General features: G+C 45.6%; 2 pseudogenes; one reads left to right on the top strand and one right to left on the bottom strand.

Annotated features, from left to right (window-relative positions):
* Positions 1–56563: 56563 nt before the first annotated feature.
* On the top strand, positions 56564–57634 carry LOC144121543 (uncharacterized; annotated as a pseudogene).
* A 12340-nt stretch (positions 57635–69974) lies between these two features.
* The window catches only part of LOC144121537 (uncharacterized), an 11668-nt pseudogene continuing 9553 nt past the window's right edge, over positions 69975–72089 (bottom strand).

Here is a 72089-nt window from a genome sequence, read left to right as displayed (position 1 = left end):
ATTCGATAAAAGGCAGCACAACTAAAAGGGCGGCAAAGATAAACACGGCCTCAAGAGGTGAAACCAGTCCGGTAGAAAGTCTGTTATGTCATAAACGTCCTAAGTTGTAGCCTGTAATGCTACAACTGAGGTATCGCAACAGCCGAACACGCCTCGTATTAAACTCCACCGAACTCTTGCTCTGTGCATTGCAGAGCGTCGTCTTCGCCAACTTCTATCCGCTCCGTCCCGCTGCACTGCCCGCTCATTGTCGTCTTCTGCGTAGCACAAATTCTTGCTTTCGCAATGATGGGGATGTAAACAACCTCTGCAGATTTTTTTTGTCAGCTGTAGCCTGGACATCGCCAGGCGTTTCGAATTAATGCTTAGCATATAATAGTTTCCAACCGTTTTCTATGTTTTGCTGACTTTTGAAAGGATCTTCATGTCAATAATAACGAAATCGTTTGGCGCCTTTCTTCATCTCCTGTGTATTTGTTCGATGAATTTCGTTAATCCGACGTTATCTGCAATGCTGAGCCAGCTTTATTTGATCCTTTTCTCTATGGAGCACGAAAGCTTCTATGCCTGATTTCCACAATCACATTATCACAGCTAACCAGCTACTCGAATTCACACCTGCCTCAGACAGAAAAAGTAATTTAACTTTACCTAAACCATAGCTTATACATAGCGCTTCGTGATTGCAAGGCATACGTGACCGCTTGTTACTTAACCTGGACAAATGGCGTTTGCTTTCGTTTTTTTTTAAAAAAGTCAGCTTTGGTCGGTGAAGTGGCTGGTGATATGCACAACACCGTTAATGTGGTGTCTCGAAAATCGTCGACACTCATTCAATGCTAGGTTTCCAAGAAATAGCTGTAGCTATGCAACAAGTACCTTTTCAAATAAATTTTACCTTTAATCTTTTTAGAAACATGTAGTTTCGTCCCTCTGAGGCTATGACAACTGGCAGCACATTGTGCCGCTGTCAGTGGATAGATAACAGGCCAGAGAAAGTGAATGTCGGAAGTGACAGATATTGAAGTTGGGAGGTGAGCCAGAAAGAAATAAGGCATTGTAGTTGCGCGGTTTGCTTTTTCAATTTTGTCGCAGGAGCGGAGGTGGTCGATTATAAATAGGGGCCGTGGGGGAGCGTCGAGGGAATGGTTCTGTCCGCGTTGCAACCGCAATTTTGTTCACTTTGTTTTCAGATTCATGTTTTTGCATTTTGTCGTGCTGTTCAGGTAGCACCATTTGACTTCGCTCCGCAAATAAGAAATTATTTCAGCACCTGACAATGATTTCTCAACATTCAGTCCATTATAGTAGCTCAGCATTCCGTGAGCTTTGTGATGTAGGCATTATTTGAACGAAATGGTTTAAATTTCAAACTGAACCGAGTAATTTTATCCAAAGAGTTGTTTTCATAGCACTGTCACAAAAATTAAAGATAATTGCTGCCATTACTCAAACCATCACGGAGCCGCCGCGGTAACGGAGTAGTTGTGGTGCTCGGAAGCTGGCCCGAAAAACTAGGCTTCGATCCCGGATACGTTGGTCGCATTTCGATAGACACAAAATTCTTGAGGCCTGTGTACTGTGCAATGTCAGTGCACGTGAAATAATCCCAGATACTCCAAAATTTTCGGAGCTCTCCACTACGACGTCCCTCATAGCCTGAGTCGCTTTCAGACATTAACCCCCTAAAACCAAGCGAGTGTATCCCCCCCCCCCACAATAACGAGCGAAGTAAAGTTATGGTCTGATACATATTTCCTTTCGTGGTTCTGTTGTGGGAAAACTTTTTTAAAACTGTCGATATTTTGTTGAATGAAGAGGGCTAAGTCGGGCTGGTTGGTGGATGTTGATGCAAACGACTGGACAGCGCCAACGGTACGGAAGAGAACACAGACACCAGCACATGTGTATGTGTTCGTTTCTGTCCCGTCTGTTAGCGCATTTCAGCCGTTACTAGCAACATGTATTTTTTGTTTGCCTATATTCAAAAATTTTCGAAAATATTCAGTTCGCAAGCAAAAATTTGATACTCGCGCATCCTAAGGTACTTGCTCAAGAACAAAAGTCTCTCGCTTTTTTTGTTTTTTGTAAGCCTCCTCTCTTAGTTTGCCCAACAGCCATTTTTATTAAAGCGAATTCAGTCCATGCCTAGCCTCTCAGGCGCCAATACACCCTGTGAAGGCTGGCCGGGACCACGTGTATCGAGTACTGAGCAGACCAGAACGGCATCAGAGGCATGTTTGGCAGTCCATGTTTTTGGTGCTGGCTAGCTCCCCTCTAGAGCAGATGGAGGAGGAGGAAAAAACTTCATTGTACACTAGTGCTTCTTTCTGCGGCAGAAAGAATTTTGAGCCGTGAAGAAAATAGGTTGGGGGCGCTGACAGGACAATTTAAATCGCGAAGAAAACTTCTGGGAACCTGGAAGAACGTCAAGCCATGAAGAAAGGTCACCGAGAGCGCCGCTGTACTCCTATTGTCGTAAACCGGACCCCACTTTCAACATATGCGGGAGCGCCCGTTAGCTGGCGCCGATGTCTAGCACGGACAGATATCGGCGCCTCGCCGAGGTTCGGCGGCGCCTCCTGCAGTGGGCTTGCGTAGACCGGTTCTGTCGTATGTTAAGAGCGCCGACTTAAGGCGAGTGCGCCAAAAAAAACCGCCCTTGGAGCACACCGGCAGAATATCGAGCGTCCTCTACAGTTTCCCAACCGAAAACCATCTCTCCTCATGCTAACCCCTTCAGTAAGCAGAGCAGGAAGCGAAAACGTGGTTTGCAAACGTGGATTGCTGGTTGGAAGCAACCTTCCTGTAGTCGGCAATTCTATAAGTTGTCCATTCACTTCTGAGAAAATGAATGCTGCACGTCGGGAGTACCCTGTCGGTAGATATTTGTGTTTTGTTGCCTTAGGGTGCAGTGACGCGAGGCAGATGAGATCATGTGTCTTTCAAAAAGCGTTGTCCGCATTCTCAGTCCATGCGCTCACGTTTCCCCGTTGAGAGGTATACGAGCACAGTGACATCACGATTAAAATAATAAAAGAACAGTGACGGCATGCGTACTCAAACCAATATGAAAATAAATGGCAATAAAGAATAAGATATCTGCCGATCTGCAGTGGTAAGCGAGTCTCATAATAAACTCCGCATCTCCAACCAAAAATCTTTAATTTTAACCGAACGTTTCAAAACCGACTCGGCTCCTTCATCAGGGGTGACTGAGGGCAGCAGCTAGCGTCTCTAAGTATGGAGGGGAGGAAGGGGTCAAAGGAACGAAAGCTGTGATGCGAAAGGCGTGGGAGAGGGGAAGGAAGGGGGGAGGGGGTTAATGCTGTTAGTCACGTTGTCGCAATGTGGGGAGGCTCTCAATGGCGACGTTTTTTCGTTGAAGTTCCTGGGCATACACTGGGAGCGGGTTTCCTTTTGTGCGGTTAATGTTGTTCGGGGTGGTTTCGATGTGGCAGGATTCCAGAAGGAGCCATTTGTGGTAATTTGTTTCGGTTACTAGGATGCTGGTTTCTTCGAAGTTGATTCTCTGGTCTGAGTCCTCGGAATGTTCGACTACAGGATTGCAATCTCCTGCGATGTCGCGGACGTTGTTTTTATGGTAATAATAATAATTGGTTTTTGGGGAAAGGAAATGGCGAAGTATCTCTCATATATCGTTGGACACCTAAACCGCGCCGTAAGGGAAGGGATAAGGGAGGGAGTGAAAGTAGAAAGGAAGAAGATGTGCCGTAGTGGAGGGCTCCGGAATAATTTCGACCACCTGGGGATCTTTATCGTGCACTGACATCGCACAGCACACGGGAGCCTTAGCGTTTTTTGACTATGTTGCCAAATTGTTTCTTTGAGGTTTTTGGTTTCGGCGCTGTAGCTTGCGTCGCAGTCGGCGCAACGAATTTTGTAGACAATGGCTTGGGCTCCTTCTCGCCGCGGCTGGTCTTTATGGACAGGTAGACTCCCCCTGGAGACTCCCCCTTTTCGGGAATCGGGTGATGGTATCCCTGACACCTCCGACATCAGGTAGAAAGACGTATTTTGGTGGCGGCGTTGGTCTTTGTGCGTTGATTTCTTGGTGCATGTTGTCGTGTTTTATACGTTGAATGGTTTTATGAACAAAGTTTCTTGGGTAGCCGTTCATTAAGTGTTCTTTGAATAACGTGCGTTGTTTTTTTTCTGTCAAGTTCTGTGCTTGTTGTGCAGATAAGACTGAGATGTGCAGTTTATTATGTCTTCAAACTCAAACAGACAGGCAAATCTGTCAAAATGTTTAGTTTTTTTAACCGAGTCTCCTGATTTTTGTGCTCTCCTTAGCGGTGTTCTTTTGTCTTTGATATAGTGGCGTTGGAGACTCGATGCACCGTGCTCAACCCCTTTCGTCACCAAATGATCTCTCGTGAAATAGACAGTTTGCTCCATTCGACTGTTTTCTTGCCACACAAAGCGAAGACACGTGCTTTTTGAAGCTGTCACCAATTACGTGGCCGCAGAAGGGTATAGCCCATTCACAATGGTCGGCTATATTTGGAACTATACACAGGCCATAACTACACAGTGCACTCACGTTGCATGACAGGGAACGAAGTAAAGGCTCTGAGGGAAAGCCCTTCAACGTGCCGTCTTTTTCAGTGAGTGAGCAGATGAGAACCACGGCCACTCGATGATGCGGTTCCATCGAGCGGCCGCATTGATACCAACCGCTGCCTCCACACGCTAGTAGAAAAACAGCGGGCTGACAGTGTCGCATTTTTATTGTGGCACTGAGGCTTCAATTTTGTATTTCGAAGTGGTCTATTTTTATGTCTGAAATTTACTTGACCTCAAATAAAATAATCGGAAATGTTTTACGGCCGCGAGTGAGTTTCGATCCTGGGGTGGCGAAAACACAACAGTTTTGGTGGTTACTGCATTAGACAACTGCAACATCTCCGCAGCCGCAAATTCTGGGTCCTAAAATAGCAGTATCTTGCGCTGTGTTTTGGATACAATCGTCTTCATCAACTGCATCCGTGCGCAACGGAACCGAACACCGTAACAGCACTGAAAACCGAAGTGCTAGCACTCCTAATTGCATTTGGCGGAACCACGCTAAATCATCCGATATTTGTTTTTGTGCCACACTTTACCTGTGCCATGCGCTGTGCTGTTAACAATGCTGGTGGAATTTCGTAGATTGGTGGAAGGCATTAAAGATTGTAACTGATCGTCAGCTGAAACTCTGATGTCCTTTCTGGCAGATTTTTGTCAGCGTGTGGAGAGACCCTTTGCCAGGACTGGCACATTAGCGGTTCTGTTTTTTTAATGACAACCTGCAGACAAAAGCGCATCCATGACCGTTCCGGGCCGTTTTCACAGAGGCGCCGACTACGTCATGTTTCACACTGTAGGGGGCAGAAACACAGCGCATTCAATAAGCAGCCAGGGACTGCGCTCCACGATTCGCGGAAAAATAAAAGGAGGAAAAAAATAAAGGGAGGCAATGGCACAGCAGGGGACCCCTCCCCATTCTCCTTTTCTTCCTCCCCCTTACCATCTGCAACCGGGTGCCCGTGTACCTCTTGAAAAAGAATTTCACCCTACATAAGCACCTGCTCACATCCTTGACCCTTCGCGTTACCGCCTCTCCCACTTCTTCACCGTTTGATGCTGCGAGCCGTGCGTCTTGTTCTCGTAATCTTTGTAGGAGGAACACTGCCAGAAATTGTGCCCGAAGGGTAGAGAGAAATTCAAGGAAGTTTTGGTTAGGACGATTCTCAATTCTTGCTTATTTATTTTAAAAACAAGCGACAACAGCCATGGCATATCGCTTTAAGCATGCGGCTCGAGAACGGTGTTTGATTAGTTCCCCAGTGCCGCCGTGTACCTACTGGTTTCCAATGGGCACAAGTTCTCTCGAAGCCTGGCGCTTGGTTTCTTTTAGCTGAAGCTCTCGGAAAATGGTCTTTCACCTAACCTTGTGTTGAAGAAAACACTTCATCCCATTGCGTTTGGTGCGAGGTTGCCATTGCACTGTTAAAACTCACCATCAGCAAAAGAAAACATTTCTTAGGAATGGATACCCAAGATTTTTCACTCGATGTATTATTCAAAACAGAAAAGGATGCAACGAAAACTCTATATGCTTATATGCTAAGGACATGCCGGTGGCAAAATCGCGCATGCAGCTCGTACGTAAAGGTGTCAGCGAAACCTTGGAGAGTATTCTCTGAAAGGAAGGGATGCAAACTACACATAAGCCGGCCACCATTACCGGACGCCTCCTCTGCCCCTTCAAAGACAGTCATCCCAGAGAGAATGCCTAAGGCGTGGTCATGATGCATTATATACCTTTCTTCGAGTGCTTGGTGTAGTAGGCTGTGGAAACCAATTATGGGACATTTAAAAGTCGCCGGATAGTGTTAATCGTTCCCTGGAAACGGCTCCCTCTTCTTACTCCCGCGGTTTGTGTGCTTATAAAGCCCCTGCAACTCTAAGGGTGCCACACCTTGAAGATGTAGTAGTTTACCAATCGCTTCAAAGGCAACAACAACTGACGAAACTATAAAAACGAAACTAAAAATGTTTCGTGCCTGGAGATTGCTATCTAATCTCTCAAACACCGGAACTGCAACCGGCGGAAATAAAGGCAAATAGAGAGGACAGCAAGAAGTACATAAGAAAGTGACAGCAAAAAGTAATCAGAAACGGGGGTAGGTTTGCACGCCATATGCAAAAAAAATTAATATGTTCGCGCCACTCATGCGACAGTGCTTATAAGCGCTGTTGCACATATTCGCAAAACGGTAAATTCGCTGCATATTCAGGGCCGCGCGCACGTAGCATCCCGTCGTTAATCACTCGCGCGAGAGGCACATTGCACAAGCGGGCTGGATGAAGCGCCCAGCCGCCGCGCTTGAAATAACCAGTAAGTTTTGAAACGTCGTGTCATCGGACAATAACTTCTGTTCATTTCTCAGCAAATTTAAATCATAATCAAGAATATTTAACTGGGGTTTGATTCTTGACTGCTGCTCTGGGTAACGGCCTAGTTATTAGCTTGCCGCACTGATGGGCCACTCTTCAGAATAGTTTCCAGCATGCCATTAGTGCTGTACATTGTAGAACGCGGAACGGGCTATGTTATTCGGATCCCTCAAGAAGGCAGGAGTTCCTCACAGTTCTCTTCAGGACATTGTTTTCCCGCGCGGGAGCCAGTCGAGTAGAAGGGATGCTTCTCGCCTTCTACTTTACCTGCAGGACACGGATTTGGCCTCCACATGGTGACCTCAGGAGTGTCTGGGTTTTTGCGGACAGTGTTTCTGTGATTTCTATTTAAGTGTCGCTACGGTGGAGCAATTGCCGGCAGCAACTGCAAGGATAATCCCACCGGTAGCTTACAACCACTCAACTCAAATCCATATGGTCACGAGGGGCACGCCGCAAGGAGCAGTTCCTTCCCCTCCGGTCTTTAACGTTGTTCACGTGCAATTAGCGGATCAATTTGAAGGGTTAGGGGGCCCTCTGAACGCAATGTAAGCAGCCGATACCACAATTCGGACAAGCAGGGGTAATTTAGGAAAAATTTACGAGGTGCTCAAGAAGCATCCACCATTACTCAAAATTATGCGGAGGAGTGCAGCTTTGTCTGCTCTCCAGAAAAATCAGAACTTCTTATATTAAGAAGAGAGGGGACGTTACACCAGTAAAAATCTAAGTACATGGTGCTCTTCTTCCCCAGTTGGAGGTGGGGGAATTCTAGGATTACAACTCAGCTGTAAGGGAGGGAAAGCAGCAACGATTAGGGTCCGCACACATGCGAAAAAAATATTTCAAGTCATCTTTCGAAGAACTGCTTAATTACGAAAAGAGAAATCATGGAAAAAGATTGTCATCTCAAGCCTAGTTGCACTGTTTTTTAATGAGTAAAGCAGAGCATGTGGCTCCATACTTTCGATTGAGAAAGTGCGGTTTAAATAACTCTGTTGTTTGAATGCACTGAGCGGTGACACGGGCGAAACAAGAGGAAGATTAGACCTAAAGCAGCTACCAACTGATATTTTATTTGAAAAAAATAACACTATGCAAAATGAGGGCCCCCACTGAGCATCCCTGTCACTTTTTTTCAACGGCTCGAGCTGTGTCCCAACCAACGCCATCTCAGTCGTCTATAGCACTATTCAAAGCGTGCTGAGAGAACCTTCGCGTGTTCGAGCGATAAAAAAAGCTCCTAAGATCTCCCTGCCGACCCTGCCTTTGTTCCTCTCCAGTAATCAAGGTTTTCTTCAAATTTGGTTTTGTTTTTAAGGTTCACAACTTTTGGAATGATCTGCAGGCACACAATGCGCGCTGATGTTTCCGAAGTATCATAATCGGTCCTGCAATTTAATACCCCTGTCACACGGGCACTTTCGATCCTCATTGAACTCGATCTACATCGAGATATTCGAGCACGCTCAAAACATCCGATACTACACGGGCATTTTCAGTGCTCATTGAGAAGTTTCCCTCATGTGTGTTAGGTGGCGCCAAATGTTCCACCGACAGTCATAACATGGCGATGTCCGGCAACACTGTGCAGTCGGGGGCAGCGGCCGCCAAATCCGTAGCCAAATCGGTGCATCTGCGTATCTGCGTCAGGTTTCTAAACTTGTGGCGCACCTCTGCTGCTGTGCGAAGGAACCCGAGGGTCCGCAACGCCTCTGCGATTTCTGCATAGACTGTGGCGTTTCTGTTCTGGAGCCGCAAATCATTTAGGCGGTCCTGCCAGCAGTCCATGAGAGCGGCTGTCTCGCGATCGCGCCACAGTTTCCGCGCCGACGAGTAGGAGGACGCCATCTTTGTTTACACTGACGGCGAAGCTTGGAGCGTGATGTAGAGATTATTTTCAAATGTTTGCATATTAGCAGGCATAGTACCTGAAAATGTTCTGTCTTACATTTTAATCAATTACAACAACAATTGTGGTTTTGTTTTGTTAACTTTGTTTATTTTTATAGCTTCACGAGAGCGAGAGTGTTTTCGATTGTGCTTGGAATCTCAAGCACCATTGAGGAATCGGCATCGAGTCAAGCAGCATCGAGCTCGAATGTGCTTGGAAGTGGCCGTGTGACAACCGTCGATCTGCATTGAGTTCGATGAGCATTGACTCAATGAGCATCGAAAGTGCCCGTGTGACAGGGGTATAACATTCAGGCGACCAGTTTGACCTAGATAAGTGGCGCCGCAAGACAAAGGAATGCAACAGATAACCTTCCTTTGGCAACGCACTAATAGTTCTTTATGCTATCGGCCACAAGAACGGTGACTGCCTTGCGTTTCGACTCACCGTCCAACACATCTGACGTATAACGAAGTAATGGGACTATCTTATAAAAGGTCTACTGAACGGCTCCTAGTTAGGGGGTGCATAATACATAAACCGAACCCGTAAATGCTCGGTTAACGAGTAACAACGGTAGATTAAGGGGGCTACAACGAGCCTTAGGGTGTTAGAGAACTCAAGAATCGAACAACTCTACCACATCGGAGCAGAGTCAAACTATTCCAAAAGAGTGGAGATCGTTGTTTCTGATTGCTCCTCTCTATAGATTTATGCATTCGGAGCATCACTAAGCAAGTAGGACTGCAAGATCCAAGGAAATGCATCGGAGATACAATAAATAAGAAAGGACCGTCTTTGTAGATCCCGCGGGTCACATTACAAAGCATTTAAGAGATGTCGGTAATCCACCAGGGACACGTAGTCAATACATTATTTGTCACGCCAAGAGAAAGTGCAGAATTAGAAGAGGACGCGATTGCGCTGGCGGCCACACATCGTACATCAGAATACACCATCGAAGATCTGCAGTCTACAGAAATTATATTTGCGGCAGATTTGAACCGCTGGCCTGCACAATCCTGCAATAATCAAGAGCTTGCGAATCCAACAAACAGCTGATTTTTATAACAGGCAACCATGAAGTAGAGGAAAACGAGCTTGCACATGCCGATGCATTTCTCCCTCACATCCCTCCTCCTCCCTCCCTGTCCAGGTGACTTATTTCAGCCGTTGATAAGCTATGCCAAAATACCACAACACCACCGTCTGACGATGGAAACCTAAAAAAGCCAAAGAATGTCTTCTCAGACAACAACAAACTATGTCATTCAACAATCCAGCTAAACTTCCACAATATAGTTTAAAAAGCTTTGAACTCATAGTGTAAATCATGTGGCTAATACGCGGACCTATACCATATGGTGTGAACCTGTTTGGCTAATAATTCTGTAGATTTAAGAGCTCAGCCAACGTAAGAAGGATGGGAGCTAGCCCTCCTGTATCACTCGGACCTCGAGGACGAACAAGAACACGGAAGACCGCCTTTGGCAGGAAATTCTGCACTGAGGATCCAACCACCTTCCCATAATTCCGGCTCCGCTTTTTTTCTAATTAAACGTTTTCATCATCAACGTCGAGCGATGTTCATTAGAACACATCTGCATCTGTACGAGTGTCAACAAAAGACTGCAGCGCCTACATTGCAAAGACAAAGCAAACTATGATTTCACACACTCTACGAAATCGTGGCACATGAAAATGGAAGCTTGAGCTGTCCTCAAAAGTTATTTATTTATTTATACATTATTTATTTACTTTTTATTTATCTATTTATATATATATATATTTATTTATTTATTTATTAGTACCTCAAAGGCCCAATTGAAGGGGTGTTACATGAGGGGGTGGAATTTCAGCACTACATTTCTTCTATGGACGTTCTGAATGACGATGAGTCGATCTGATTAACGATGGTGTTTGGCAGGTCATTCCAGTCCCTTGCTGTATGAACGAAAAATGATGACAGATGCGCAGAAGTGCGGGCAGGGGGAAGGTAGACTGCCTTCCCGTGGTTTGTGCGATTGGAGATGCAATGTGCGGGACTAATAATAGAGATGAGATGTGGATGATGATAGAATTTATGGAACAGACACAGTCTGGAATTTTTTCGGCGGTTCGCTAAAGCTGTGAGATGAGCATTGCGTTTTATTTCAGTTACACTTACATGATAAGAATTGGCTGAGAAAATGAAGGAAGCTGAGCGATTCTGTGCAGATTCCAGAGTAGTGGAAAGATTATTTTGATGAGGGTCCCAGATTGCCCATGCATATTCTAATTTGGGACGGATAAGTGCTAAGTAAGCACGGGATTTCACTGATGGGGGTGCTAGTCGCAGGGTTCGCCGATAGTAATTAAGGACGCGATTCGCCTCGTTAGTAATCTGATATACATGAAAAGACCAATTTAGATCAGGTGAAAAATGGGTGCCTAAATACTTGTAAGTTAATACTGAAGCGATTTCGGCATTCCCAATTAGATATCTTGAAGATGGTTGTGAATGACGTCGGCGGAATGATAACAGAGATGTTTTTTCACATTTAAAGACATTAGCCATGTATTACACCAGATTAGTACGTGCTGAATGTCAGACTGAAGAAGAAAAATGTCATCGCTGTAAGTAATAGGCCGGTAGATAACGCAATCAACAGCGAATATGCGAATGTTCGAACATATGTTAGCAGGCAAATCATTATATATATGAGAAAATGAGGGGGCCGAAGACGGTGCCCTGAGGTACCCCAGATTTAACAGAGGACTAAAAAGATGAATATTTATTAACAGAAACAAACTGCGGCCGATTAGTGAGGAAGCTCCATATACAATAAAAAAATTGTTCGTTAAAATTGAGATGTCAAAGTTTTAGGAATAGTCGCTTGTGAGGAACTTTGTCAAAAGCTTTTTAAAAATCGAGAAAGAGGGCGTCAACAGGAATGTTAAAGTCAGAGCTAGAGCTAAGATCGTTGATAAAGAGGCCTAATTGTGTTGTACGATTTTCTTGCTGATTCTGTGCTCCGCAGAGCTCACCATGGAAGTGGCCGTGGCCAGCAAAAGATTCCAGGAGACCTAGGAGCGGTCACTCTAAACGACTTCGGTAGAAATGTGGCAAGGTGTTTCAAATATGGTGTGTTGGGATGCCTTATTTCTGTAATAATGAAGAATCCCAGAAAAAGACTTGAGTTTCAGCGGAACAGATATATATGACATTTAGCGCTTTCTGTAGAAATTAATCTGCAGTTCTTAAATTATTAATTTCCAGAGTTGACGTTATTAAAAACCACAGGTCTCTAAAATGGGTGACAATTTTGCGTCTTTCTGAGAGTTCAACTGGCGCTATGTGTGAAAAATAGTGGAAGTGTTTAAACACCAAGCTTGCTCTGATATGGTTGGGATCCATAATCTCAGATACTCGCCGTGGGCAAAGGCGGAATCAGTTATGAAAAATCAGTACAGATCTGGCTTTGTTCTTTAATATGACTGCTCGAAGGAAAGGTCTGCGCTTATGGGCGAGAAACTAATCAAGTTGATTATAGCCATGCAAAAGATGATGTGGGTTTTGTTTTCGTGAATCCTATTGATGCATTAATGCAGTGCGTCGACATCTTACAAGAGAATGCGGAACGTTTCCTACCCAGAGTCTTCGTTGAACTGACGTAGCATAATTGTCTTCGTGTTCTCGCCTGTACGCTGGTTATCCTTTTTGTTTGCCGCATCAGTTCGTTGCTTTTTCTGCTTCTTCAAATGTTCTCTCAAAGTGGTTGTTTTTAATGCAGAATCCTCTTGTTTTTGTTGCCCCTTTTTATGCTTTCGGCCCTTCGTGGGCGTGCATAATTGAGAAAACTGGGATTCAAAAATTCTCATGCCATTCATTCAAACGCGTGGCATGAAGATCAATACGAAATTAGTAAGGAGCTTTCGGAAATAAAAAGGGGTATAGCCAAGCATCACGGCTCTTGCGCAGAAAAGTGCCTTGACAAAGCATAGTTTGCTTGGTAAAAGAGCCGGCCATGGCCACACCAGTATTTAATTTTCAACCTTTTCTAGCTCATAAAAGCTCAGCTTTTAAGTAAAAGCTTGATTTTGTCTTTGAAGAGTGGTAAGCTGTCGATTCAGGCAGGCTACAATTTTGCCTAAGTGCCCCTTTAAAAAATGAATTCAAGTAGTTCTACTCTTCCAATGAAATCGGAGAAATAAACGACGGAGATGAAACTTCAATGGTCAAACGAAGCCACAAGATAAACGAACACGAAAAAGGAGGACAGGAGAAACCATGTGCGAGCTAGCCCCGGAACATTTCCTAATCGAGTACGAAACGATAAAAAGGGAAGAGTCAACACATTTCGTAGATTGCATGCGCGGTCACGAAAAAGCAGAGCCAAGCTGGCTTTTGCCGCGCGAGGAAAGCGAAGAGGAGGACTAACCAATGCGTGGGCACAGGAGCGATTGCATTTTGCGGTAATGGAAATTCTTGAGGAGGAAGCCAAGAATGCAACTTTGCATTTAAAGAAATTTCAGCACAGGTGAAGTTGATTTGTACTAGCCCCGTAGAAACTGACGAAGACCTAGGGTCTCTCTTTGTGCTCATTCTAGACTGAACTCTGTCCTCAATGTTTGCTGCACTTTTGCGCAGTGATAGTGCACGTATCGTTTTTGCCAAATGTAACCAAGCAACATGGCTTGTTTCTTTGCCGTGCAGTGCGGCATTTAAGGAGCACCTTCTTCTCTAAAAATTTATCAAGACACGAGTATCGTTATCTTCACCGTTCTGGAGTTTTTGTTCTTTGGGGGCTGCAATAGAGCCTCCGCAATGCGGCTCAGAAGCAATCCCCGTTTCCTGGTTAGTTTTCACGCGACACAATTAATACTCCCCTACTACGGAAAATCTGGCGTCGCGGCATTGTTTCGAGCGAGGAAGCATGCGGCACACCTTCCATCTAGATCACGTGGCCTTGTCGCAACATCACAACCTCCCCGTCTCCACGTTGATGAGCATGGCAACCTGTCCACTGCATTCTAAATAAACTGCCTACTGTGACAGGTGGACGCTAAACAATGGTCTTGACGGCTTGCTCGGCGAGGGCTTGCTCGATGGCTCTGTTTGAAATAGCCAACCTTCGGGGCAGTGGAGCATCGCTTAACCAGTTCACGACTGTGCAAGCTGTGGCATGACGATTCTGCGCGAACTAAAATTGCAAAGGAGAGAGAGATCCATTGATTCCGCATACATATGGGCATGAAGGGAGAATCTAGGCGACAGGGAAGAAGTACTTGCGAGCGAGGGATATGTAATGCTATAGTATTGTATTGTTAAGTGTAGGTTAAGCTTTATGTGATGGCGAAGGAAGTATCCGTGTCTGCGAAGTGATACAGAAAGAGTGTGCCAGGCCGTGATGGGCACTATTAACGCAATTTCGTTAATACGATCGGACGTTCACATATTCTTTGACGCTTCTTTCGAACCTGTTATAATGACAAGGATGGACAGCGCGGAAGATAATTGAGATGCATGGATGTAATTTCGTCATGAACCGGGAAGCAGCAGTTTGTCATTTTCAGCGTGCATACTGAGTTTAATGTGTTTCTGAGGCACGCATTAGCGTCTTTTACCTTTAACACCGCACTTGAGGGTGTAATTGAATAATGTAAATTGCATTGCGGCGGCCCTCACAGGGGAGCGGTGCTAATGCTAAAACTATCGTAGAGAAAGATTACGATGGCCATGAGCTCCTATTATCCACGAGGGGAGCGAGTGAGCTCTTTCGGTCTCTTCCGAAACTTCCGCGAAAAAAAGACCAAAGTAGGAAAAGTAGGGCGTAGTGAACATATAAAAACACAGCTACGCTGCCTGTTTAGCTTACAATACATTGCTTTTTTGATTATAATGAAGGAGTACAGGACTCAGACTTAGGCCTCACAGCGACTGTTCCGAGTGCCGCGCTGGTGCCTAGAGTACACAATAATGAAATCACAATACGTAGTGCTGACCTGCATTAAGCGCACTGAGCTCAGATGACCAAAAAAAATAGTGGTTATGTAGCTTCGAACAGCATGTTTAAGAGTCTATATCCGGACCCTGAGAGAAGTTTTCAAAACTCGAAGCGTTCTCCCCAGGAGTGGGCGTGGGGACAGCGTCGTCATGCGGCTGCTTCACGGAATGCGTTTCTTCATGCAGATAACGGCATCAGCGCGGGACCCATGGCACCGGCTGATGCCATTCCGGCTACGCCTTTGACTCTCGACGTTCAATTTGGCAGCGTGGAAATTGGAGAACTCTGGCAACCCTGCTACACTATGGCTCCTTCGTACTAGTCCTGCGCATCGTACACGACATCACCTTTCCATCTGGATAATAACGGGCTGCAGTGGCCTGCGCCTTTCAGTGGGCGTGGGGACAGCGTCGTCATGCGGCTGCTCCACGGAATGCGTTTCTTCATGCAGGTTGGCAATAAGGAATCCATGTTTGCTAAGAAATCGAGCAATATGTGCCTGCTCCTGTTCCCACGCCCGAGAGTGCTGCTGATTTTGCTCGCCCAGTGCTTTGATGTTTCTCGTCAACTACTTTTGGTGTCGGGGGATGTTGAGCTTAACCCTGGCCCTGGGGCGGGCTCCGGCGCTGCCACGCGGTCCAAAGACACCGCTGTTGATATTTCTCTGCAGAAACAGCTTAACAAGATGTTGACTCTGTTATGAGGTGTTAATTCAGGGGCCGCTAAAATGTAGTTAGAGTAATCACACTTAATAGCCTCTATAAGTGAAATGAAACTAAATCAGAAATCTATGATTAGAAACATTGCCAATATTGACGCGAGGCTGTCGGCAGTCGAATCTAAATCATCCGCCAGCGATGCGGCGCATGGGGAATTGCGGATTTTGCGTGAGCTAACCGATCAGCTTGTCAATGAAAATAACAAGTTGCGTCTTGGACATGCTGAGCTGGAAGACCGGCAGCGCAGGGACAATTTTCTGTTCTTTGGCGTTCCGGACAGTTTGTCCAAAACGTGGGATGAAACGGAAGAAAAATTATTGAACCTTGTTTCAGGCTGCTTTGATCCTGTTCCTACGAATGACATGTTTGAACGAACACACAGGATTGATGTGTTCTGAGATGAAAAGTGTCGTCCAATTGTTCTGAATTTCCGGTCTTCAAAGCAAAACAACAAATCCTAGTGCAGCCTGCCAAACTTATAAATAAAAAGGTCACTGTAAGTAAAGATTATTATTTGCAGACACGTGTCGCTAGAAAGATACTTGTCCAGTTCGCGAAGGATGCTGACTTCAAGTGTAAGCTGAGGTGTAACAAACTGTATTGTAACAACAAATGCTACGCCTTTGACCCTATTTGCGATGGAATTTTCGAGCTAGCTGGCCCACCGGGATCATTAGTGGCCCCTTATCGCACTGCTCCTGCTTCTGGCTCACTGCACGCTTCGCCATAGAGATACGGGAGGGGCAGTGGACAGGCGACTGGAGATAGGACAGTGCTTTCAATTCTTTTCACAAACCTCAGAAACATTATACCAAAGCGGGAAGATCTAAACTCTCTCATCGACTCATGTGATGCCGCTGTTGTATTGCTAACCGAAACGTGGATCTCTGCAAAGATAGAGAGCAAGGAACTGTTCGATTGCAAGAAGCGCTACAATGTTTATCGTTCTGATAGAGTTCACAGAAGTGGAGGAGGTGTATTAATAGCCATCGCCGATAATATTGTGTCTTCAGCCATTAGTCTTTCTAACACCTTAGAGTTGGTATGGGTTGAACTTCGTGTTCATTTCAGGAAACTGATTCTGGGCATATGCTACCGTTCCCCGTCTTCGTGTGCAACTTTCGTTGAAGATTTGCATGATGCTCTTAACATGATCTCAGTACGTTATCCGGGTGCGGCAATCCTTCTTGCTGGTGACTTCAATTATTCCAGCATCGTGTGGGCTAATACATCGCCGTATCCTCGCCCCTTTTCTACCGAATGCAATACCTTTTTGGGAACCTGTTTGAGTTTCAACCTTTCGCAGCTAGTTACTAAGCCAACTTGAGTCACGCCATCATCTTCCAATGTATTAGACCTTCTGTTAACCAGCGCGCCGGATCTTATTCCTTCAACCTCGCACTTACCTGCTCTTAGTGATCACTCCTTGGTTCATTTTGATGTTAAAATCAAAATTCCTAATCGCCGGAGTACCTTCAAGTCTATTAGAGATTACAAACGGGCGGACTATGATGCCATTAATCGTGAATTAGCTCTTTTCTTAAAAAGTTCTTTACCAGAATTTTCACAGCGTTCTGTCCACACTAGCTGGGAATTGTTTAGGGACACTGTTGAACGTCTCACTAATACATTTGTGCCAGTAAGACTTTTGCGGTGTAATAGCCAATCACCGTGGTTTAATAACATTTTACAATGGTTATCCAATAAGAAAAAGTGTTTGTTTGGCTCGGCCAAATCATCGAATTCGCAACAACGATTGACGGTAACCTTGCTGCGGCCGCTGAGTAGAAATTAGCTCTGAAAAATGCAAAAGATCCTTCTTTAACAGTACTTTGACTGCTCTGCATATTATTAACCCTAGACAGTTTTGAAACACTGTGAGCCAGAAAGATAATTCGTCAGTACTACTTACATCTTCTGACGGCGTTGCATATTCACCCAATGAATGCGCTAGTGTTCTTAATAGTGTTTTTGTCGCTGATTTTTCTGGCAATGTTTGCCTAACCAATCAGGAGTATCCGGTGTTGGATGCTTTTCCCATAGATCCAATTCTTTTTGTCACAACTAGCATCCTGAGAATAATTGAAAACCTTAAGATTTCTTCCTCCTGTGGCGTCGATAACATTAATTTGAAATTTCTGGTTAATACAAAGATGTACAGTTCAATAATCCTTACCAAACTGTTTGACCAGTCTATGGAATCAGGCTGTATTCCCAATGACTGGAAGGTTGGGAGGGTGATTCCGCTGCACAAGTCTGGCGATAAACATTGCCCTGATAACTTTCGCCCTGTGTCGCTCACCAGCATTCCATGTAAAATCATAGAACTTGCCATATACTCTCATCTTGCTACATTTTTAGAATCCAATTGCTTTTACAGTAATGCCGACCACGGCTTCCGTATATCATTTTCATGCGAAACGCACCTCATATGCTTCACAAATGTCTTGCATTGCATTCTAGATCGCGGGTCCCGTGCTGATTCTTTCTTTATGAATTTTTTTAAAGCATTTGAAAAGGTTTCACATGAGCTTCTTTTTCTTAAACTAAACAGCCTTAACATCGATTACACACTACTTGAATGGTTGTACTGTTTTCTTTCAAACCGAAGTCAGTTCGTAACAGCAAATAACGTCAATTCAGATTCCTCGCCTGTTGTCTCTGGTGTGCCTCAGGGGTCCGTTCTTAGGCCTCTCCTCTTTCTCATTTATATAAATGACTTACCATATGATATATCGTCTTCCGTTTGTCTTTTTGCCGATGACTGTGTTATTTACCGCGAAATTAATGGCGATAATGATGCATATGTTTTTCAGTAAGATTTTAACAAGGTACAGGATTGGTGTGACCTGTAGATTATGAGGCTAAACATTACTAAATACAAGCATTCCCATTCCTCGTCTGTCTACTACACACTCTACCGACTGCATTGATGGCATCACTCTTGAAACTGTGTCGTCTTATAAATATGTGGGTGTTCATGTCTCCTCTAACCTGTCTTGGAAACCTCATGTTGACTACATTATAAATAACGCTAACTGCATCCTTGGATACCTTCGCAGAGATTTTTCCCGTACACCAAGTTCATTAAAACTCCTACTTTCCAAACTTTGGTCCGCTCTAAATTAGACTATGCTTCATCGGTGTGGAACCTTGGGGTCGAATCTCTCATTTCTGACTTAGAATCAGTTCAAAACCGCGGTTGTCGTTTCATACTTTCCAACTATCATCGTACCAGTAGTGTAACTGCCATGAAAGCTAACCTTTCCCTATCGCTTCTTTCCCATCGCAGGTCAATAACTCCATTATCTACTTTTCACAAAATTTATCATAGTCGTTATCTTAAAGAGAGGTTGTTACAAAGACCATCGTATATTTCAGCACGCATTGATCACTGCCACAAAATTTGGATCCCTTCTTGTTGCACGGGATGTTTTCACGATTCATTCACACCCAAAACTTGTGTCAGCTGGAATCACCTTTCCCACAATATTGCTGAAATTACTGATACTGTTGTCTTTCGTAACGCTGTTACTAATTTTATATAAATCTCTGTCTATATCTGTTTTCTTTTATTAGCCGATGTTTTCTTTTGTGGTTTCTTTTGTGTAATGCTCCCTATTGCTAGTGCTGCTATTGATCTTAAATCAGTGTGTGCTGTAACTATATTCAATTTTTTTAGCTGCTGTTTTTGTACTTGTATGTTATTCTCACTCCCCTCTGTAACGCCTAACAGCCAACAGCCCTGAGGGTAAATAAATGAACTAGAATGAAATCTGAAATTGGGCGGACTCTTGGGCTCTGAAGCCACAGCGGAACTCCACGAGAGACGGCTTCTTCATGACGGTACATCTAGGAGCTGTTTGCCGGTTATGAAACCGTAACGAGACAGAAAGATAAACACGGGCATGACGGTGAATCACTTCGGACATCGGGACTTGGTTTGAGGGGAGTTTGGTGAGTGGGGTGGAGGCTTTCAGTTCGGTCGAGAGCTACGGTAAATTAAGAAAGCGATTTGGTGGAAAACTCAATTACAGGAAATCATTCGAAATATTGGTTAACAAAGAATTATGTAGCTTGCTGGACACCTCTTTGCGCCTCGAAAATTTCGGAAACTGCCACTTTTGCCGAAGTGCTGGCAGTCCTTGCCATGTGGTATTGCTTAAGCTGAATCTGACTACGAATCTGACAGCTTGATTTTATTGCAGGATTTAGAGAACGAACTGACTCTTTCCTATGTTTCTGATTACACGGCCCAGCTGCTTATTCACTGTCTCCAAAGCCAGCTTACTCATCAAGCCGGGTATCAAGCTTGCGCTTTTTATCACTGCACTGAGTGCTATTTACATATTAATGTTCACCGCAGTGCTGAACACAATGCCTTCATGAAATCTACAGGACGAAGTCAAGGTCATCGCTCATCGATTCACACATCGCCGTCAGTCGAGAAACATCAGCACTGAACAGCGTTTACCACGAACAATGATGTGTACGAAACACTTTGGACCGTTGTATGGAAGGCTCAATGACACAAGAAACGGCGAACACTTAGTAAAAAGCTTTTTTTCGAAATGCGTAATTACCAACGAGCGGCGTCTACTGGCCTCCAGCGAAGTCATGGTATTTCATGTACCCGAAATTGAAGATATGCCCTCCAACTGTTCCAACAAACAGAAATGGGTTTTCTTCTTTCTTCATGTTGGAGTCCCGACCAAACACACGGTTTTCTAATTTTAGGCACATGAAAAATACGTTCAACAGGACCATTACGTACAGGTCTGACTCGGACGTGTATCTTACTTATGATAGCATCGTTCATCGCAATGGCGCTGTGACTTCAAGGAAGGACCTGCGGGTGATCTGGGAGTCCAAGAGTCCAACAAACGAAAAGTTGTTGTTTGCGTGGTAAGCAACTGCCGGACACATGGTAGACGTGAAGCGTTCCTCAGGGAATTCAGACGACACTTACAGGTCGATGTTTATGGTTCTGGGGGGCTCTACAAAATATATGTACCCTCTGCGATATCCAGTACGGCGTAACGGCCGCGCGTCCGATAACTTACCCTATCTGGAGAAGAAAAGAACTGCAAAGACACGTCCTGGGGGCGATTAGCAAGCGACACTGTTTAACAAGTTATCGAAGCAAACCTTACGCCATTGTGCTTATCTGTTTCCTCAACACTTTAGCTCGCTCTAATTCTTTGCGTCTTGTTAAAATACAAAAAAGCAATCTTGAGCGCATCTTGAACAAGATGGAGGCTAAAGCGAAAATATCCTTCGTACTTACGTAATGTGAGAGCGTTTTTTTTTTAAATGGCGTTTTATTTTCTTGTGAAAACTTTCTGATTTAGGACATCTGATATCCCAAAGTGATGCTTTGACACTTTATCATTTTTATCATATGAAGTTCCTCACTACTTTTCTGATATCTTTGGCACTTTGCCTGCTATTATTTCTGTTTTTTTGTGTAATTACTCGAAACAACCTGTTGGTAATTCGGATGGAAGGAAAGCTTTATTATCAAGCGAGTTCGGACCCTTCGAGGTCTCACGACCGCCGCACAGCCCTCACATTACGCGCATGAGTTCAGGGCGCGTAGGGCCATGGAACTGGCACCCCGGTTCACACAGAGAAGTTGGGCGTCCGGATTCTGCGACGCAGGGAGGGCCTCCCATTCCTCCCATGTTCCGATTTCATTTCCTTTCATTTATTTTCCCCTCTAGGCCCGGGAGCATTGAAGAGGGGAGTGGTTGTATACAGTGTTTGAGTACAGGGTGTTTCACTTCTAATTATACAATGATAGCTAAGGCGGCACAAAAACGCTGATGATCGATGACAGAGGCTGTACTTCCGGGAATGTGGTTCAAGTCCTTTGCTGTTCGTGGAAGAAAAGACTCTGCAGCGCACTTTGTGTAAAAGAAAGGAATGCCAACTTGATACGCATGATCATTTCGTTGTGAAACATATGACGGAGGAAGTATAAGATCGCTGCGCAGTCTGGGGTTCGTCCACTATTTTATGAATTAAACAAAGGCGAGTGTGCTTTCGACGGCTAGCAAGAGATGTTAACTGTAATGTATTCTTCATAGAGGTCGCGCTAGCGGTGCGGTGATAGTTCTGTAGGATGAAACGTGCCGAGTTAGTCTCAATTAGTTCGAGGGAGCTGTTTGGGTTTTCCGTGAAGGGATCCCAAATGGACGCAGCATATTCAAACTTACTGCCAACTAGAGATTTGCACAGAAGTTTCGCTGAGGTGGCGGCAAACAAAAACTTACGGGGAAGGTAGCCGAGGGCACGGTTGGCGTTGTTAAATATTGAATTTACTTGAAAAACCAACTTAGGCCATTTATGCGAACGCCTAAATAGCGGTATGAAGACAGTTGTTCTAGTTCGATGTTATCAAGATGATATGAAGTGGGGTGGGTAGAAATGCGCGACGCACGTAGTACTGTACATTTGGTTTTGCTTAGTTCCATTTACCATGTGGTACACCACTCACAAATTCTATCAATGCCTTTTTGAAAAAGAAGGATGTCCTTAGAGTCGTTAATTTCATGAAAAGATTACGCAGGTATCTGCAAATAAATGAACGTTAGAGGTATCTGAAAAAGGAAGGTCGTTAATACACATCAAGAACAAAAGGGGCCCTAGGACGGACCCCTGTGGAACCCCAGAATGCACAGAAGTCGACGGCGAGCAAATGTTATTAGCTATTACAAACTGTGTTCGATTCCGAAGGAAACATTCTAACCATGTTAAGGTATTAGAGAGAAGACAGCTTGCTCAGTTTAAAAAGAAGTAGTTTGTGAATAACCTTCTCGACCTCCTAGGAAAAGCCTAGAAAAATACAGTCCGCACATGGACGATCCAGAATAGTGCGAAGCTAGTGCGTGATGGTAAGTAATTGCGTCTCGCACGGGAAAAATATGCGAAACTCGTATTGAGCGTCATTGATGACGAAGTTACATTAAAGAAAGGTAACTATGTTAGTGTATAGAATGTGCTCATAATTTTTACATGGAATGCTGGTTAACGATGTTGGGCGGTAGTTAAGAGGGGAATTAGTATTACCTCAGTTGTGCAACGGAACCACCTTCCTCATTGTCCAGTCTACTGGAAGCAGAGACGTCTCGAGTGACTGCTGAAATATTTTGGAGAGGATGATTGACGAATAAAGTTTGGTACTCTTCAGGAACTTAATGTTAATTAAAACTGTACTAGGGCTTCTAGGAGGTATAAGATTTTCTATTATTTTTTCTATTCCTTTGGGCTCAACGAATATTGCGTCCATCATTGAAAATTGGCAGTGCTTCACTGTAGGAAAAGTCATGTTAAAAGAAAGAACAGAATTGCGACACGATCTTACATTTAGAATTTTAGGGCATATAGTATATGCGACGGTTGAACCTTCCGCATCCAACAGTTTAATTGAATTATTTTTATTGGGATGAATGGCACGGCAAAATTTTTTGTGATCATTTGTGAGCATGTTAGGCAGAGAGTGCTGTAGGAAGTGAGCCTTAGCGTTTTTCATTGCCGATACGTACGCGCTATTTGCCGCTTGATAAGCTTTCCACTTAGAAATGGAGTTACATTTTTTGCCTTTCGGAAAAAGCGTTTTTTTTCTGTTAGAAAGCCTTTATATATGAGCGTTGTACCAGAATGCATATTCATGTGTTGAAATGATGCGTAGGGGGATATATCTTTCCGTTAGTTCGTTAACTTAAGCAGCGAAATTGTTACAGTTCACTTACGCCTCCCGCCTATCAAAATTTGTTAAAAATACATCGAGAAATGAATATAGTTCATCGTTGACAGCCTGAAATCTCAGTTCTGCTATAATCACGGATACGCTTGACTATCTTGTGAATGTTATTGGAAGGAATGCTGAAATTAAACCAGAGTAGGAAGTGGTTCCTTATGCCGAATATGCAGGTCAAGTCTGAAAAGAGATCAGAATGGGATGTGAACCCTAAGTCTAATATGTTAGCCAGTAGAACGGATGTGCGAGGAAGTGATAAAGCCAGACCACTTCCCCTCGTTTCATGCTACGGGTTATCTTCTTCACTTTCCTAAATGTTGCTTACCTCAAGGGGAGCTGGGCGGCTCTGGTCGCTTTCGACAAAAGATTGGACTTGCAGCTCTTTATTCGTATCTGTATCAGCGTTAAAGATGTAGCACTTGCAATTAACAACCAACTTGTTATATCGCAGGCAGTACTTGAAATATCGCGGTAGTTTTTTCGCGAATTCTGTTAGTATCTTGCGCGCAAGACGAGTGGCTGGGGGAAAATCTTCAGACACGGAAAGTTTTTTGCCACTTAGTTTTGTACGGGGGTCTAACACTTTCGTTCTGTCTTTGAAAGATGAAACTTTGATGATAATAGGAAGACAATTGGACGGTGCAAATGTGCCGAGACGATGGGCACGTTGAATGCTTAGTTGGTTTCAGTCTCAGTCTATGATTCGCTTGCATCAGGAATGTCGTGCAGGATCAGATTATTCCTTCTCGCTTGGTCTTCCAGGCTTTCTGAACGAGACTGCAGTGCCGCTTGGTGCGATGCCAGACGTCTAGTAGCGTCCTGAATTGAAACCAACTGAGGCTCGATAGTATTAAGTACGTTAGTTTTTTATTCAAGGACTTCAAGGCGATTGAATACATCTAGTATTTTGGTTTCCATTGATGCTTGATTGTCTTTAATGATCATAACGTCTGCACAGATCTTGGTTTGACCTTTAGCTAATTCTAAGCCACGGTCGTTGATGCTCGTAAGCATTGCTAATATAGACTTTCAGGATCGTCATTTTATTCTGATTTTGAAATGCCTGGGCGCGGCTTGGGTGGGCCGGGATTGGTCTCAATGTCTCTAGAGGAAAGAAGTGCAATCGATACATCAACACACTCACTGAAGGTCTCAAACAGCACGTGTGGACATGGGAGCAGAAAGACAAATCGGTTGTCCGATCTTTCGACATAAAGCGAATGGCTTCTACAAACCTGCGGAACGTAGAGTTGCGTTAGCTATGGTGTCGGGAGGGCTGCTCCCATGTTTACTGAAATTGCAGTCTATATGTGGCCGGTTTAAGTAGTCCGCCAAGCAGGCTTCCTTCCCAGATCCGATCCACACGTGTGGCGAGGCGATAAAGTGCCGGTGATAGGTAGTCCTTGTAGCGATGCGCACACAAGTGATGGTTTTTCTATTTTCAGTGACGGTTAAAAACCGGGGCAATTCACGAAGCATGGTGAAGCCAGCATGCAGGACGTTGGCAGGGCGATTATAATCTGCGGAACGTAGAGCAGAGTTGCGTTAGCCATGGTGCCGGAACGGCTGCTCCCATGTCTACTCATGTCCGCGGGCTGTCCCTGCGGAGGAGGATCAGCAGGTCAGCCGAAGAGTATGTGGTCCAGGGTGGCGAGCGATTTTCCGAAGAGAGTGCACTCTGGGGAAACAGGGCGGAAGTAGGATAGAAGCTGAGGGGTGGGAAGAGTTCGGGTCTGGAGTCGCCTCCAGAGGATTTCTTGGGAGTCGGATAGGCGGGGATGGGGAGGGGGGTAGAGTGGACGGGTGAGGCGTGCTTGTTGTGTGAGTTCTAAGAAGGTGTGTGCCCGCTCCCTCGTGAAATCCCGTCTATGGGTCGCCATTTGCTCGACAAATAAGTTCTCGGGCTATGTTATCAGCGGCCTCATTTCCGGGATTGCCAGAGTGAGCCGGAACCCACACGAGGTCGATGCGCCTATTGTAATCTAAGGTGCACATTCTCGATATCTGCCACGCGGGGGGATGGATGCATCCGCGGGTGAAGTTAAGAATGGCTGTTTTGGAATCGCTAACTGTATATGTCACATTGGTTTGGGCGATGTCTAATGCTACACCAGCTTCCTCTGCTTCTTCTGGGGAATTGGAAGGGTCTATAAAGTGGGTGATTGGGGGAGGGTCTGCTGGATGGCAAGCCACAGCTACTGAACGGTCTGGACATCATGCGGCGTCCACCCAGCGCACATCCTCTGAAGTGCCATATTCTTTACGAAGAGCTTTGGCTCGCATGACTCGGCGGGATTGATGGTATTCTGGGTGGACATTCTTTGGAAGAGATTTGATGTTAAAGGCCGCATGCATGGCGCGAGGGAGAGAGATAAGTCTGTAGTGTGTGCGGGTATGCGAATTCCCAGAGAGCCCAATATATGCCGCCCTGTTTCGGTGCCAGCCAGACGAAGGCACTGTGTGTGTCGATGTGCCTCTGTAAGTTCCTGTACAGTGTTGTGCATTCCTAGAGTGAAGAGCCTCTCCGTGCTAGTGCTCTTTGGTAGGTTGAGTGCTGCTTTGGTAGCCATGCGGATTTGAGCATTGATATTATCTTTATGCGCATACGACAGGTTCAGGCAACGAGAGGCGTAGAGAATGCGACCAAACACAAAGTCATGCAGCCCCGTGAGATTGTCTTCTTCGTCTATACCGGCTCGTGAGTGTGATACCGTTCTAATAAGGTCGATGACGGAGTAAGTTGAGTGTTTTAGTGCTTTTAGGGCAAGGTTGTCTTTCCCCGTGTCCTGTAAATGCAGGCAAAGAATGCGGAGAGTCGGCGTTTGATGTATTGTAGTGTCGTCGACATAAATCGCGATGGTGGCGGTATGGGCGCGCCGCGGCCGAATTATGAGGAGTGCTGGCTTTGCCGGAAGCATTCAAGCCGAATGCGTGCCGCGTGGGTAGCGATAGCTGTAGCTGCTTCCTGAGGGGTCACATATGTCGCCATCCGAGCCGTATGTGGTCCAGACCTAAATATCATCCGCGTAAAGTGTGTGTCCCAAGTGCGTGATGCGGCTGAGAGCTTTCACCAGGGGCATGAGGGTGAGGATGAAGGGGAAGGGTGATAACACTGCACATAGGGGAGTGCCAATGTTAGCAGGCGTGAATGGGGGGAGGGGGTCTGCATATCATCTATATACAGGGAAACGGTGCAGCCGTTCAGGAAGGACCAGATATAGTTATAGGTCTCGGGTCCTAACTGCAGATCTTCTATACCCTGCAGGATGGCGCTGTGCGCAAATTTGTAAATGCTTTGGTAAGGTCTACTGCCAGGATCGTGGGCTCGAAATCCCACCGTGCTATGGGGATTAAGTTCATGGCATCCTATATGTTGCGTGAGACAGGTGAGCATGACATGCTCAAACAGTTTGCTGAGGCAAGAAGTCAGCGATAGGGGACGGAGATTTTGGGAATTAATGGGCTTATTGGGTGTAGGGATGAAATTTATTTTCCCGTGCTTCCATTTAATAGGCTCCCCTGTTTCGCAGCACTCATTGAAGTACTCTATGAGAAGGGATATAGAACGGTCATCTAGGTTTCTGAGCATGACATGTGGGATCTGGTCCTCAGCAGGTCTGGAGTTCCGGAGCTTAATGAGGGCTGCTCTGACTTCAACCTTCATAATGGGGGCGTGGAGGCAGGGTTGATTGGTGCCAATGTAGTCGGGATATAACACTGTTTGGTCCACACTAGTATAAGTCGATTGAAGTTGGCGTAATAGTGCTTGGTGATTATATTGATTGTGATGGGTAACTCTTGAGTGTAAGATGGGTTTGCTTTTTAGTTTGTGTGGGGTCTATCACACGTCGAAGATGCCAGGCCCTGGAGAAGGAGAGATTACCTCATAATCCGTCACATAATTGGCGCCAGTTCGATTTACTGAGTGTGGCTGAGTGGTTACGGCGCTCGGCTGCCGGCCCGAAAGACGCCGGCTCGATCCCGGCCGCGGCGGTTGAATTTCGATGGAGGCGAAATTCTAGAGGCCCGTGTACTGTGCGATGTCAGTGCACGTTAAAGAACCCCAGGTGGTCGAAATTTCCGGAGCCCTTCACTACGGCGTCTCTCATAGCCTGAGTTGCTTTGGGACGTTAAACCCCTATAAACCAAACCATTTACTGAGTGCGGCACTGTGCTCTTTTATTTGTTGTTGTGGTTACGCTAGTTTTAGTTTCAAATTATGTTTCTGGGTTCCCAGCGAGTGAGAATACTCTTCTCTGCTTGTAGAAGGTTCGCTAAGCGACTATCTTCAACGGGGATCTTTGCGGGGGAATATAACGTTGGCGTAAATTCCTGGACGTCCTGGTTCAGCTCTGTCATCCATGTGTGCAGGTAAAAAGGTGATTTGGATGTTTTCGCCTTTCTGTGCTTTCGAAGATTATCCCATATAGTTGCCCGGACACGGCAGTTTTCAAGCTTGTTTAAAAAATCAAGGTCTATAGTTATAATATAATGATCACTGTCCAGGGCCTCATTGGAGTTCCTCCAGACTGGTGTTGAAAGATTGTGGCCAAAATTAAGATCTGAGCTAGTGTGGGCGCTCACACTGTTTCCGATTCTTGTGAGTGTGCTCAGATCATTATGTATAGACTGGCCGTGCATCTGAAGGGTGTTGTAAAATTCTGCTCTTCTCTTGTTGGTGCGCGTGTACCCCCAGACTGTATGTGCGCAGTTAAAATTCCCCCAAGATAGTGAGGGGGTGCTTACCTTAGGTGGTCAGTGGTGCTCTTGAATTTCTTGTGTATGGTAGCACTGACCCATACAGCGCCGTTGTAGGCGTTTCCTGTTCGTGCCTATTTGGGTCCTGATTATTGTCTATTTCAGCTGAAGGGCCAATGAAGATAGATAGATAGATAGATAGATAGATAGATAGATAGATAGAACTTTTATTCATGTCAATTGCCAGACAACATAAATCAGGCCTACCAAAGCCTCAAAGGGCATGAGTAGCAGCGCCTGGCAGACAGCGAACGTTGGCAAAACAAAGGAAAATAGAGACGTTGCAATGAACTTTGCAAAAAAAGAAAAAGGTCACCAAACATAGTGAAACAAATATATAACTATTACAACATCAAGAGAGATTACAGTAATTTGAAATAATACAGTAAATAGATGAAATTACTTCGGGGCAGGAAGCAGCGCGGAGACATACCGCAAAGTTTTTTCAGGGTGTATTTAGTTTTCATGCGGAGTACAGTAGGTGGCAAGCCATTGAAACAGGCAGGTACATAGTAATGGCGCGTGCGCTTTCCGTACCGGGTTGAGGAGCGAGGAATGCAATAGCGGTATTTTGGTCTTAAATCCCGAGCAGGAACATATGGAACGGTTAACTGACTGTACCAGAAGTGTTTTAGCACAATAGTTTCTGTTAATAAAGAGTTAAAACTTGGAAGCTTTAGTCTTCTAAAAATATCAATGTCATTACCAATGGACAGGTCGTAAGCAATATTCTTTAACGTGGCGCAATGACCATCGTGGCGCAATGACGATCGAAGCAGACTGGAGCCCTTCCGAGGCCGTCGAAGAAAAATAGGCACGTGTTTTCGACGACACAAGAAATGTTACGGCAAGAAACGTACCGCCATGGCCAACAGTAACCAGGAAAAGCGGTTTCATTCTTAGCAAAATAATGGCTTCCTTTCGGTGCCCTTAAAAACCGAACACGGCCTCGAAAGGTGAAGAAAAGGTTTCTCCTTACCAGCAATTATTTAGATCCTAATGGGTGCCGATAGTGCTTCGCGGCAAGTCTAGGAAATCAAAACCGTCCCTTGGATACATTACATTTAGCAAAGACTGTGTGTGTGTACTAGAACTTGTGCGCAACAAGAAGCCTTGCATGCGATAATTTACACTCTCAGGGTACGGTGAGTGTTGTCTCCCAAAACTGCACGTACTCCGATTGCAAGATGTTATGAGTCTATTGGCGAAGCCTTCTGCCTTCACAGTTGTATGCACGCTTGGTAATAAGCCAAACAGTAGTTTTGGGCGACCTAAAACAATGAAAATTAATGAGCCCTCGCCAGCACCACTTATGTACAAAAGCCTCTGGGAAAAAGAGTTATATTAGGTTGGGGCAAACTAAAAAGATTGAAAAATAATAAGTCCCTGCCTGCAGGGAGCCTTTGGATCTGCGATAGCCTGCACCTGTGAAGCAGTCCGTATGAAGGCTAGAGCGCGAACGAAACTGCTTGGCCGACCGGTCGAACAAGACAAACGCGGAGGGAAGTCTACTGAGAATTTGCGGTCCTGAGTCTGCTGTGCAAGAGAGCTTTACAAGGACCGTAGCCTCCCTGTAGGAGCACTCAAGGTGCGAGGCAAAAGATAGTTTATTCTGAACAACGCTTAGATTAAGCTCTTCATATTTCGGCTCATTGTGATAGAATCTACATGGAACGCGAAACCGCAGTTAGAGGTATCCGCGAGGGGGGTCGCTGCGTGCAGTGCACTTCAACACAATTTTCTTGCTTATCCAGCCGTATTCTCAATAAAACGAAACATTTGCTAGCTCGGGACGCTAATCTAGCAGCTTACATTAGCTTAACCCTCTTCTATAATTTCCAACTCTAAACCATGTCAAGCTGCCTTTTTGGAACTTATACCAGCGGGGAATGATTTTGTTCTGTGCATATTCTTCAATTTTCGTTTTGCGGCGTCATCTGCCAAGCTTAGCTTTGCTAACCCTTTTGCGTTTTAGGCAGGACAGTAATCCTACATGTACTTTGGTCCGTAAATGCATAATCAAAGCTTGCTTTTTTTTTAATCCATTAAATTCTTAGCCCTCTACGAATGTTCTGGATATTTAAAAATTTGGGTATGTGAGACTTTGCAAAGTTTTTATGTGTGAAACGATAAATATGTCACAGTACAAAGCGCGTTAAAAGACACCTTGCTTTCAATCCATATAAAGCCAACCTATATGAACTCACCATTACACGCTTAGAATTTGAATCTCTTCCGAAGCGACACATGGGCTATAAGGAACCCCGTAGTGGAGGTCTGCGAATTAATGTAGAGCGCCTGGGGTTCTTTAACTTGCACTGAAATCGCACAACACACAGGTGCCTTTTGCATTCAGCCTGTATTGAAACGCGGCTGCTATGGCCGGGATCACGCCCGGGTCCTCTGGGTCCGTTTTGGAACGCCCTGAACACTTACCCACCGAGCTTAGCTGCGTCACCTCATAAAAAGAGGAATCAAATCTTGAACTAGACCAAAGCCACAATCTCCATTCTAGCCTTTATACGTAGATGCTGGTGATCGCAAATGCTGGTGCCGTAGTGTAGCATCTGAAAATGAAACGTACGTTGCCGAACTCTAAATAGCTTATGTGTCTTGCTAACAGCCAAGTGGATGGCATTATAGAGGAGGCAAATATATTCAGCCTTATCCACAGCCATCGTTGTCGCTTTGACGCAAATGGCTGAGGCGCGTGCCTGTCCTGTGTTGCCCACGTCGATTGTTCGAACTCTTCTACCTGCACGAAGCAGCCTAGTAGCCCGCGTGCTTTACTTTCCTCGCTTTTTGTAGCCAGTTACACACACACGAGAAATACACCATGGACATCAAGAGAAACGCGAACAGGATAATTGAAATGCGAGCATAGAGACTGACGAGTAAAAATTAGGGGGCACTTACCTCCGCCTTAAGGGCGCGTCACGATAGCGTTAATGGGTCCATTCAGGGGACTCTCCACATACAGAGACGAAACACTGAATGGAGACGACGCGCATATTATTAGGGTTGCTCGAAACAAAATATTAAAGGAAGCTGCATTGTAGCACCCTAAACTTTATGCCTCTCGCGCGCCAAATCAAGAGGATGCGGCGTACACCAGATCGCGGGGTTTTTCCAATGGTCGCTACATTGCGGCGACACTTCCTGGTCACCGACTGCGCGACGCGACTTTCCGATTCCCGTGATGCACCACGAGTGTTGGAGATGTTGTGGAAGTTCCCACGGCCATGTAGACTGTATGTAACTCATTAGCATGCTGCCAACAACGTGACACATCAGAGCGGAAGTGACGGCAACCAAGCTGAAAGTGAAACCGAAAGTGACGTCAGCTAAACCGGAAGTGACATGCTCGGTGTAGAACGGCGCACATGACACCTCACATTGTCGCACAAGTACGGGGCCGAATGCATTCGAGTGGGCCCGAGATGTGTAGCACAGAGCTGATAGAGGCCTGCGGTCCTCTGTGTGCATCCACACTGGGAAATAAATCAAACAAATGCGCGCAGTAATTTATACTGCCAAGGCTACCTCGTAATGAAAAACGCTGAAAACACAAAGGAGCGTTCCAGCTGGGCGCAGGTTCCGCCATCTGAAGTGAAACGAAGACGACAGCCACGTTGTACTGTTCGCAAGCTGTTGTGCAGCGGCGTACATACGATCGCGAGTCTTTGCCGCTGGCCGCCGCATGCCGGCGGCACTATGCGACGCGCCAACTTGCACTTCGCTTCTCGCTTAATTACTACATCCGTAATTCGAACCTTTATTATTAAATACATAATCATTAGCATGCAGGCGTAGTATACCACATTAGGTGAAAAGCCACACACATTCAAATTTGCGCGTATACCCAAGCAGCACAGGCGTGCTTGCGTGGCGTCGGGGTGCACTGTCTCACACGCAGTAGTAGTAGTTAGAACTTTTTTTTTTAGAACAGAAATTCGGGGCACGCAAGCCCCTGGTCCTCCGCACGGCCCCACTGCGCTCAAACGTTCATGATCCTGTGGTCCTTGACGTAACCGATGGGACGCAGGTTCGAGTCGTGACTAAAATTATTGGAATTCTCCTTTAAGGAGAAATTGTTTACTTTATAGAGGTGCATCTTTTAAAACATCCACGGACCTTTAATCTGATAAAAATATGATGTTGGTAGTAGGAAATCAATTTTAGCCCACCCTCTGTCATTTCGACGATGTCTCGCGCGAAGAAATTGAAGTCTCAGCCAGACTCACTAAGGAAATGAGTGTGCATGGCCATGGACCAAGCAAAGCTCAATTTTCGAGATGGCCTGCATGAAAGGACGGCAAACACATGGTGTGGGACATGATGTATCTCCAAAACATGATTAAGACCAGAGTGTCTAAGCCAATTTTTTTCCGTTTCGGGTCATGATTGAGTTAAGTTCCGGGTCCGGCTCCAGAGCGAAATTTTGTTCCGGTTCGAACTAATTGGGACCGGATCGAAGCGGTTCATAAGATTTCAGGGACAAATAATTTGTGAACGTAGATGGACTTTAATCAAACTTGTTTTGCTGCTTACTTCTTTGATGATATGGGTATATAAAACAAAAAAAATGAAAAATTTGTTGAATGCAATGTGTTTTCGATGTACTCACTTCAATATACGCTCAGTGGCAAAACAATATGAATTTACGGCGAGAGCGACAAAACCAAATTAGCTCAAAATTAATGTATGTCCGCTATCTAAGATAAATTCATTTGAAGAGGTGGATGAGGCGAAAAGCCGGTGGATTTTTAATCTAAAAAAACCCTTGAGCTTCAGCTGTTTCGAGAACCCCGGCCTTCTACCCCATGGTATTAGAGCATGCCAGCCCTGATTGATCCCCGATCGGCCATCCAATAACAACTCTGTGTAAACACTGCCTCTAATTAACAACCATTAACAAACCCCTTTTAGACATCGCCTGTCTAACCCGTGTTATATAGCTCGCCCCTATTCGCAAGTTGCACGTACGCTGCCGCTGCCACGCGGCCGCCTCCTGATACCGGCAGAAGGCGTCCAGCTTGGTCCCCCGTGTACCACTCAACTACAGTACTGTCACGCAGCGCTTTTAGCATATTGTTGCGTTGTGAGTGGCGTCTTTCACACAGCCACGGCAAAAGATTAATGTAACATCCATGCGGCACGCATAAAAGACACAGTTTGTGCGGGAAAAAAATTCGCATTTTCCGTCTTTCGTAGTGCTATAACTGTGTGGTCAAAGCCCGAACATACGTGCGTACGTCAACTCTAGATTGTAAGCTCAATAAGGAGTGAAAAATGAAGTTAATTAACTAAACTCTCAATATGGGCAGGTCGCTTACTCTTCATGAAGGTTTAAAGCAGCTCGATAATACCGGGACGTTGAATGAACACACAAACGACAGCACTAGCGCTGTAGCTGTCCTATTGTTTCTGTGCTCCCCAAATCATGCCCTTTTGTCCATCACCATCATTATCAGCCTGGCTATGTCTATTGCAGGGCAAAGGCCTATCCCACATCTCTTCAGTTAACCCTGTCCTGTATCAGCTGCGTCCGCCGTATCCCCGCAAACTTCTTTATCTCATCCGTTCACCTTATTTTCTGCCTTCCCCCGAGGTTATCTTGCATTGGCATTATATGCCCCGTCCAAGCCCAATTCATCTTGTCGATTTCGACTAAGGTGCCATTAACCCGCGTTTGTTCTCTCAGCCAACTCTGCCCGCTTCTGGTCCCTTATCGTTTCAGCTATCGTTTTTATTATGCCACACATTTTCGGCGCGGGTTTAAATTCGCCGCGTCATAAAGGTTAGAACTGAAAATCCTGTGACCACGTGACAGCTTTCAGTACACATTTCTTCTGCACAGATCTCGTCTAGTGCACCACGGGTGAGCGGTACTCATACCTGACGTTAGCTTGCGGATCCGCCCTTCAAAGCAACATTTTGCTGCAGTGACCACGTGGCCCTACAGGTACATTGTAGGCAATGAAAAGAATTCTCCTTGCGCGATTGAATGGCTGCAATACCTGAAATTACTCTTTTTTATTGTATACTGAACTTTATTTCGAGACACAACGGCACACGGCAGTAGCATATGTTGCGCCGAGGAGCTACGGCTCGTATTCGCAAGCGACAGGTGCTGAAAAAAATCGGTTTACGGTTTAGGGGGTTTAACTTCCCAAAGCGACTTATCCTATGGGGGATGTCGTAGTCAAGGGCTCCGGAAATTTCAACCACGTAGGGTTCTTTAACGAGCACTGACATCACACAGTACACGGGCCTCTAGATTTCGCCACCATTGAAATGCGACCTCCGCGGACGGGATCGAAACCGCGTCATTCGGGCCATCAGCCGATCGCAAAAACCACATAGCCACCGCTGTGGCTAGCTACTAAAAAAATGTTTCCGTCAGGGCTTAGCTGTATGAAATTTATCTCAGTCAACATGATCGCTTAGGTATACGGGTTCCAAAAGAAATGGGTTGGGCTGAAATGGGCACCGCAGGCTATCACTGCTGCTTTGTTTATTGTGGCACCCAGGCCACGATTCTTTCTGTTTTGCTTGTCTAGGCTGACAGTTTCGGGGGGCGTATGCGTTGCGACTACGAACTGAGAGAACACTTACTGCGTGCGTAAAAAGCAAAGCTTGAAAGGCTGGCTTCCGAAAGTAGCATAAATGCAAGCACCTGAAAATTTTCGGCTTCTGTGTGTGCTCTCGTTCCACGTGTCCCTGCCGCGATTAGTGCCGTTTCGTATCTGTGTCGAATCTTAAGCCCCACACAGCCAATAGTGGAATGTTTTGCATAACAGAACAGCCATATCAGTGTCTGGTAGTTTCTATCGCATCAGCAATGCGTGCTAAAGGCCTTTTTGTGGTGGTGATGCCCAATAGAGTAGTAATCATCGCGACACAGCACTGAAATCGTCTGCTCAGCACTGCGCCAAACAACGTGGCCGCGGAATCATCTCTGGGACAGCCATGTTTGAATTCCACTGGCACTCCTTATTGGCGAAGAAACTTGCGAATACCTCAATACTTTCAAAAACGCAGCTAATCGCGGCTTCTCGCTACTACAGTGCAAAGTTAGGATTTTCGCCCAAGCTAATCACGTAGGCCTATTTCTTTTGATAAAAAGAGTACGATAAAAAAGCAGGGTCTGATGTGTTGGGAGCACATCGTATCTGCACGGATACAACTTTGCTACATCTTCGTTGAAAAGTTGTGTTGCGACACTGTTGCAAGTGTTGCATTGTGCGAGGAAGGAGCTGTGTGCTCTTCACGGAATTTTTGTTACTTTTCTGGAGCGCTGTCCAAGCGGGGCTATGCGTAGATAATTTTTTTCTCTCCCTTGATAGAGTCTGGAGAATCTGGCGTGCACTTTTTGCCCATCAACTTGTTTGAGGGTTTCTTTATTTTTCAGAACCACCTCTTCCTAGAAGCTATGTTTAAAAGAGCTCATCTGCGTTTTCTGCATATAACCGTGAAATAATTTGGTGCTGATACATTCGATTTCCTCACTCTTCGCCTTTCCTCAGAACCCCTGTACAGCCACTCCAGAAGGCAGACGACAAAGATTCTGATCAGACATCACTTCCTCTACACATGTACCTGTAGCCATGCGTAGTGTTTCTGACAACAGTGTATTAAAGCGAGTTCAGCGGATTTAGAATTAACTAGCCACAAAAAAAACCTTTTTTACACGTTACAAATGGACCTAACACGTTAAGAAGTGCCTTCGTTTCAAGGGGACGTTTGTGCCGTGGTCAGTGAATTGGTACTTCGGCGAGCAACAAGAAACTGTTGCACAAATGAAATTATTTCTGTTGTGTCATGATTCTGTATCCATTTGGGACAGACTTCAGTAGGCTCTTAAAGAGGACACTCAGGTAACGCCTTAAACTATAACATTTTTGCCTGTGATAAACTAAAATCAATTAAGTGCGAACTTTTCATGTTAATAAGGCTGTTTAGTGCGTGGAAAAGCCGCATGAACGGTGAGTAAGCAGAACCACAACATTTAACGAGGTCACTGTCCCGATAACAGTGCAGGTATACTGGGTGTTTCACCTCTGAGGTTCTACAATATTTACAGATAGGCATTTTGAGTTCGAAGTGTATTTTTTTCGCATGACATTGTCAGTGCATGGCGTAGCACATTAGAATGCTTCTGAGATGTGCTAACTGCCAGGCAGGTTAACTAATATTGAATAGTAAAGTTTCTAACTACGACTGTTTGTCCCCTTCATTATATAGCGACACGTAGCCCGTCCTAAATATTGTCCATCTGATTTTTCTGATTATCGAAAAACAGTTACCCTGGGCGCTGTAGCCAAATAAGTGTTTCAAACATCGCAGCAAAATTCATGCACTTTCAAAAAACCTGCAGACAAAGCAATCCTTCCAGGGGATGTAACTCGTTTAAACAGCCAAACCTTGTTGGGCCTCTGCGCCTAAGGCATGATGATGATGATGATAAAACTTTACGTCGTCAACGCTATAATAATTGTCAGATCCTAGAGTGGTGTCAAGTTTCCTCTTCCTCTCCTCAACTTCAACCGTGTGAATCCGTGAAGTGGCATAGTGGGACTTCAAAAACCCGATACGCTGCGGAGTTTTCGAAATTCTAAAAACTGATATGGGTATTATTTATTGTGGGCTGCAAACCTCTCAATAAGTAACAAGACGAACAAACATGATTGAAAAGTTATCAACTTTCTATTAGTTAACTCGCCTTCTATTTCGTAAGTCTTATACCCGTGTTACACGGGCGTTTTCAACGGCAGTTCAGTTGATCCTCAGTTGAGGATCTCAACTGCCGTTGAACTCAACTGGAATCGCTTGCTGTTACACGAGCACTTCGCGTTCAGTTCAGTTAGCCCTCTAACCACGTGACCTCGCAACTAGAGCCAACTAAAAATATAAAAAAAAGCAGTGCATGCATTTTTTTATTGTTGTAAATGTCCGCAGTGTATATATTCTTTTATAGTTACAATTATTTTTGCGTATTTTTTGGTTTGGTGTAGAAATTTGCACGACGATGTCGGTTGGTAGCCAAGACTATCCGATGTGTGGGCCGGTTTTTTGGTCGTCGTTTTCTTTGTGACGCTTCTTGCAATCCATCATGTGCCGGCCCATCCATCGTCGAAAGCTGCCTTTTTATAACGTGTCTACTTCGAAGCATTTTATTGCTGCGGTGCGCTTGCTCGCTTCGGCTCTGTGACGCACGCAAACCGGCTATGTTGGAATATCAGCGCGATCGGAATCGCCACGATGAGCTGTGCCTTCTGCTGGTGCAGCAGCAGGCTTTTCTTGCTTACAAAAGATGTGAGTTGCACGCACAGCTACTGAAGAAGTTCACCATAAAAAGGAAGAGGCAAGCGGCGGAGAACCGGTGCCGCTTCCTCATGGCATGCGCATTAGATATGTGCGCGGAGCCACGACTGTGGTCGCTTCATCGGCCCCCGTCCTGGTATGACACTACAGTGCTAACGCTCTCGGACCAAGATTTTAAGGCGAACTTTAGAGTAACGAGGCAAACGTTCGCCTATATTGTAAGCTACTGCAGGCGGCTTCAGTGAGTAGACACTAACATGAGGAGGGCTATCCCCTTGGAGAAACGCGTTGCTCTGTCCCTGTATAGGCTCGCTACTTCGGGTGAAGAAAGAACCGTGGCAAATCTTTTCGGAGTGAGCCGCCCTTCCGTGAATGTAATCTTTAGGGAATTTTGTGACGTTGCTGTGGACGAACTAAAGCCTTTGGTGATGAAGATGCCCACAAGAAACGAGATAGAAGACCACGTCAGACAATTCACAGCCGTGACTGGGTTCCCACAAGGGTTCGGTGCCCTCGACGGGTGCCACATCAAAGTTTCACCGCCCAAAGAAAATGCCCAAGATTACTTTAACTATAAGGGGTGGTATAGTATAATCTTGCTGGCACTTGTTGACCACGCATACAAGTTTATGCATACGATTGTGGGATCACCTGGTAAAAACCATGATTCCAGTGTTTATGACTGCACTGTGATACCAAAGTTAGCTGAGGCAGGCTTCTTTTCGGTGCCAAGGAAGGTAATTGCAGGAGAAGAGGTTGGAGCCATCATATTGTGCGATCAAGCTTTTCCCCTACTGCCTCATCTAATGAAGCCGTACCATCACCGTCAAACAGGAGATGAAGCTGTGAACGTCTTTAATTACACGTTGTCAAAGGCAAGGCGTGTTGTAGAAAATGCTTTCGGAAGGTTGAAGGCAAGATTCAGAATTTTGAAGGGGCTAGAATGTGATATTTGCCATGCCAATCGTATTGTGCTAGCGTGCTGTACTATTCATAACATTTGTGAGCAAATGCGAGATGAGTGCGACAGCCACTGGAGTGAAGAAGTTGGCAATCAGCTTCAACAGCCAGTGAGCATTAGCAGCGCTGCAAGTGTGTCCGCAGAGAGAGTCCGAAGCGCTCTGGCAAGGCATCTCCTGACCATGAATGTGTAAGTTTCACCACTCTCCAATCTGGAATCATTTCAGACCTTATAAAATTTAAATAATGACAGGTGAATGTGCGCAGGAAAAACTGTTTTATGTTGCTGCACAGTAATAGAATGACAGCCGCATATGTCTGTTGAAGAAAGCCTGTGCTTTTGGAAGCGAAAAAAGAAAACAAGACTCGCTCAGTAAGGTGTGGGTGTGGGCTAGTTTGTAATACATTTTAAGACGAAAAGCGCGAAAAAACACACGGACGCAAGAAAAACGAAGGACAAGTGCTTGTCCTTCGTCTTTCTAGCGTCCGTGTGTTTTTTCGCGCTTTTCGTCTTACTTGCTCACACCTTCACATTTTATTAAACTCCATTATTGAAATATTTAGATATGACATTAAGAATCCCTTTCTGTATCTCATTAGCTTCTTTTTGCAAGCGGTTTGCCTTTCTTGCAATTTTCAGTTCCTCTTGAGAGAGTAGGGCTGCTCTTTTTGACTCTGCTTCGTAAGCATTCATAAGTCGGTCGAATGCAGAACTCTTTTTTCGTTTCTCTCCTCGAGAAGTGCATCTAAAGTTTCCTGTTGCTGCAGGCCCATCTGATCTGCTGCATCCTGACGATGGGCTCCCACTTCCGAAGACCTCCTCCTTTGTGCCCAGTGCAGTTGCGTCTGCAGCCTCTTCTGGTGAAGAAGCTACCACTTCCGCACCTGCTGACATTTCAGTGACCACCCCCAGCTGAAAGAAAAGAGGAACATTTACATAAGTAACCCCAGTACACTTCCTTGTACTGTTATGTGCCGAGCTTCAAACTTTCATTTGCTTTTAACTTGTTTCATGGCCGAATTTTACATTCGTGAATAAAGGAAATGGTGCTTCTAGAAACTTGTACCTTCACCAACACATCGTTAATGGCCGACTTTTTTTGGACTCTTGCTATCTGTACTTGTTGAATTAGCTAATATTTTGCAGACAATTTTTGTTGTTGACCTTACTACAATACAGGGTGCGGTGTCATACAGCAAGACAACTATACCGATAAGACTCAAATGTGCAATAAAGTGATCTGCTTTGACATCATGCATGATGTATTTATTACTGTCAAGGTAACATTCTGCACTATATGGCTGCAATTTTGCAAGACAAACTGTTCATTTGATTCAAAATCATACATTCCAGTCTTGACTTCAGAGAACGTATCTCAACTGACCCACCTGGAAACTTTCTTCTAAAAGGCTTCCATCATTGCAAGGCAACGTTCCCAAAAATCGGTGCAGGCGGTAAAAGTAAGGCCACTGGATGGCACCAGACCCAGTTGAGCATCTCACACGCTTCCTGTACATAAAGAGAAGCATAAACAGCAATTTTATAATTGTGGCAACATTTCTTACCATTAAAGGTATTCAGTCGCAACGTATGGAATTGTGAGGCTCTCTTGGTGAACCACTAAAAATAATTTCTTTTTTCAACGCAAGCAAATGCCGGAACAATTGCAGAAAATTGTTTCATTTGAAGTCGACAATCACTCAGTAAATGAACACTTCTGTTTCCCACATTCTGGGTACACTCCACCGTTTCAATAGCCATTTCCGACGATCCCTAAGATTATCTGGAACTTATTTGTTCTGGAATTCCATCCCTCCACTTACCCACACGTTTTATTTTTGTGCGTGGGCGCTCTGCCAAGCCGAGTGTAATCTAGTTATTCCTTTTGATCAACACTCTCGGTACTACCAACAAAGCTTCCTGTACCGTGGAAATGCAAGCGATAGAGGTTACAGTAGAGCTGCAGATAGTATTGTGCCAAGCTGAAATTGCAATCGCACATATAGCAATCTGCAATACAGCGCCACTGATCTTGCTAGCTGCCAAGTAAACATTGTCATTCTGCATGTTCCTGTCTGTCCAAGCCGGGTGACAAACGCTTTTAGGCAGCAAAGTTCGTACTGAATTATAATAACGCAGCCACTTACCTGTACTGCTGATTCAAATTCTCCAGCTTCTGCCGCACCTGCTTGACTGTTACGCAGTAACACGTGCTGGCGATTAGTTCATTGAACCGCACGGTCATTTCAGCATATAAAGATGCCTTATGTTTCTGCGATCGCAGCTGGGGAAGGTAATCTTCCCATAAATCAATCAAAAGGTTCGTCATCGCTTCCGTCCATACGAAGCGCTTGGCCACGACGGGGCCACGCTGCGCTGCTGCCAAACTTTCTTCGGTGGTTTCCATGCTGCTGCCCACGTGCTGCTACAACTGCTACTGCGCCGCTCACACGGTTCACACTTCGCGCGGCACTCGGACAGTCACGTGATCACGCCTTCAGTCACGTGATCACGCGACAAAACTTTTAACTAAGTAGACCTCTTTGTTGTTTTGTTTTATTTTTATACGTTTGTTTAATGCATCTCAAGTTTTATTTGTCTTGTTTATTTAGTTTTATGCTTTTCTTATGCCGCTGCACACTGAGCCAAGACAATCCATTAAGGGGGCAAGTTTTTCGGCCAGTTGGTCGCCATCTTGTCAGTTGGCCGTTCAACTGGGGTCCCCGATCTCAGTCGAACTCAACTGCCGTTGAGATTTCAACGGCAGTTAGCACTGCCGTGTAACACCGGTAACTGCCGTTCAGTGCAACTGAGAATCAACTGAACTGCCGTTGAAAACGCCCGTGTAACAGGGGTATTAGCTGTGTTCTGAAGCTGTACACCGCTGACAGGGCAATGCCAAAAAAAGCGCGCTCTTAAATCAAAAAGCATGTCTTCAAAACTGAGGAAGACCTTAGGTGAAACGTCCGCCTTGCTGCGGATGTTCAACCACCTGACTGGTTGCCCTTTCTTGACGTATACGCCTTCCGAAACTTGTGTGGCGCAGCAAGGAAGCGATGATGGTGTGAGGCCGTATGTGAAGATCGATTAATTCTGCCTGGTAATGTAAGCACGTAAGCTGTAGGAACAATGCAAAGGGGAAATCAGCTGGTGAGGATAAGGTAACAGCATATCTGTTGAAGGATAAAGGCAACATTGTGCTAGAAAAACTAGCTACCCAGTGCACGCAATGCCTTAGCATCTCGAGCGTAAGAGAAGCTTGAAGGAACGCTAACCTCATCTTAATAAGAAAGGAAACGTCAAGGACTTGAAAAATTACAGAGCGATCAGCCACGGTCCGTTGCCTATTTACTATTTACTATTTACGCTGAATTTACTAAGGTAATCGCTACTAGATTCAGAGCAACCTTAGACTTCAATCAACCGATTGATCAGACATGTTTTCGTATAGGATCCCCACAATAGACCATATTCACACTATCAATCAGCTATTAGGGAACTGCGCAGATTGCAGCCAGCCCCTATATATAGCTCTGATTAATTACGAGAAAGTGGAAACCTCAGCAATCATTCAAGCATTGCGGAATCTATGTGTATAAGAGCTTTATGCGAAAATACTGGAAGATATCTATAAAAACCACACAGCTATCATAGTGCTCCACAAAGTCAGGAATGACATTCCTATAAGGAAGGGCGTCGGGCAAGGAGACACGATCTCGGCGACGCTATTCCGCGCCTGTTTACAGGAGGTATTCCGAGGCATGAACTGGGAACGGTTGTTGCAAGAGTTAATGAAGAATAACTCAAGAATCTCTGATTCGCTGATGACATTGCCTTGCTAAGTCACTCAGGACATGAAGTGCAAAGCATAACCACTGAGTTAGACAAGCAGAACAAAGCGGTGGGTATAAAAATTAAAATGCATGCAAACCAAAATAATGTTAATAGTATCGCAAGGGGACAGCAGTTCTCAATTCGTAACGAGTTGTGACAAGTGGCACACGAATATGTCTACTTAAGGCGGGTAGTGATCGCTGATCCGTATCAAAATAAGGAAGTAACAAGAATAATAAGAATGGGGTGGAAAGCATATGGCGGTTCTCCCAGATCATGAATCGCTGTTTGCCAATATTCGTCAGGAGAAAAGTACTCAACAGCTGTATTTTACGGGTACTCGAATATGGGGCACAAACGTGAAGGCTAATTATAAGGGTTCATTTTTAGTTGAGCAGCAACAACGCAGCGAGCTATGGAAATGAAAATGATATGTGTAACATTAAGAGAACGGAAGCGGGCAGAGTGGGTGAAGGAACAAATACGTGTTACTAACATCCTAGTCGAAGCCAAGAGGAAGAAATGGGCTTGGGCAGGGCATGTAATGCGAATGCAAGATAACCGCTGTTCTTTACGTGCGGCGGATTGGATTGCAAGAGAAGGCAAACCTAGCAGGGGGCGGCAGAAAGATAGGTGGCCGGATGAGATTAAGAAGTTTGCAGGGATATGGTCGCCGTAGCTGGCCAAGGAGAGGATTAATTGCAGAAACATTGGAGATGCCTTTGCCCTGCTGTGGGAGTAGTCAGGCTGATAATGATGATGAAGTCAGGCACGAGGAGGGTAAGGGTGGTTCCTGATCTTTGATGGAACAACAAAAAAGTAAGCTTTGGAGATGTTCGAGTAGTCTAAGCAATCAGTGAACGCGGCTTCTAAGTTGTGCCGGCACTAGGTTGAATCCCACTAGAGGTTAAAGTACGGCATTTGTTTCTCTTGCTGCGTTAGTAGCGTAGCCTCTTTTTCCAAGGTGGAGGATGTCATATCGGTTCTGAAAAGTTATAATCAAACAACCTGTACTGCACCATCCTCCCACCCCTCATGCCGGTGCCGCACTCTGGCTCAACATCTGAATATTCTCTTGGCATTCCGTAAGGCCTAACTCAGCTGGCCACACCTGTTTTGCAAGCCGTACCTGTTGCCTCAAAACTTCTGCCTTGCATCCGCTCATTCACTCAGCTACTTCAGCTGCATCAGGACTGGCATTTCCAGATCCTCATGGACAACGCACCCCTGAAGTTTACAACTCAAGCCGTGACCTGCCACATCCTTCAAATCAGGACGATTTTTCTGACTCTTCGGATTCTTCTACTATCATCTATATGGACTCAACTGCGAAGTCCACAGAATGGTCTGGATGATTTATTCATGTGCCCTGAAAGCGCCGTCGTATCTCAAAGCGGTTACTTTTGAGTGCAGATGCTCCGATTGTAGCTTAAGCACCTATGCACAGCCTTACAGTTGTCATCAAGCCACTTTATTCCGGGTACCGCATCGTCCGCTTCAATCCGCTGACATTGAGTCAAGGATCGCAACCTGGGGCTCCATAAGTCGTTCTTAAAGTTCGTCCCAACGAGCGCCGAAGCCTTCTGGATGTTGACACCCGTACATCGCTCGCCAATGAACGCCTCTAGCAAATAATAAGCATAGCTGGAGCCGCATTTCAAGCCTACAAGCCCCGTCCCAGCAACTATTTATGGGTTTCATTAAGGGAGTCCCCGTGGATCTTCCTGAATCAGATATCTACTCTCCTCTGTAGAGACAGCTCGAAATAAATGCGTCCGCAGCCTTGGAGACTCAGAAACATCCGCATTGTATTTGCGACAGCATCCGCGCCGCAATACGCTATTCTCGGCTGAACAAAATACAGTGTGTACGAGTGCATTCAAACACCACGGCAATGCACCTTATTTCAGCGCTTGGGCGCTGTAGCTAGCGCTTGCTGACTTGCCTTGCGCTGCGCTCATTGTGGTGGTAGCCATGACCTAAATGAATGTGAAAGTGATAACCACCTTTTCCCAACTGCGATAAGTAGCATGAGGTGACGTTTTTCCGCTGCGCTGCCTACCAACGAAGAAAATCACCTACAAGCACGAGAACTCCAACAATACATACTGTAATTCAGCAAAAACTGTTTTAATTGAGCAAAATGAAATCCGACGAAGTGGTCTTAGTAAAAATTCATCGCCGGGAAAGAAAGTCCTCAGCCACCAGAGAAACATCAAGCGAGCCACATGCGAATTGAGGACGTGGATTTGTTGCCTCCTCTCCCACAGCGCCAAAACGTTGAGTCACCTTCTGTGTCTAGCACACATGTGGACACTCCACAGCAGCCGCAGTGTGCAACCTGGAACCATCCGAGGAACGGATCTATTCGCCAAACTTCCGAGAGTAGAAGTTCCGCACTGTGCTCGCTAGTTGAGGCTGTCCGCGTTTTTCTTACACCACATTCCTCGATGGTGAAGGCCATTCTTACGATCCTTTATTTCATTTCACCTCTACTAACACAATGCCGGTAGCAGTCAAATGACCAGCTACACTCCACAGCGTGCAAAGCACCCGTAACAAGGCCACTATCTTCCAATGCAATGCCTGCAGCCTCCTTCCTGGACTGTGTGATTACGGACAGTTTGTTTCAAAGCACCGTTTCCCGATCATTGCCATCTCAAAATCCCATCTGCGTACAAGCATCCATCTTTCAGTGTATACCGTTCTCTACCCAATGACCGGCACTTACATCAGCCAAGTTCTTCTAGCTGTCAAGAAAGACGTCACCTCTATTCCGCAACCCATACCTGCCGACTCACGGAATAAATATGTTGCAGCCACTATCAAGATCATGAACCTGTCGTTCACAGTGATCGTCCAGTACATACCCCCCGTGTAAATTTTGACTGTCACAGCCTTCAGAATATGGTACGCAGTACCCCATCCCCAGGATTTTGGCCCATGCGCCTCCAAAAAGCGGTAGCGCCATCTCGCGGCAGTCGGCGGCACAACGGTGCGTAACTCAATGGCGATGAAAAAAAAACTAATACCTAGTCGCCCATAAAGGTTAGAGATTAGCACTCTCGCCTATATTTTGAATGCTTCTTAAAGTTTCTTTCAGTAGAGATTCATCAAAGTAGCTTACAAATAGCGTTTACCATGCGCAATGAGCTACGATAGCACGCAGCCTATGGTGAGGTCCCGAAAAATACCCCACTTGACTTCACTTTACCGCTCCCAAAAGCCCTAATTTAAAATACATCGACAATCACTCGGAGCTTCAGGTAGCGTAATGACCTTACATTTAAAGAAATATACAGTATTTTACATTTAAGTAAAGCAAATGATTTCCTGCGCTATTTTTCTATTGATTATGAATCCACCGCAACGGCAAGAAACACGTGGCGCCCTCTCTCGGTGTGTTGGCAAGGCGCACGTCGCTGCTACAGTGTCGCTGCTACAGTGTCCCTGTTTTGGTAGGTTAATGTTTCTTGGAGGTTGAGCCGTGACCTACGAATGCGCACTTTTATCAAAAGCTCCCCCATCGGAGTGAGGCTAGGACCATGAGCTGCTACAAGAAAGCGCGTGCCTACTATGAGGTATATAGAGGAAATTATAAGGAGACTCTTTTGCTTGACAGGTACATTTTTTTGAGCGCATACAGTGACCTCACGACACGGGCATAGTTGATAGTGGAATTGCGTGCGCATCAGCATTGCAAAGCAATGAAACTTCCAGGTACTTTCTTTCATGCAGTGAAATGCGTAATTCCCGGACGCTCATACTTAGAGCTCACTTACCGATACTTTTATATGGTTCTTGCACTGTGCATTGAAAATTTTAACATCTTGTATTAATGACTACATTTTAACACTCCAGTTATTAGCCTCAATAGCAGACAGTTCTTCGAAAGTTTTGTCGATGTGGTGAAAGTGCAGCACGGACACGTTGAAGTGACTGAGTGCTGCACTATAAGAGGTAGCAAACCTGATGCTCTGTTTTATGACAGTAGGTGATTTGTCCAATGTGAAAATTAGTGTGTGGCAGTTCACAACATTTTTTTCTAGGTTGGTACAGTGCCTCCCACGATTCGATTGCTCGCCGTCGATAAGAGCTTTACCAGTGCTGTAATCGATGCTAGTTTCGGCAATTATGTCAACAGTGTACGTAAACTATGAACCGCTAACGAAGACTTCATATAAAGGCGTGCTGGAAACTATTCTGAAGAGTGGGCCATCAGTAGGGTAAGCTATTAACTAGGCCGTTACCCAGAGCAGCAATCAAGAATCAAACCCCACTTAAATATTCTTGATTATGATTTAAATTTGCTGAGAAATGAACAGAAGTTATTGTCCGAAGACGCGACGTTTCAAAACTTACTAGTAATTTCAAGCGCGGCGGCTGGGCGCTCCATCCCGCCCGCTTGTGCAATGTGCCTCTCGCGCGAGTGATTAACGACAGGATGCTAGGTGCGCTCGGCACTGAATATGCAGTGAATTTACCGTTTTGCGAATATGTGCAACAGCGCTTATAAGCATTGTCGCACGAGTGGCGCGAAGATATTAATTTTTTTAGCATATGGCGTTCAAACCTACCCCCGTTTCTGATTACTTTTTTTCTGTCACTTTCTTATGTACTTCTTGCTGTCCTCTCTATTTGCCTTTATTTCCGCCGGTTGGAGTTCCGGTGCATGAGAGATTAGATAGCAATCGCCAGGCCGGCTACATTTTTAGTTTCCTTTTTATATTTTCCTCATGTCCGTTGCCTTTGAAGTGATTGGTAAACTACTACTTCTTCAAGGTGTGGCACCCTTGGAGTTGCAGGGGTTTTATAAGCACACAAACCGCGGGAGTAAGAAGAGGGAGCCGTTTCCGGGGAACGATTAACACTATCCGGCGACTTTTAAATGTCCCATAATTGGTTTCCACAGCCTACTACACCAAGCACTCAAAGAAAGGTATATAATGCATCATGACCACGCCTTAGGCATTCTCTCTGGGATGACTGTCTTTGAAGAGGCAGAGGAGGCGTCCGGTAATGGTGGCCGGCTTATGTGTAGTTTGCATCCCTTCCTTTCAGAGAATACTCTGAAAGGTTTCGCTGACACCTTCTACGTACAAGCTGCATACGCGATTTTGCCACCGGCATGTCCTTAGCATATTAGCATATAGAGTTTTCGTTGCATCCTTTTCTGTTTTGAATGATACTTCGAGTGAAGAATCTTGGGTATCCATTCCTAAGAAATGTTTTCTTTTGCTGATGATGAGTTTTACCACTGCAATGGCAACCTCGCACCAAACGCAATGGGATGGACTGTTTTCTTCAACACAAGGTTAGGTGAAAGACCATTTTCCGAGAGCTTCAGCTCAAAGAAACCAAGCGCCAGGCTTCGAGAGAACTTGTGCCCATTGGAAACCAGTAGGTACACGGCGGCACTGGGGAACCAATCAAACACCGTTCTCGAGCCGCATGCTTAAAGCGATATGCCTTTGCTGTTGTCGCTTGTTTTTAAAATAAATAAGCAAGAATTGGGAACCGTCTTAACCAAAACTTCCTCGAATTTCTCTCTACCATTCGGGCACAATTTCTGGCAGTGTTCCTCCTACAAAGGTTACGAGAACAAGACGCACGGCTCGCAGCATCAAACGGTGAAGAAGTGGGAGAGGCGGTAACGCGAAGGGTCAAGGATGTGAGCAGGTGCTTATGTAGGGGGAAATTCTTTTTCAAGAGGTACACGGGCACCCGGTTGCAGATGGTAAGGGGGAGGAAGAAAAGGAGAATGGGGAGGGGTCCCCTGCTGTGCCGTTGCCTCCCTTTATTTTTTTCCTCCTTTTATTTTTCCGCGAATCGTGGAGCGCAGTCCCTGGCTGCTTATTGAATGCGCTGTGTTTCTGCCCCCTACAGTGTGAAACATGACGTAGTCGGCGCCTCTGTGAAAACGGCCCGGAAAGGTCATGGATGCACTTTTGTCTGCAGGTTGTCATTAAAAAAACAGAACCGCAAATGTGCCAGTCCTGGCAAAGGGTCTCTCCACACGCTGACAAAAATCTGCCAAAAAGGACATCAGAGTTTCAGCTGACGATCAGTTTAATGCCTTCCACCAATCTAACGAATTCCACCAGCATTGTTAAAAGTACAGCGCATGGCACAGGTAAAGAGTGCCACAAAAACAAATATCGGATGATTTAGCGTGGTTCCGCCAAATGCAATTAGGAGTGCTAGCACTTCGGTTTTCAGTGCTGTTTCGGTGTTCGGTTCCGTTGCGCACGGATGCAGTTGATGAAGACGATGATATCTAAAACCTAGCGCAAGAGACTGCTATTTTGGGACGCAGAATTTTTGGCTGTGGACATGTTGCAGTTGTCTAATGCAGTAACCAGCAAAACTGTCGTGTTTTCGCCACCCCAGGATCGAAAGTCACTCGCGGCCGTAAAACATTTCCGATTATTTTATTTGAGGTCAAGTAAATTTCAGACATACAAATAGACCACTTCGAAATACAAAATTGAAGCCTCAGTGCCACAATAAAAATGCGACACCGTCAGCCCGCTGTTTTTCTACTAACGTGTGGAGGCAGCGGTTTGTATCAATGCGGCCGCTCGATGGAACCGCATCATCGAGTGGCCGTGGTTCTCATCTGCTCACTCACTGAAAAAGGCGGCACGTTGAAGGGCTTTCCCTCAGAGCCTTTGCTTCGTTCCCTGTCATGCAACGTGAGTGCACTGTGTAGTTATGGCCTGTGTATAGTCACTCGAGAACACTTACAAATGATCAAAAATAAAAATCGTCACTTTCATTCTTTCTTGCGTGCACGTTCAAAAGAAACTCTAAAGGAGTTTAAAATATTGCGGAATAAGCTAAACGCTGAGCTTCGGAGAGCCAAATCTTTATACTATGAGCAGTTATTTGCAGACTGCGCTCGACAACGCCCGGATGCTGCATGGAAAGCAATAAACACTGTTTTGGGTCGTAAAAGTTCCCTTCCGGATGTTTTAACACATGAAGGTGGTGAATTGAGCGGTAAAGCGCTTGCGGATTACCTTAACAATCATTTTGTGAGTATTGCAAATCCTTGTGACTATCCTCCAGATACAACTGGAATCTCCACTAGTTCAATGAAAACAATATACCTTCAGCCTACTGATGAGCAGGAGATTTATAACACTTTCATGTTGCTCCGAAACAGTAAGGCGCTTGATATTGAAAACATTCAAATCATGCCGATAAAGTATGTATTGACCTTACTTACATCCGTACTTGCTTACATATATAATTTAATACTCGATTCGGGCGTCTTTCCTGAAAAAATGAAATGTGCCAGGGTTTCTGTAATCTTCAAGGGCGGCGACCCAAACTTGGCAACAAACTATCGCCCAATTTCAGTCCTCCCTGTATTTTCTAGGGCACTAGAAAAAATCATTTTTGCTCGTATAACTAACTTCTTTAACAAAGAAAAAATAATAACAAATGCACAGTTCGGTTTTAGGAAGGACAGATCGACGGAAACTGCTTTACTAACATTAAAAGAAAATATTTTACGAAACATAGAAAGTAATTTGCTCTCGTTGGCTGTTTTTATAGATTTCAGCAAGGCTTTTGACTGTCTGGACCATAACATTCTTCTATCCAAAATACAAGCTTACGGGATCCGCGGCACGTGTCTAGCTTTGCTGAAGTGCTACCTCAGCAACAGGTTTCAGAGAGTGTTTGTCAAAAACTGCAGCTCATCCCTTTTTCCGATAAAGAGTGGCGTACCCCAGGGAAGTGTGTTAGGTCCGCTGTTGTTCAATACATACGTAAATGACTTGGTGAATATTGATAATACAGTAAAACTAGTGATATATGCTGATGATAGTACTATTCTTATTTCTGGCCCTAATGCTGATGGTTTAATCATGCAATGTAATGAATTTTTAGCTAAGCTATCCACATGGTCCAAGTTAAACAGACTTCAAATCAATTGCACTAAAACTAAAGCTATTATATTCCGCGCTAAAAACAAATTAGTTGAAATAAATCACACTATAACCTATGAGCACCAAGAAATTGAAATCGTTGACAACCATAAAATATTAGGTGTACATTTTTCCTCACATCTAACCTGGGATGCTCACATTGATCACCTTCGTAAAAAACTTTCCTCGATTACAGGAGTTATATCGCGCTGTCGTACTGTACTTCCACCCAAGATAAAACTTCAAGTATATCATGCTTTGTTTAACTCTCATTTAAGATACTGCAGTCTAGTTTGGTGCACAACCACAAAAACCAATTTAAAGAAACTCCTGGTTTTACAGAAAAAAATCATCCGTTACATAGCAAATATTGATCCCATGCAAACTACAAAGGGTGCATTTGAATCATTCAATATCATAAGTGTAGACAAGTTGTATGAATTTAGCCTATTACAGTCAATCTACTTTTCCTCCCCTGAAGTTACTAACCTTCTAAAGTCCTTGGCATCTTTAGAGCGACGAAATATTAGCGTGCAAACAAGAAATGTTGATGAGTGGGCAGTTCCTCATTTTCGTACATTTTATAAATATCAGTCACTTACCCATAACCTCCCTACAATACTAAACAAATATAGACACACAGTGGGCTTGAACAAAAAACAATTACATTCCTGTTTTGTGCAGTTGTGATCCATAAATTTTTGTTTGTTGTTTCCGCGTATGTGCTTTTCAATTGTTTTATTTTGGTTTCAGTTCATTACTGGTAGCTTTATGTGATTGACATCATTATTACCTGTCACAGTAACTGTTTTATTATTTCCCTATTACTGTCTACCTATGTACTATTCATCTATTATGTTTCTATTCTTTACGCTGCTGCCTTGTAATGGTCTCTTGGGCCTCGTCAAGCTTTTAGCCCAAGAGACCATCCAGTTGTCTTCTGGAAAATAAAGATAAAGATGTATGATGTATATAGCCGACCATTGTGAATGGGCGAGACCCTTCTGCGGCCACGTAAATGGTGACAGCTTCAAAAAGCACGTGTTTTCGCTTTGTGTGGCAAGAAAACAGTCGGATGGAGCAAACTGTCTATTTCACCAGAGGTCATTTGGCGACGAAAGGGGTTCAGCACGGTGCATCGAGTCTCCAACGCCACTATATCAAAGACAAAAGAACACCGCTAAAGAGAGCACAAAGATCATGAGACTCGGTTAAAAAAACTAAACATTTTGACAAATTTGCCTGTCTGTTTGAGTTTGAAGACACAATAAACTGCAAATCTCCGTCTTAACTGCACAACAAGCACAGAACTTGACAGAAAAAAGAACAACGCACGATATTCAAAGAACACACCATGAACGGCTACCCAAGAAACTTTATTCAAAAAACCATTCGACGTATAAATCACGACAACATGCACCAAGCAAATCTACGCACAAAGGCCAACGCCGCCACCAAAATACGTCATTCTACTTGATGTCGGAGGTGTCAGGGAAACCATCACCCGATTCCCGAAAAGGGGGAGTCTCCAGGTTGCGCACAAGTCCACAAACACTGTTGCGCTTTGCCTACCTGTCCATAAAGACCGGCCGCGGAGAGAACTAGCCCAAGCCATTGTCTACAAAATTCGTTGCGCCGACTGCGACGCAAGCTACAGTGCCGAAACCAAAAACCGCAAAGAAAGAATTTGGCAAAATAAAAACAACGTTCGCAACTTCGCAAGAGATTGCAATCCTGTAGTCGAACATTCCGAGGACTCAGACCAGAGAATCAACTTCGAAGAAACCAGCATCCTAGTAACCGAAACAAATTACCACAAAAGGCTCCTTCTGGAATCCTGCCACATCCAAACACCCCGAACAACATCAACCGCACAAAAGGAAACCCGCTCCCAGTGTATGCCCAGGAACTTCAGCGAAAAAAAGGTGCCATTGACAGCCTCCCCACAGTGCGACAACGTGACTAACAGCATTAACCCCCTCCCCACTTCCTTCCCCTCTCCCACGCCTTTCGTATCATAGCTTTCGTTCTTTGGCCCCTTCCTCCCCTCCATACTTAGATACGCTAGCTACTGCCCTCAGTCACCCTTGATGAAGGAGCCGATTCGGCTTTGAAAAGTTCGGTTAAGAATTAAAGATTTTCGGTTGGAGATGCGGAGTTTATTATGAGACTCGCTTACTACTGCAGATCGGCAGATATCTTATTCTTTATTGCCATTTATTTTCATATTGCTTTGAGTACGCATGCCGTCACTATTCTTTTACTCGTGATGTCACTGTGCTCGTATACCCCTCAACGGGGAAACGTGATCACGTGGACTTTGAATGCGGAGAACGCTTTTTCAAAGACACATGATCTCATCTGCCTCGCATCACTGCACCCTAAGCCAACAAAACACAAAGATCTATCGACAGGGTACTCCCGACGTGCAGCATTCATTTTCTCAGAAGTGAATGGACAACTTATAGAATTGCCGACTACAGGAAGGTTGCTTCGAACCAGCAATCCAGGTTTGCAAACCAAGTTCTCGCTTCCTGCTCTGCTTACTGAAGGGGTTAGCATGAGGAGAGATGGTTTCGGTTGGGAAACTGTAGAGGACTCTCGATATTCTGCAAGTGTGCTCCAAGGGCCGTTTTTTTGGTGCACGCGCCTAAAGTCGGCGCTCTTAACATACGACAGAACCGGTCTACGCATGCCCACTGCAGGAGACGCCGCCGAACCTCGGCGAGGCGCCGATATCTGTCCGTGATAGACATCGGCGCCAGCTAACGGGCGCTCCCGCATATGTTGGAAGTGGGGTCCGGTTTACGACAATAGGAGCACAGCGGCGCTCTCGGTGACCTTTCTTCATGGCTTGAAGCTCTTCCAGGTTTTCCAGAATTTTTCTTCGCGATTTAAGTTGTCCTTTCAGGGCCCCCCAACCTATTTTCTTCACGGCTCAAAATTCTTTCTGTCGCAGAAAGAGGCACTCGTGTACAATGAAGTTTTTTCCTCCTCCTCCATCTGCTCTAGAGGGGAGCCAGCCAGCACCAAAAACATGGACTGCCAAACATGCCTCGGCCAAACGAGGTCTCGACCGGACTTTACAGGGTGTATTGGCGCCTGAGAGGCTAGGCATGGACTGAATTCGCTTTAATAAAAATGGCTGTTGGGCAAACTAAGAGAGGAGGCTTACAAAGAACAAAAAAGCGAGAGACTGTTGTTCTTTAGCAAGTATCTTAGGATACTGCGCGAGTATCAAATTTTTGCTTGCGAACTGAATATTTTCGAACCATTTTGAATGTAGGCAAACAAAAAATACATGTTGCTAGTAACGGCTGAAATGCTCTAACAGACGGGACAGAAACGAACGCATACACATGTGCTGGTGTCTGTGTTCTCTTCCGTACCGTTGGCGCTGTCCAGTCGTTGGCATCAACATCCATCAACCAGCCCGACTTAGCCCTCTTCATTGAACAAAATATCGACAGTCTTAAAAAATGTTTTCCCACAACAGAACCACGAAAGGAAATATGCATCAGACCATAACTTTACTTCACTCGTTATTGTGGGGGGGATACCCTCGCTTGGTTTTAGGGGGTTAACGTCCCAAAGCGACTCAGGCTATGAGGGACGTCGTAGTGGATAGCTCCGAATATTTTGGAATATCTGTGATTCTTTCACGTGCACTGACATTGCACAGTACACAGGCCTCAAGAATTTCGTGTCTATCGAAATGCGACCAATGCATCCGGGATCGCAGCCTCGTTTTTCGGGCCAGCTGCCGAGCACCACAACTACTCATCTACCGCGGCGGCTCCGTGATGGCTTGAGTAATGGCACCAATAAACTTTATTCTTTATGACAGTGCTATGAAAACAACTCGTTGGATAGAATTGCTCGGTTCAGTTTAGAATTTAAACCATTCCGTTCAAATAATGCCTACATCACAAAGCTCACGGAATGCTGAGCTACTATTATGGACTGAATGTTGAGAAATGATTGTAAGGTGCTGAAATAATTTCTTACTGGCGGAGCGAAGTCAAATGGTGCTACCTGAACAGAACGACAAAATGCAAAAACATGCCTCTGAAACCAAAGAGAACAAAATTGCGGTTTCAACGCGAGCAGAACCATTCAATTGACGCTCCCCCACGACCGCTATTTATAATCGACCACCTCCGCACCTGCGACAAAAGTTAAAAAGCAAACCGCGCAACTACAATGCCTTATTTCTTTCTGACTCACCTCCCAACTTCAATATCTGTCACTTCCGACATTCACTTTCTCAGGCTTGTTATCTATCTACTGACAGCGGCACAATGTGCTGCCAGTTGTCATAGCCTCAGAGGGACCAAACTACATGTTTCCAAAAATTTTAAAAGGTAAAATTTATTTGAAAAGGTACTTGTTGCATAGCTAGAGCTATTTCTGGGAAACCTAGCATTGAATGAGTGTTGACAAATTCAGGCAGGCGTGACATCGCGCAGGCATGACACATACCCGTGTGGCGGCACGTCGCACGCGACCTTACACATCAGGTGACAGGTGAGTTCCACCAAGACAAAAAAATTTGTACAGCGTCAAGTCTGAGTGGGATTTTCGAGACACACCACATTAATGGTGTTGTGCATATCGCCAGCCACTTCACCGACCCAAGCAGATTCTTTTAAAGAAACGAAAGCAAACACCATTTTTCCAGGTTAAGTAACAAGCGGTCACGTATGCCTTGCAATCACGAAGCGCTATGTATACGCCTTTTCACGGGCTCATACCGCCAGGGGGCGCCACAGCGCCGCAAACCGGATGGACACCCAGGAAACTTCCGGTCTCCCCGCGAAGCGAGCGAGCGAGCCGCAGGGTCGAGGCGAGTTTTTCTTTTGTGTTTGTAGCACGGCCAAAGTACGGCGTGGTCGACCTGTTGCGATATGTTTTCGGGTGGAAAAACATCTTCCGTGACCCCATCACGACGTGGACCGTGCTGTTGTGTGCCAGGTTGCAGCTTGCGACCTGAAACCAACCTCCTGTCGCAGGTGCGCATTTTCAGGTTTCCGGCAGACGCCGAGCGTAGAAACGCTTGGATAGCAGCAGTTCGGCGGGACCGATGGATGCCTACGAAAAGCTCCCATGTTTGTTCTGCTCATTTCGTTCAAGGTGAGAACAGATTTATGATGTCTGCTTGTGCCGCAACTAATTCCTGCACGTCTTATGTGCGCTTCGAGATTGAACGTTGACTGGATTGAACGTTGCGGGTTGGCAATCGTCGCGACCGCATTCGCCTAATCAGCGGCTGCATCTCTAGCAGTAAAAATTGCACTGTGAAGTAAGGAAACACTGTTTTGCGGTTAGTTGTGCGTGCAAGGCGTCGTTTAGCCATTTGCAGGGCAATTAGCCAGCTTGTGACGCTTGCAGTGCAGTTTCGATCATGCAGCAATGCGAGTGTGTGTGATTTACGGGCATTTAAAGTCCCGAAGTAACTCAGCCTATGATAAACGGCGTAGTTGAGTGCTCCAGAATAATTTAGACCACCTGAGGGTTTTGAATGTGTACTGAATTTGCACAGCACACGGTCGCTTTCTAGACGCGTGTCGCGTCAATCAAAACTCTGCCGCTATGGCCGGGATCGAACCCAGGTATCCCAGCTTAGTAATCGAGCGCTTAGTTGATGCTTAGTTTATGAGCGGCAGTTTTTGCTGCGATGCGGGCCCAAGCATCTTATTGTTGTAATGCCTAACTCGGTTGGTGTTCTTTTATCGCATATCTGGCGCGATTGCTCAGGCGTCTGTTGCTAACCTTCTGGTCGTGTGTTCGATCCCGTTCGCTGCATCAAATTTTCTACAGGGACGAAATCCAAAAACGCTGGAGTATCATTCGATGCACTTTTTGTTCTACTATTCTCAGCGGCTGGAGAAATTCATTCGATCGCCTGCAAGTGCTGGTAAAAAGAGTGAAATGCTTCCAACTCGCTTGATTCAGCATTTTTTGTGCAGTTTCTTACTTACAAATGCCGAACGTAAAGTATGTAATCATACCAAGGAACCCTTAGTGTTTCTTACTTTTCCTAGAGAAATCCTGGGCAATTTTGCTTTGGTGCATTTCAGCCAGTTTTTTTGTTTTTTTTTTGCATTTGGGAGTGCACATGTGGCTACTAATTTTCAAACATTCTTTTCTTTCTTTAGGTAAACCATCATCTGACCCCACACATCCCGACTATGTCCCCTCCATATTTCCTTATCGTGCCTCGGGAAATGTGGCCCAGAAAATTTCTAGGTTCCAACGCGCTGCTCGAAAGGATGGATTGAAGAAAGCATCCAGACCTGCTGCATGTAATCCTGGGCCAAGTGTGCTTGACTCTGGGCTCAACACGACTGGCGCAGGACAAGACGCGGATGATACTGCACTATCTGCGACTGCAACTGTTTCCGTGGTAGAGAATTGCCACATGGAAACAGAAACTGATCTCAGCATGCAGAATATATCCCATCTTATTGAAGAGAATGACAGCTTAAGCAGCGTTTGGCCTCTCTGGAGGAAGTGTTCAGCAGCTAAGCAAAAGGCTGCTGAACTTGAAAACAAGCATACAAACCATGCTATTATAACCAAAGAAGTGGTAATGCAGTCAGCCAAAACAGTAGTTTTACACAGGGTTTATATCCACAGCCATGTTCACTGCTTTCCTGCAGTTTGTGCTGTCAGCATGGAAGCCGTCATGTGCCACATGGCTTGATGCAGAAACACAACTCATCATGGTACTCATGAGACTTCGTTTGGGTCTCCTTACCCAAGATTTGTCATGCCGATTTGGCATCTGAAATGGCACTGTCAGTTCAATTTTTCATGCATGGCTTGATGTTCTTGCTGCAAACATGACAAAGTTGATAATCTGGCCTTCCCGACAGACACTTCAAGCTAATCGGCCAGCGGCGTTTCAGGACCCTTTTTTTATTGTGTAACTGGCATCATTGATTGTACCGAAGTATTCATACAAAGGCCGATATTAATGACAGCAAGGAGCCAGACATATTCTCATTACAAACACCATAATATAGTAAAAATACTAGTTGTAATATCACCTTCAGGAGCAATAACTTTCGTATCAAAAGCATGGGGAGGCAGGACGCCTGACAAGGAGATTACTCTACGCAGTGGTCTCGTAGACAAGGTCAAGGAAGGGGATGTTTTTCTTGTTGACCGAGGATTTAGATGCGGTGAGATGTTTGCTGCACGAGGTGCAACACTTCTCATGCCATCACTGACTAAGAATCGTGCCCAGCTACCTGGTGCTGAGGTCACAACGTCTAGGAAAGTCTCTAGCGTGCGCATCCATGTTGAAAGGGCCATACAAAGATTGAAAGTTTACAGAATTTTCCAGACTGTGCTGCCTTTGAACTTCGTGAAGAGGACTGGCGACAAGAACCTCGCAACCATAGATAAAGTGGTGGTGGTGTGCTCTGCTTTAGTTAATCTGCAAACCCCTATCATTAAGAATTCTCAGCGCAGAAGTGCTTCATAACTCTCTTCCACGAAAGTGCGGTGCTGTGAGGAAATATGAATACAGACATGCTGTGATGGAACAGCAAATGCTCATGTGTGTGTGACCATGCTGACAATCATTGCATATAGTTTCATAGTGTGTACATACGCTTTCGACTACTTCCAGTGTGTCTGCACTACGTGTACACACACTGTGATAGAACAGCAAGTGCTCATGTGTGTGTGACCATGCTTTTCATTGCATGTATTTATCTTTTCTACTACATCCAATGTGTCTGCACTGTGTGTACACAATAATTCATGTTGTTGATGTTGCCCACATTGATCTTTTCACATTTGTTTATTCTATTTTCTTGCACTCTCTGCAGTCAATTACTGCATATTGTTTGACTCAGTTTTTAAGTATTTCCTGTTGCTTTTTCTCACATGTTGAGAATTGGGCTTTTTGTTTTCTGCTTGTATAGTTATTCTGTCCTCAGAGCAGGTGTTCAAATTTTTACTTGCTGTTTGCTTCTGAATCAGTTTTTTTATATGTTCCCTGCTTGGGACGTGAAGGCGTAATGTATTTAAAATCTATTATATTTGAGTTTGCACATCCGACAAATGCATCCGACATTAGTCCTTGAAGTGAACATATTTTGTCAAACAAGCAGTGTTTATCTGCCTTTCAAATGTGATAAAATATAACACTTGGAGTGTTCAGCAAAAAAAAAAGCTTGTGCTTAAGTTGAGATGCTGTAAGCTACAGGGTTAGCCTTGAGGTTTCTGCCTACAATTGCTCCACCGTAGCGGCACCTACAGTAACTAAATTACATAATCTGGCGCGAGCGCGACCTGTATGCGAGGCCACCCATTGGACATTGGAAGCGTATAGAGAAGCCTCTGCTGCTCAGATTATGCAACAAACTTAGACCGCTAAGACACAAAGCATCAGTAGGGAACCCACACTCTAACCTTTGAAGGGCAGATTTTTATTCCGACAGGATAACAACAGGTTGAGCCGTACAAGACCCTAGCTTCGTGAGAGCTGCCTGAATGGCAACGCTTTCAGCTGTTGTGGAGGACACGACTTCAGTAAAGCGAACAGACCCGGTACACTTCAAAGAGGGAATGTGAAAAGCAGCAGCACTAGCTCCTCTGGCCTTGTCCTTACTCATCAGCAGTCTGCCCATTATGTTGACATGCAGTGCAAATCTATTGTCGAGGTGTGCGTCTAAGTTTTACACACTTGAGGTGAAACGTTGCCTCACAGAGTGAGCATTCCACAATGTGGCCCAACTTGGTGGCTCGGCAGTGACATGTCTTCTTTGCCCGTTCGATTTGACTTAAGATGTGCATTGACTGTAGTTCCGGGAATATGTGGGTGAAAAAAAAGTTTGCTGCCTTGAGTTTAGTAGCTGCCCAAAATGTCTCGTCAAAGCTTATGATTTCTTTTGTTAGAGAGGAACTTGTAAATACCACAAAATATGCCTGACACAGCCCAGTTAGAGCCATTTGAGCCTGAATTTGTGTGTCATAGGCATGGTTATGCTTGAGCTGCAAGTCTTCATTCAGATATGCCAGTTTAGTTAAGCCCTTCGTCAGTGAAGCATCGTTCATAGTTGCAGGGCATTTCACTTCTAGTACTGATTTTGGACAGCATGAACAAGACACTAGTGCATCTGGAGATGCTCCAATAAAAGGCATGCTCTTTGCAATAAAAAGACCACAGTCTCGAAGACTGAAGTCCACATGTTTTTGAGACTCCGTTTCTATAAATGCCTGCACAGCTTTCTTCTCTGTTTCGGAGCCCCTCCGCAGGTTGGAAACTTGAGGCGTCTTCACGTATCCCATAATCTCCGCAACAAGGCCTGCTACACCTGTGCTGCATGCTGCGACACGGTGCATTACAGAGGCAGTGATCCTCCCTCGACGTTCTTATAACCATCTTGGTGACCTTGCTTGGCCTCGAGTAGCTTCCTCAATTTCACTACAGCATGCAGCTGTCAGTTCCACTTTTTTTCCCTCGTCTATGTCGAGGTCTTGGTATATTTCAGCAAGAGGCGGTTTCGCAGAGAGTTGCTTGCATCTGCCCACTCGTACATGTTCCAGGGCAGCTGTCTAAGGAGCAGAATCTGTGTCCTCGCTGTCAGAGATTGAAGTCAGGATCAAAGTGTTTGGTGCAATTTCCTGAAAAAACAGTATTGGAATTAATGCCCTATTTGCAATGTCAGTGGATCTGGTTCTTTACAGTTGCACAAACAGTGAGCATTTTTTGTGTGTGTCCTTTCTCTACGTATGTATCAAAATTTATTTAATGAGAAGTCCTTACCTTCACTTGATGAAGAAACCTTGACACTTGCTCATCCGTGAGCACTGGTACTGAGTAGTCTGGTGCCTCGCTGACTTGGGGTGGTGCACGGCCTATTTTGGGCTTCAAAAATTCAATCTCCGAGACTGGTGCTGCCTGTGGAAAGTTCAGTGTCAATTACAATTTTGCTTACAACTCTGTTCATGGCAGAATGAAAACAAAGACTTACTGTGCTTCCCTTTGATGCCTCAATCCATTTACATGCAACATCAGTTGGGGACGGGTCATTCAGGCCATACTGCGCAGTTGCCTCAACTCTAAACAAGAGTGCAGCCACGTGTGTGCAGCATTCCCCAAGGCTGAAAAATAAGTAGGAAACATGAGAAATAAAAAGTTCACAAACAACTGTAATTATTGGTGAGAAGTGTGGCCCTTGAAAAAGTTTAAATGCCTTGTACAAAAGAATGCTGGAGGGTGAGATTTGACGACTTTTGTCATCCACAAGGCAACTCGATTAGGATGAATGCAACATCATGCAGTCAAGCATCGATAAATGATCTGGCTAACTATGACATGAATATTGTCTCAAAGTAGTGGCTTTAATAAAGCAGACTTGCATGGAGACCAATAACAGGTGCCTGAACAAACGGATTATTGGGCTGAGTTGCGCCCCACAAATGAATAATATGCGTCGGTGATCACGAGCGCTCTCGGCGATCCTCGAAATAGACTACTGACAGCACTGGGCCGAGTTGAATTTAAAGACAGTATGGAAAGTTACAGATAACATGTTACAAATGACAAGTACAATCTAGAACAGCCCAGATGCGGCAGCGTGTCACAAACAAAACGAGATAATTCTGGACAAATCTGCATGCGGCGAGCAAAGCGATAAAGCCGCGCTCGGGCGGCTGTTAGCACTGGAAACAAAGTTTACAATGACGAATTACGGCAGTATGGCAAACATTTCATTACACGCGCATAGTTAGGCGAACAGTAGCGCTTTTCTGCGCTGTAACGCAACTAGTACAGAATTTTCGAAAACGGGAAAGTCTCCATTCTTTGTGGTTTGATTCATAAAAATGAAAAATAACGCAAGGTAAAGGCTCATGGCATTGTAGCTCTCATTATGATTCGCCTACTTACCCGGCCATGCAAGTGAAATGCGCACTTTCGACGGTTCCATCCTCCTTCACGATGCACCACGCCTTGTAAGACTTCGAAAGCGTTTGACTGGCTTCCACAGTCGCCGCAATAACAACAACGCCGTCTCCGTGCGCTCCCGCCTTGAAAGATTTCACTTGCTTCACCTTCCCGCATATGAATGCGTTGTACGCATCTTCAAGTTTGTAAGACTTAAACTGTTCGTTCGTGTAAAAACACACGCCTTCCCCAAGATACAAATAAATATCTGCTGCTGTCACAGGCGGCAGATTTCGTGCGCCCGATGTAAAGGCGAACCGGACAACGTCGTCGTCGAGAGCGTCAGGCAGCTCCTCGCCTCTGAACGAAAGTTTCGCGCAGTACCGCACTTGCACCTCGGTGTCCACCTTCTTAAAATAATCAATTGACATTATTTTTGTACAAGCGACGCACAATGAACGTAAGCACAGCCTCAAAACACGCACGGATAGTCGGGGTCTCCGTATCGCGCCGCCTGAAAAACACTGCCGGAAGTTCTTCGCCGGAAGTTTAGTGGGAGCAGCCAATGAGCGCCAGAGGCGCGTGTTTGTAAACAGTGAAAAGGAGAATAAGCTATGGTTTAGGTGAAGTTAAATTACTTTTTCTGTCTGAGGCAGGTGTGAATTCGAGTAGCTGGTTAGCTGTGAGAATGTGAATGTGGAACTCAGGCATAGAAGCTGTCGTGCTCGACAGAGAAAAGGATCAAATAAAGGTGGCTCAGCATTGCAGATAACGTAGGATTAACGAAATTCATCGAACAAATACACAGGAGAAAGGCGCCAAACGATTTCGTTAATATTGACATGAAGATCCTTTCAAAAGTCAGCAAAACATAGCAAACGGCTGGAAACTATTTCATGCTAAGCATTAATTCGATACGCCTGGCGATGTCCAGGCTACAGCTGACAAGAAATATCTGCAGAGATTGTTTACATCCCCATCATAGCGAAAGCAAGAATTTGTGCTACGCAGAAGACAACAATGAGCGGGCAGTGCAGCGGGACGGAGCGGATAGAAGTTGGCGAAGACGACGCTCTGCAACGCACAGAGCAAGAGTGCGGTGGAGTTTAATACGAGGCGTGTTCGGCTGTGGCGATATTTCAGTTGTAGCATCACAGGCTACAACTTAGGACGTTTATGACATAACAGACTTTCTACCGGACTGGTTTCACCTCTTGAGGCCGTGTCTATCTTTGCCGCCCTTTTAGTTGTGTTGCCTTTTATCGAATTAGTGCTGTGCAGCCACTAGCTGAGTGCTTAGTAAATAATCTGTATATAGCCCCTTTCTATACATGCATAACCTCGTGCAGTATGTGCCATGATGAAAATAAAGCGGTGATCGATATCCACGTAGTCTTGCGCCGCGGCCTTAGTTCGCGTCTCCGCGGGCTCTATTTCTATTCTTAGATATTTTTTTTATTTCCTTTTCTTCCCATATTTTCTATGCTTGGAAAAGAGCGGACAAATATCGGAAAGAGACGGTATTTCTAGGCTCTGAACGCCCGGATTAATGCTTTTCCACTTATACATGCCGACGGAATAATTTTAGACAACTCAAAGGACAGCTCAAACTGAGCATGCATTTGTAACAAAGTACCTTAATTCCCTGCTCCTTATGGGAGATAGAGTTATATATACTGCATTCCTTGTTGATAAAGTCTAGTTGTATCGAGGCTGAAAACAAAACACCTGTGGTTGACTGCAAGCGAAGTTAACTAGTTTCTTTTCGAGTTGATCGATTCACGAAAAACTTGTCGTCACATATGATGTAATCGAAACAAACTGCTGATGTAGCCATAACAGTTCTTTTTATTTTAAACTTCTATAATTTAGCTACTAATGAGCGTAGTTCATTACGACTTGGTTGCGTGTGAGCCCTGCCAACCTGAATGTGTTCGGCCGAAAAAGGGAAGACAAATTATTACAGGTTTCAGTATATCTCAGTTTCTTGCAAGATTGCTATGACTCAGAGAGCCAAAGAAAACTGTTACCAAGATGTGACATCCGTTTGATCAAGAGCCGACCAAAATTGATAGTTGCAGATGAAATGATTTCATCTGTTAGAGCGAATACCCGGAGCGGGTGGTAGGCCCTCGGTGAAGATCTACATCTCCAGTTAGCAGCAGCAAGCAAACCATTCAACAATATTGAAAAAATTCATAGCAACCGTTTTGTTGGCTGGAGGGTACTGGAAAGGAAACCAGTAAAAAGAAACCGGTTTCGCTTTTCAGATTTAGTAAGAATCTAAGCACGTAGTGAACCATAAGGACTGACCTGAAAGACATGTAACCGATAACGTTTTAATCTTCTCACGTTTTTCTCATCGGTTCTATTTTATATATTATATAGGCGTGGTATTTGTTTTCTCTTTTGTCACTGTTACTGGGCGTTTTTCCTAAATTTCTGGCACGGCTCTGCCTCTAGGCTCCTACTTTATCACCACCTTTTCTTGACGCGTCGGGCATTCTCCCGGGCGTTTGCATAAAGCATGCCTCGGTTGCGTTGTTTATTGTTTGTAGCAATTTATTTTTGTCTTCTTAATGTTGTATTTTCAGCTCTTAAGTGTACTTCGCTGTGACGGTTAGGGGCCTTCTCATCTGTGCAAAATTTTGACCGAGAGCTTGTGCTCATGTTGATTCGTGTCTGCTGAGCTGCTGTTTTTTGTTAATAGCCCCTGACTCCTCCGTGTTTTATGAAAAAGCCTGTGGTGTATACGGCAGTCTTGCAATAAATGAAGTTGGCGCTGCTTGTGTGTTGTCTATAGTCTTCACTGAAGCATGTCTCTCTATGGTGACGCAGCTATAGCATGTGAAGATAAAAATCTAGCATGTGTTCTAAAACTCTTTGAGGACAAGTGGTAATTTAGGAAGAGTTATGTTGGGATTCAAACCCCAGATTTAAAACTTGGACCTAAGTCTTAAACCCGCCGCGGTGGCTCAGTGGTTAGGGCGCTCGACTACTGATCCGGAGTTCCCGGGTTCGAACCCGACCGCGGCGGCTGCGTTTTTATGGAGGAAAAACGCTAAGGCGCTCGTGTGCTGTGCGATGTCAGTGCACGTTAAAGATCCCCAGGTGGTCGAAATTATTCCGGAGCCCTCCACTACGGCACCTATTCTTCCTTTCTTCTTTCACTCCCTCCTTTATCCCTTCCCTTACGGCGCGGTTCAGGTGTCCAAAGATATATGAGACAGATACTGCGCCATTTCCTTTCCCCAAAAAACCAATTATTATTACCTTAGTCTTACTTGGTTGTCAGGGCTTGTTTAGTGAACTCACAAAAAAAATTATTCGGTGATCCTAAACATCTTCCTGGAAATCACGTCGAAGCCGCAGCTTGGGTGTCTGCATCGGTAGAAGGGAGGCAATTTTCCAATCTTATTTTCATTCTAAGAAAATAAGAATGGTTGGATCGGCCGCACGAACATGTGCATGGATCTATACTGAGAGAAGTGTTGACAACTTATAAAACCACGCTAACATCGCCGAGAGGTGAGAGCACATCGATTTGTTTCCCTGCGCTGACTGCGTCCCCGAGCTGACTTGTGCAGGCAGGAAGCGTTTGTGACGTCTCAACAGCGTACCCTCGAGATTGCTGGAAATCTTGCTCTGTGAATTTCGCATAGCAAAGAAGAAAGGCTGCAATGCATAACGAGGTACCTTTAAACGGGAGAACAGAGGTGGTGGAGGAGTGTTTCCTAACCGGCTCCGCGGAGAAAGCACTTTTGCACATTCAGTTGCAATCCCTTGACGTCGCGTTGTTTAGATCGGTGGAAGGTCTTCCTGAAAGCACATGTGCACTCGAAACCGCGCTTAGCAATGTTCGAGCAAGGATACAGGCTTGTTATCTTGTTAGGTTGGAATTTATGCAGGAAAATGCGGCGTTTAAAAAAAATAAAGGAAAGGATTGGCCACGTCACGTGTGTGTACACAAGTTGACTCATTCTCATGTACAGGTGTGTAACAGAGAAGCTTCCTGGCTAACAAAATAGGAAGTGTGTCGCCGTGCACGGAAGCGTGACTTTCTTGAAGATAAGCGATTCATCAAGCATAAAATGACTCTTTTTTTATAAGGACATGACCTAATATCGGATCGAAATGGTCCTGTTTCCTCAAGGTGTCGGCGTCGGAGGAAAACCGCGTCCCTGGTGGTGTTTGCGGCTGGGCGGGCAACCCAATTTAGGCCGGATTCGGTCAATCGAACCCGCTAATTCTTTTAGATAACTATACCCGCATCTATACATTTAGTGCGGCGGCCCTGAAATCAACTTTTGCCACTTTACCAGAAGGATCACCGTCGCTGCTTTCGCAGGCCTTCTCGCTTAGCAGTGCTTGCCCCTCGTTGATGACATTTAGCTTTAGCATTCAGCGATACCGCACTTCGTTTTTTTGCTTTATGTACCTCCAGCTGAGCGTCAACGCGGCGCAGAGCTCTGTGCCTTGCAAAATCACCTAGCTCCCACATACAGCAGATTGAAGCGAAACCTTTAGAAATTCGTTTGACGGTACTAAAAAAAAGTAAATTTTGCAACCAAGAGCGCAGAGAGGAATTGTGACCGACGCTGCCAATATGGGCACTCTTTGTTTCCGTACGCTTCATACCACTGAGCCACAGCCGTGGCATCCTGCGCAATGATAGTTGCTTGTTGGTTGGAGTTACCTATATCGTCGTCATCGTCATCTTTCATCGCTTCGTTCTCTGGTTCGCAGGGCTCGTGCAGTGAAAGAGTACGAGCGATTAACGATAAAGCAAGACTCGTCTTTGTCACCCACAGCAGCTTTTATGTAGCCGTAAAAAAAAGGCGAGAAGCTGACTATTTCTTGTGTGACGTGCATACTTGCAGTAGATTTAGGAGTGTTAGCTCTTACTCATAGTGTTTCTCGATTTCTTGGGATCGGGTTTATAACAATGGGAGGATCGCGGGGATCTCGGTGACTCTTTTCTTCATGGCTTGAAGCTCTTCCAGGTTTCCCGAATTTTTCTTCGCGGTTTAGGTTGTCCTTTCATCGCCCCTCAACCCCTTCTCTTCACGGCTTGAAATTCTCTCCCTCGGCTCGAAAAGGGAAGCGAGCCAACGCCAGGAACATGGAGATGTATGCCCATTTTTGACGCCCGTTCCCGCGTACACCAAGAGCGCCTACGCTGGACGCGTACGCCCAGGAAGGGCCCTTGGAGTTGGCACTTAACGCTCGTTACTTCACCGTCTTCCAGACAGTGACGGGCCGGAATTTTTTTGACAGATGACCGCTCAACGTCCGACAAAGCCTGCGCAGGTACGCCGAGTTCGACCACATTCTCACAGCCGGCCTCCTCTACGGCGCGGCGACGACAGAGCCGAAAACCGCGGCAGCAACGGAGCGCCGCGGTGTTCTAATCGAAATAGGCGCCGGAGACCGGCAAACCAGTTAGGGCGGGTGCTCGCTCTTCCCATGTTTCTCCCGCGTGAAAAAAAAGAAAACGGCGGTGGCGGAGTCCGAATGAGATGCCGAAGGAGCGGTGAAAGTCGTCTGTCGACTGCTTGCGCGTTGCTTTGCTTGACTATTATCGCAGAACAAACATGCGATCTCGCAAGCGGTGGCAAAAGTTAGAAGTCAGTTGAATACCTTGGCGCAATTCCACATTTTTACAGCGAAACAGCACGCGTACAGTACCAAAACATATTTATACGAATATAGCGAGCTATTATTAAAGCGCTGCGCGCACTGCAGTGACATTATTCTGGCCAATGTGAACAAAATCGGACACATGTAGGGGGTAATGAACTCTGTTATCAATACAGGAATGGTTTGTCAGGGCTTGCTAGATTCTTCTTTATACTAACGTTCGAGAATGAGGCTAGCAAAACAGATTGGAGAATATTTTACCAGTATAGGCTAATTGAAGCAATGAGACCCTAAAAGCTAGCAAGAAGTAAACGGGGTTTCAACACAGCTTTCTTCGCAGGAAGCGGCTAAAAGCCGTCACTTCGGCGGGGTGGTGGCGGCCTTCGACACTGCGCTCGTGTCGTCCTGTTTGTTCCGTCCTCGTGTTTTTGCGCGCTGTTTTACCATGAATAGTTGTAACCAACTTGCTTAGATTTCCGTACTTCTTCTTCCAATGCTATTCCTATGGTACGCTTTTTTATTACTCCGTTGTTTCCATTTTGCGTTTCTTGATCCTCTTTACTGTCTTTGCATTGTTTTTATTTGAGTCTGTTTTTCTGCTCTTTATCTTATCTGCCCCGTCACCTCTATCCTCCTTTTTGTCTTCTTCACCTGAATGGTTGTTCTTTTCATCAGCCATCCCCTTCTCTTCGGTTTAAACCTGGTAACAGGCTTTCCATCCCCCACTTCGTTACTCTCCCGAAGTCCGTCTGTTCGCCATAGACCACGGGCCGTGTTTTTTTTTTTAGGTTTTGTCTAAGTTAAGTTTCGTTCTTCGGACTGCACAACAGGTGCCCCACCGTCCGAGGCGGTATAACAGACGAGATCAGGAAACACATGACTGAAGGCAGGCAAACTCAATCTTTATACAGGAATTCAGATATTTACAACAGAATAAACGGCGAGTGATTACGTGGAACTGGCTGAGGAAAAATCTTCCCTCTTTGGAATCGCCGAAGATGCAAGGGATCGAAATCTAGCTCAGAACAATTTTCCAGGCTCCGGAGCCCGGTTTTGAAACCTAGGAGCCTGTCCAACATTTGGCACCACACAATCACAAAAAACTAACACATATTTTGTATACAAACTGCATGACATGTCTTCAAGGTTCCACAAGGTTCAAACCCCTCTCCCTAATATACTCAGCACGATAAGAACATCAAAAATACCTTTAAAAAATGGCATTCCGGGAACGGGCGCTCGAAATGATTGGCCCTCTAGGTTTACATGCCACACTCCATACTTCCACAGTATCACTCAAACTCTCTTCCTTACCAAGGAAAAATGAGAAACATATGAAAATACATCAAAGACACTCTCACGTGTCGCCGCCTTCCTGAGAACCCGTGACCTGGCGGCTTCCAGCATTACGGCAATTATCGATCTCAACCGAGCCGCTACAGCCGCAAGTAACAAACTAATCGTCTTCCTGCCGACTGTTGACAGGCGTCCAACCAAAGTCTGGAAAGCGGCGCCAGCTTGTCGTTGCCGCCTCTGAACGTGCGTCAGCATCCCTTTTGTAAGTACGCCTACGTTTCGTTAACCCGACCCACTTCTCGAGAGCCGTTGGTGTGTCCCATCCTCGGGCTTCGGCGCCGCCCCGGCGTCTGCTCGCCGCGCCCGCACCTGACAGTACGCGAAGCTTATTTGCTCTCAGCCTCGCGCGAGCGCCCAGACCCGTCTCGCCCGGCGGTGAGGACCCCTCAGACCTAGGTGGAGACTTCTGTGGGGTTCCGGGAAAAACGTCCCCCCTCCTTCCCTCCAGCTCTGCCTCTGTCTTGGCCGGTCAACGCTCGCCTGCGCGTTGGCCGGTAGCGGGAGAAATCCAAATACACGACAGTGGTGCTACTTGAGCGCAACCGATGCAAATTCGCTTATCGTATATCCCGCGCCCAATGCAAACACTAAACTCATCGGAGACTCGCGTACCTGGAGCGCCTCGTATATTGCCAAATGAAATAAAACCGTCATTTGCTCTGTTCCTAGGCAGCGGGCGCTTTTCGGGGCGCAAGACACGTGCAATAACGATGGAGAAAAGAAAAAAAGGGAAGGGGGCTTCTTTTCTTGTGCCCGGTGGTGGTGGTGGAAGCTTTATTAGACAAAGGGGAGTTTAGGACGGGCAGGTTCTTGGGCACCCGCACGGCACCACTTCACTCAAACGTTCATGTCCCGGAGTCTCATGACGCTGGCAGCCCGACCTGTGGCGATGGCTTGCTTGGCCGGGTACTGGCAGCCCGCGCACCCACGCATCGCCGCCGCCGAAACTCCGACGCACACCAGCGCCATCTCTCGCTCGCAGCAAGCAAGCCTTGGGTCACGTAAGGCCAGCTCGCGCTGTGACTGGCACGTTTCTTGTGGGGCGGGGCTCCGTTGCCGCCACTCGACGGAAACGTAGAGCAGGGCCCAGCGGCACCGGCCGCCCGATTTGGGGGGAAACTGCTCCAAATTCATCCCCCTCCGTCGGCTCCGGCGGCGACGGAGGTGACGGAGGAACGAAAAACCGGCTGTGAGAATGTGGCCTTAGCCGCGTCCCGACTTTTTTCGTTTTCTTGCAACCCAGCCAAAGAAATGATTAGGGGAGCCACACAGTCTGTCTCCCTTAAACGCGCTGGGTGACAATAGAAAAAAGAAACAGAAATGCAAATCCGCCCCCTCCCCCCTCACCGAAAAGCTGGGCGTGAGGGGAGGACACACGAAGTGGACAGTGCGCGAAGTTTATCGGCGTCTCCCTCCCAAACCAGGGAGGGAGAATGTAAGAGATGGAGGAGGCGCTCAACTTCATGCGGCGCGTGGCGGCGGCTTTGTGAACTAGCGGAGCATGAACCACAATCCTGGCCATGCTCTGCCGCACATTATAACGGGAGACTTCAGCGCACATCATCCTTCTTGGGGAGGCATCATATTAGCAACAAGAGGACAGCAGTTATTTCGTTTTACACAGTACAACAATTTTACCTTCCTCAACTACGGCCAGGCAAATTTTTATGAACGTGCCCGATCCAGTGCCCTTGACATTTCTGTGATTTTGCGCATCTGTTGTCTTCAACTGTGAAAGGTCAGGAGGCAGGGAACAAAAAGTGTTTATAATCAGAAAAGAAGCTGCTTATATAAGGACAGGTACAAACGTACGCATGCGCACTTCGTACCGTCAGGGCACGTGTTAACATGATAGTGTGCATACTTACATCTTCCTTCTTTTCGAAGAGAAAAAAAGGGGAAAAAGTTTACAAATTCTCTTGTCAGGGACCTAATGCTGCGGTCTCTCTGAAAGGGTGTAACTTTGTGGCGGTCCATGCAGACGTTGACTTCTACGAAGGATGTGCTCAGGTTGTAGCTCCGTCATCTGGTCAGGCTGGGATACAGACTCCGTAGAAACAGTCGCTTGAGGGTGTGACGTAGGTTGCATTTCTTTGGAACTGAGATGCTCCCTGGTGCGCCGCAGCACTTCTCCGCTGTCTGTAAGTAGGGCATACGACCTAGGTGTGCCTGCGCAGCCTACAACCACAGCTGGCGACCAGGTTCTGCGTATGGTGTCGTACACTGATATCGGAGACCCGCAGCGAAGATGTGGTAGACGCTTGGCCGTCCGGTTGTAAAGTTCTGCTGCTTTTCTCTTATTTCATGAAGGCGATTGCGATCGGATTGTGGTGGCACAGTCTGCGGTTAAAGGTGCTGGGGGAGAACCGCCAACTGCGTCCTTGTTTGACGGCCCATCAATCTCTGAACAGGTTACTTCAGTTGCTCGTCCCTTGGCATGTTTCGCCACTCCATCGGAGTGCTATAAAATTCCAGGGTTGCGAAAGCACACTTCGTTAGCAGTTTTTTCGGGTCCTCCACTGCACACTCCACCATGCTCTTTCCACGAGAATAGCACGGGCTTGAATTTACGTGGGCAATTCCGAGCTGCGCAGCAAAAGAGCGGAAGCACGCACTGTTCAAATGTGGAGCGTTATCGCTGCACAGCTTTGCCGGGATTTCATGAGTTGCGGAGACAAAAATACGCGCATTGTTTACCGCTCTCGCTGTTGTCTGACGTAGGTTTTGAACCTCGAAAAAGACCAAGTAGAAATCTACGAGGATTAGGTAGCAGTGGTCACGTGATGGAAAATATCAAGCCCTACTACTTGCCATGGCAGGCGGCCTCGTATCTCGGGACTCAGCATAGGCAGTCTAGTGTTCCTCCGTTTGTAATTTACGCGCGCTGCACATGACTTAGCTAGAGCTGAGATATCTGCGTTCATGCCGGGCCAGAACGTTTCTTCTCTGGCTCTCATCTTTATTTTTCTTCGCATCCATAGGCGGTGTGTAGCAAGCACAGAATTTCCGGTGGCATGGTAGGAGGAATGACTATTTTGTTGGTTCTGAGTAGCAGGCCTTCTTCAACGTGCAGCTCGTTGCGGTAACACCAGTATGAACGGAGGGCATGCGGCACATGGTCCTTTGTTTCCGGCCACTCTGTGCTCGAGTAACGGCACAGTTCAGCCATATGAGCGTCTCTGTTAGTTTCTTGCCGAATACTCTCGAGGGGCTGGTCTGACACAGGAAGAGAAGAAATAACGCTGACATGAAATTCTTCTGTCTCGTCGATTAGTTGCGTAGCACTCGGGAAGCGAGAAAACGCATCAGCTTTAAACAACTCCTTTCCTGGTTTGAACGTCACATTTATTGGGAATTTTTGCAAAACAAGCTTCATGCGCTGCAATCGTAGCGGGTATTCACAAAGTGGCTTTTTGAATATAGATTCCAGAGGCATGTGATCCGACTCGACGGTAACCTTTGATTTCCTGGAGATATAATCTTGAAATTTTCTGCAACAATGAACAATTGCCAATGGCTCCTTCTCGATCTGCGTGTCGCGCTGCTGTGCTTCAGTCAGCGAACGGGATGAATAGGCAGCGGGCTGCCCATCCTGTAGAAGGACGGCTCCTACTCTATGCTGACTGGCGTCTACTAACAAGGCCAATGGTTTTTCTTGGTTAAAATAGGGAAGGACTGGCGCCTTTGTGAGGGTCGCTCGAAGCTGAGAAAAGCTGCTATCTTGCTAGTCTGTACAGACCCACGCGGCATCGTTTTTCAACAGCTCGTGAAGCGGCACTGACAACACGGATATGTTAGGGATAAACCGCGCCACGAAGTTAATCATGCCTTGAAAAACTTGCAGTTCCTTGCCGTTTTGTGCGGCGGAACTTGCATGATGTCTTCGGCTCTGCTCGCGTCCAGGCACAGCCCCTCTGGAAACAGAATGTGGCCCATTTAGCGAACTCTGGGCTGTAGGATATCGTACTTGTTTTTTATTCAGCATCAAGTTGTGTTGTCTACACCGGGACAGCAAAGCAACTAAATTTCTATCGTGTTGCTCTCG

Source organism: Amblyomma americanum, chromosome 1 (genome assembly GCF_052857255.1).
Source record: "Amblyomma americanum isolate KBUSLIRL-KWMA chromosome 1, ASM5285725v1, whole genome shotgun sequence".
Taxonomy (NCBI): domain Eukaryota; kingdom Metazoa; phylum Arthropoda; class Arachnida; order Ixodida; family Ixodidae; genus Amblyomma; species Amblyomma americanum.
This window is presented reverse-complemented; position numbering and strand designations above follow the sequence as displayed.